Source organism: Spinacia oleracea, chromosome 4 (genome assembly GCF_020520425.1).
Source record: "Spinacia oleracea cultivar Varoflay chromosome 4, BTI_SOV_V1, whole genome shotgun sequence".
Lineage (NCBI taxonomy): Eukaryota > Viridiplantae > Streptophyta > Magnoliopsida > Caryophyllales > Amaranthaceae > Spinacia > Spinacia oleracea.
In genome coordinates, this window is record NC_079490.1 from 160,105,331 (window position 1) to 160,177,419 (window position 72,089).

General features: G+C 34.5%; 1 long non-coding RNA gene and 1 pseudogene across 1 annotated transcript in view; one reads left to right on the top strand and one right to left on the bottom strand.

Moving 5' to 3' along the window:
- Window positions 1-42,872: 42,872 nt before the first annotated feature.
- LOC110789279 (uncharacterized) lies at window positions 42,873-44,056 on the bottom strand (annotated as a pseudogene).
- A 27,026-nt stretch (window positions 44,057-71,082) lies between these two features.
- Window positions 71,083-72,089, top strand: part of LOC130471268 (uncharacterized) — a 5,103-nt gene continuing 4,096 nt past the window's right edge. The window contains exon 1 of the long non-coding RNA XR_008931943.1: window positions 71,083-72,089. This exon is cut by the window's right edge and continues 2,270 nt beyond it. This is a non-coding gene — a long non-coding RNA (uncharacterized lncRNA).

Below are 72,089 nucleotides of genomic sequence, written 5' to 3' on the forward strand. Positions count from 1 at the left end.
ATTGGGCTCCTTTAATCTCTTTTATCTAATTTTCCTGAATAATTACATAAAAATAAATTGTATATCACTTGATATATAAGTTTATAATTTAGCTAGTTTCTACTTTCTTAATGACTAAGTCATTAAAAAGCTACCACGTACTTTGGCAAAGATAAATTATATATGCTGATATGCAATGTTTACCTATTTTTAGATTATGCTATAAATTCACACTTATAATTTGACACAGCCTTTTACATTTGAAGGTGAGATGGATGAGAATGAGACATTATTTACTCGACATTTTACTTGGGCAAGTTTCATGCATATGTAAAAGGCTGATTTTACTTTCCATAAATTGATAAAACTTTTCAAGAGAAGCTTTCCCAAATGACAGGACAATCTCGGAAATGGTGATAGTTCTAAACAGGAGTATAATTGAATAGGTCGAGCCGGCCTACAAGCTAGCTAGGTTAAACTGCTAGCCAAATTGATTAATTACGTAGTACTAATTGGTGCTTTTCAGACTTCGACGACTATAATCTTGTGCTCCTTTAATCTATCGGGTGATGATAAAGGTCACAAGTTGCGACAACTTTTAGTTGTCGCAATATTATGTGTCGCAGTTTAATTGGCACATTTAGGCGCCACGTAGGCTATACGTAATCAGAATATTTTTACTACCAATTCAATATTTTTACTATGAAAATATGTAAATGAGATTATCGATATAAAGAAGGAAACAAATCAGAATATTAAGATTTTTCTACCTTTTTTGTAACATGTATAATAGATTATATAAGTTAAATATTTTAGTTTCCAATTTAAATCATGACACATAAGCATGTCATGTCATCATTGTGACACGCCTTAAAGGTCGCATGTTGCGACCTTTATCATTTTCGTAATCTCTTTTATCTAAATTTCCTGAATAATTACATAAAATTAAATTGTATATCTTTTGATAAATTTATAATTTAGCTAGTTTCTAAGTACTTTCTTAACGACTAAGAAATTAAAAAGCTACCACTTTGGCAAAGATAGATCGATTATGCTTATATGTTTACCTATTTTTGATTATGCTATAAATTCACACGTACTTTTATTTATAACTAGTGTTCTTTTGAAGTAATTGTTTTGCTGAAATGTATAAATCACTATTATAGTGCAATAATTAATTTAATGATCGGAAAATTCATCATATTATTAGATTCAATAATAGGTTTAACACAATTAATTAAGTGTACAAAAGTAGGATTACTCTTTACAAGTTAATTTATTCCTAAGATTATCCTCAATCCAGTGTATATCATCATACAAATCAGCCCGTTATAATAATACGATGAATTTCAACATAACACCACTGATTAGTAAATTTACACTAACCATTTAATTAGTCTAGAAAAATCTTGTCATCTAATTGAGTTTGTATACCAAAGAAATTCTCACTTGTAATAACACCAACAACAATTGAGTTTGTAATTGAGTTGGCCACATTATAGTTTCAGCGTCCATATACTATGAAAACAATTTCTTCAAAGCTAATTAAGTTAACTGACATAGTAATGTTGCTACCTTGCTAGTTATGTAACTCGATCCACTATCTGCACTTCTTAAGGGGTAATCAGATAATACAACAACCGGAAGTGTACTACAACCATATTCTACCATATTCTACCACCGGAAGTGTACTACAACCGACGTCTAGGTATCCCGGTACCAACCTAGAGAATTAATCTTGGTTAAGTGAGTTGCATTTGAGAATTAAAAGCATTGCCCGTCAAATGTTTGTTGAAATCACACTATATTTCATAGTGTAAATCCTACGACATTTTTTGAGGAATAGCATTGTTTTAATAAAGGAGTCAGTCCGTCAAAAGAAAATAAAAATAAAAATAAAGGAGTCAGTAACAACGAAGGTGGGTAGATTGCAATTCCACTTGTATGGACCCGGTCCACCATAAGATTACCATGGACCAGGGTAATTAGGTAATTTTAATAGTGTGTAAATTATAGAAACTGTAGGTTTTGTAAAGTAACTATATCTCTAAAATAATAACTATGAACATAATAATGATAAGAATAACTATTATATCCAAAGAGTAACTATATCATATAGAAAAGTAATTTTAACTGCAAAACAATTACTACTATATATTCATTCTTGCAGACAAAAAGAGTAAATTATAGAAACTATAGGTTCTGTAAAGTAACTATATTTTCAGAATAGTAACTATGAAATAAATAATAATAATAATATAGTAATTTCGATGAGAACAATTATTCTATCCAAAGATTGACTATATTATATAGAAAAATAACTTTAGCTGTAAAACAATTACTATATTATAAAAATAAACAATATGATATAGATGGTTTAGAGGTCATATAGTAATTTTTTCTATTATATATCACATAATCTATTACTATATACTAAAAGAGACACCAGGAATGACACGTGTCACTTCCTGGTGAAAAATTTTCCCGCCAAAAACTCTTTCCTAAAAAGACATGTCTACTTTATTCTTTTTTTTTTATTTTCTCTCCTTTTGTGTAAATGTTTATATATGGAAAAAAAAATATAGGATTATGCAATATGCCATTATTAGAAAATTTTGGTAATATTTTAGTCAAGTTGTCATATCAATAATAGAAAATATTCTTACTCAGTATTTTGATCAAATTACCATATTAAATATTTTAGTCAGATCATCATTTTAAACATATAAAATATATAATACATAGTAGGTTAAAGTTGTATATTATATGATAAAATGAGTAATTCAAGATTATTAGTTATGCAATAGATTTAAGGGATAACTAATTCAATTAAATTTTTTATAAAAAAGATGGTTAAATAATAATTTTCAAATATCCGTGAGGGCACGGGACCTAATCTAGTTACTGAAATATAAAAGAGTAACTATATCAAAAGTAACAGTAATTATAACTCTTGAACAATAATAAAGAAAACATTAACTACTTGGTTAGTTGTTTTAGCTACGACATTCTAATTCTTTGCATCTATTAAATAAACCATGTTAAACTCAAATGTTTTTTGAACTAAAAAATACTAATCGACACGTCCACGTGAACCACGTCTCTTTTTTCCACCAACACACCATGTCCTTCCTCTACCACGTTATTGGTTTCCGTTGTTGTCAGGATTTTCTTCTTCTCCTCCTGCTTTTGTTTTCCTTGCAGAATTTATTCTTTGCACGATTTCAATTCTGGGTGCATCTTCTTTATATTTCTGAATCAATAATATTTAAACTAAGTTAATAATTTAACATTTAAGTATGAAAAAATAACATAGTAACTATGTAAAACGTGTAGTTTCTATTATGCATCATATAGTAACTCTTACAATTAACGATGGTAAAATACTTGCAGAATTGCATATATAGTTATTGTTATTGTTATAGTCATATAGTTACTGTCAAAATAATATAGTCACTTTGATTAGTAATAACATGGAGTACAAAGAAAGATCATAAAAAGAACATAATGATAAGATAATAACTATTAAAAATATATAGTTACTATTATACATGATATAGTAACTCTTAATATTAATGATAGTCATATACGAGCAAGGTTGTAGATATAGTTATTGTTATGATCATATAGTTGCTGTGATCATAACATAGAAACTCTTATTACTAATAACATAGAAGACAACAAAGAACATGAAAAGAACATTATAATATACATAAAAAACTATACCAAACATATAGTTACAATAATACAAGATATAATACCTATAAATATTATTGATGGTCATTTAGTCACAGAGTTGCAGACATAGTTGATGTGATAATAATATAGTAACTCTATCCATAATACAGTAACTATATCAATAAAAATATAGAATAACATAAAAACATGCACATAACATAATAAACTAACACAATACCTTTCAAAAATATAGTAACTATATAAAACGTACAATAACTATTAAAGAAAATAAACATATGGCAACAAGTCATGATAAAATAAACATAATATCTATTTCAAACATATAGTAACTATATAAATAATATAGTAACTATATAAATAATATAGTAACTATTGAAGAAAATAAACATATGGTAACACATCATGATAAAATAAACATAGTACCTATTTCAAACATATAGTAACTAATATAATAATATAGTAACTATTATACACATATAGTAACCATTATAATCACACAACAACTAGCTTAACATATAGTGACTATTGTTATAATATAGTAACTATTGTACAAATATAGTAACCATTATAATCATATAGTCACTATCTAAGAAGCAGACAAAAATATACTCGACATAACATATTACATAATGTAATCGTACAGTAACTATTATTTATCAAAAAGTCACTATAAACTGTTCTTAACATAGTAACTATCTTAAACACATAGTTATTGTTTTAAATTTATAATAACTTTCTAAAAAACATAGTAACTATTTTAAACACATAGTTACTGTTTTAAAGTTATAGTAACTTTTTAAAAAATATAGTTACTCTAAAAACTACTACTAACATAAACACAATGAATATTCCAATGATTATTAAAAACATTATTTCGCAACATAAATTAAAGGTAACTATATCATTTATATACTAATTAACTATATGAAACTCTAACCCTAATTTCACCTAAACAACAAACACTATTTCTACCTCTTGTGCTTTGCTGCATCAATTCTTAAAGTTCACAGCCTTTGTCTCTTTTTTCTAAATTTAAGGCATTATTTCTTCTTATATAAATGATATTGTAAAGTATTTTTGAAGATTCGTCACTAGATAGTGCAACTTATGGACCTGGAATAACATGTGATTGATACTTCGTATTATTTTCTTATACAAATATCAAATATATAGTAACTATATAAACCATATAGTAACTATATAAAACATATAGTGACTATTATTAAAATATAGTAACTATTGAACACATATAGTAACCATTATAATCATATAGTCACTATCTAAGAAGCGGACAAATACATACTCTAAATAACATAGTACATAATGTAATCGTATAGTAACTATTATTTATCAAAAAGTCACTATAAATTGTTCATAACATAATAACTATCTTAACCACATAGTTACTGTTTTGAACTTATAATAACTTTCTAAAAAATATAGTGACTATTTTAAACACATAGTTACTATTTTAAAGTTATAGTAATTTCTAAAAAAAGTATAGTTACTCTAAAAACTACTACTAACATAAACACAACGAACATTCCAGTGACTATTAAAAACACTAATTCGCAACATAAATTAAAGGTGACTATATCATTTCTATACTAACTATGTGAAACACTAACCCTAATTTCAACAAAACAACAAACATTTCGAATCACTCAACAAAATAATAACTATTGTACACATATAGTAACTGTTGTACACATATAGTAACCATTAAAATAATATAGTAACTATTGTACACATATAGTAACCATTAAAATTACATAGTACCTCTTTAAACCATATAGTTACTGTATTACTCATATAGTTACTATTTAAAATCGTGAAGTCACTGATCGAATTCGCGAAGTGAAAACGATACTTCGGTAAAACACAAACATTAATTTCTTCAAAACAACAAATATTTTCAATTTTAAATAAAAATAGACTTAAAATTCTTTAGAAAACAACAAACCGAGATGTGATCTCTAAAAATTCTTGCGAAGATTTGTAGGCGAGCGCAAATTCTTCGATTCGATTTCGGCAACGACAAACCTCCTTCTTGATCTACTACTTCCTCCAATTTTTCCTCATCAAATAGATCCAATCATAAGAATTATAAGATAATTACGAAAAAAATCGAACAAAACCTAGAAATTTGGGCTAAATTTTGAAAAGCATAGAGAGAAAATGAAGAGAGAGAAAATGAAAGAGAATGAACAGAATGTAGATCTGAAATTTTGAAAAATAAAAAAGTTTAAAACGTATATAAAGTGGGATAGACACAAATCGCATTAAAACTCCTCAAAACACATAGTAACTCTTTAAAACACATAGTTACTGTAATACGCATATAGTTACTATTTAAAATTACAAAATAACTGTCACGTGACAGTTACATATGTTACCCATAAAAATTACTCTGTTGCCCTGGTCCACGCTAAGTTAGCATGGACCAGGTTTATATTAGTGTAAATAGGGTAGATTGGGGTAACAACAAAATTCAGGTCTTTCAACTATACATAAGTCAAATGAGCATGTAATCCCATTAACTGGGGCAAGGTTTTCGACAGCTTATCTGGTGCCGGATAGTTATACGGCGGTCTAGTTACGGATCCTCTTCCGGTGGTTCAATTAAGGTGTCGTACTCCCTTACCGGCGGTCTAGTTTGGGTGCCGCATGTAACTGTCGGTGGTGCAATTAGATTCCTAGAAAGTTGATACGACGGTCTAGTTTGGGTTCATTTTACCTTTATTCATCCTACGATACAATTTGAGCAAAATTAAATCCAATTACGTACGGTAAAATAGTCGTCGTTGTGAAATTCACCATTGTTTTCCATCCATTGTCAAAAGTTTAAGAGTTATTATTTACATAGAAAAAATATAAATAAGAATAAGGGTAATATAGGAATAATAATAGTGAAGTAATATTAAGTTATTCTACATTTAGGTAAAATATATAGTACCTGCATCCAAAGTAATATTTATTCAAATAAAGTTAAGCTACATTATGAAGTTATCTTATTTAAAGAATCAAATACATAGTGTTGTACAATTAATCCCTAAAAATGAACATGTCAGTCTGCTAGGGAACTCAAAATAGCATCTGCAAACTACAATACAATGGAAGGCTAATAAGCAGCCAACCTATGAGATTTCAACATTACCAATTGCTCCATATATACTCCGTATATATATATATATATATATATATTTTGTTAGATCAATATTATCGCACTGCTATGTCGTATTTGTTAGATATTTTGAAACTCCGTAAATTGGAGTGTATTCACTAGTGAAAAAAACCCCTGTTGTAGCCCCCTTGTTGAGGGGGGCATACATAACCGCGCCTCAATAACTACTTAGTCAACGCGGGTCAAACATTATAAAGGGTTGTTATAGCGAACATTTTTATTGTTCGCTTCGATAACTATTGTTGAAGGGGGCATTTAAGTGTTTGCATCAACAAAGTATCATCTGTCGACGCGTACACTCCAATGTTCGCTTCGACAAAGTTAGATAGGCATATACTCCAAATTTTAATTCTATCTCCTCCTCATTTCTTCTGTTAGCCTGGAGGATTCCTTTCTCTCTCCTCTCTCCCCTCTCATGGTTTAAAACTTCTCAAACCCTCCGCCTCTTTCGTCAACAACTCGGACTCCCTCTTACTCTCCTCAAAGTCGTTGGCTTACGTGGAAGCTTTGCCTCCGCCTTCCATGGGAGAGTTGCAAAGCTAGGGTCTCGCCGCCGACTTCTCTCCTCAAACTCGTCGATCTATCTCCCTCCTCAAGCTCAACACAATTTCCTCAATCGTATCTCAATTCAACCGCTATCTACTTCGTATTCTCGAGCAAGGCGGCGGTGTTGTCTCAAAATGATGTAACTCTTTCATCTCTCTCCTTCATCTTTCCTCCATTCTTCAATTCTTTTAGGTTTTTGATTTTTCATATTATTTTTTATTAATTTTTTTGATTTATAATTTAGGTTTTTGATTATTTTGTTGATTTTAACGATTTTTAATTTTCTAACTGGAGGTGGCGGTGGTGGAGGTGCGGCTTGGGTTTCGGTAGGTCGTGGGTGGTCAGATTATGAGGCACAAGCAGGTGATGGCTGTGGTAAATAGATCTTCTTCTTCTTCTTGGAACTACTCTCATCATCACCAATTAACGCTTTACAATTGTGGTGAATTCGGGTTTTTGATTTTAGTTTTTTTTGTCTCTGATTAGTTGCGGTTGTGCTGGTGGTTTTAATCTGAATTCATTGATTAGTTTGGATGCATGATTAATTTTTTGTTTTTGGCAAGTTTTGGTTGTATTCTCTGATTAGTTTTCTCTGATTAGTTGTCTCTACTTAATTGTGTTGGAGTTTGGACTTTGGAGCATGATTATAGTGGTGGTTATATTTTGTATTAATTTTTGGCAGGTGTTGATGCTCCAGTCACACTTTCATTCTTCACTTATTTTGGTTTGACTTCAGTTTACGGGAGTATCATGCTCTTTAGGCATAAGAAATTGGTGGTATGTTTAGTCTTATTTTGGTTTGCCTTGTGTCTGCAGTTATGCAGAAGTTTGAGAAAATACTCATTACATAGGAATCTGAGCATGTCTTTCCCTTCCCTGTCAGGAGGACAATAACAATAGTAAAGGATGGGTTTCCTATGCCTTATGCCCTTAGTAGAAGAATTTCTTTTTAAGATTAGCATCATTCAAATTGGAAATTATACAAGCTCATTCTTATTCGAGTGAGGTTAGTGTATCTAATACAATCAAACTGTGAGCATAATAGGATTCATGTTTCAAGTAGATTTGTTTGTCAGAAGTTCCTAGTTATAAGATAGACCTTGAGCCAAGCTTAAGCAGTTCTTATGATGTTAGATGTTTGGCCTAGTGAGTAGTAACAGATGATACTTTGTTGACGCGAACACTTAAAAATCGGAAGCTTTATTTTTAAGGTATTGAAATAGGTTGACAAAGTGTCAACGAATTGTTTGGCGCATTCCTCTTTTTTTATCTTTCGTAGTTAAAGTATCAAGTGACACCGCACTATTTCCTGGATGGTTAGATTAAGGGAGTGATTTTTCTCCACTTTGTACTTTTGTAAGTAGTACATTTCCTTCCCCTCAAAAAGAAAAAGTAATGCCTTACGTTCCCATCAAAGAGAAATTTCCTTAAAATTATCTGGCATGTCATATCTTCTTCATTCCTTGATTGGAATAGTTTGTCTACTACAATAATGGAGTAGTTCTGACATGGTTAATTGGTTATGTTAGCAATGTGCTGTGTGAGGCCTGGTTAAATTAGTGCCGTGAAACAAACTGAACATAATAAAAAGAGATTGATAGCTAGGTATCTAAGAAGTATAGTGTATGTTGCCATTTGTATGTCAATTGGAGGTGTTAACGTTTCTAACTGATTCCATATAGAGAGAGTGTCATTACATTTAGTCGTGGTAGCTAAATGATACTGGTGTTAGTTTTGCCTGAAATAGCCGTAGGCATTCTCTGTATTCAAAAAATTAAAGGTGTTTTTAGCATATCATGTACTGTATGTCATTGTATCAAGAGAGTACGTACACTTTACCTTTGATGACATGTTCACCCCGTAAAATTATTTATTAATGTATTTTCAGCATTTGTAGCCGCATTAATGTGCATACCATTACCCAACTTGCACTAGTGGAAAAAACCCTTGTTGAAGCCCCCTGTTAAGGCGGGCAAATGAAACTGCGCTTCAACAGCTACTTAGTTAACGCGGGTCAAGCAATTTACTTACAGGTTGGGGCGTACTTTTTAGGTGTTCGCTTCAACAGACCCTGATGGGGCGGGCTTTTAAATGTTCGCCCCAACAGCGCGATCTTTTGAGCTACCTGAAGAGGCGTGCTTTTATTGTTCGCCCCAACAGGTCAAAAAAAAAAAAAAAAGTAAAAAGTGTAGCTAGATGATTCATATTCAATTCCCGCCCACTGCACGCACATTCAATTCTAACCTAGAGAGCAGCCTCATTCAATTCCATTAATTCTTGCTTCAACTATAGCGCGCAGCTGCTCGAACACCACCACCGTACGCCACCACCGACGCCATCACTACCACCACCACCTTCTTCACGTCTTCCGACTGCCCCTCCTTACTCGCTCACCACTGTTGGAGCCCATAGAAGAACCAAGGAAGAAACCGAGTGCAGTAGTACACCGCTCATAATCTACTGTCTAATCTCTCCTTCATTTCCGCCGTTCCTCTGTTTTCTCAAGGTATTTTCATCTCCTCATTTCGTTTTTAACATTTCGCCGCTCAAAAATCGCATGTTTTTACCTTGATTTTTGTTTGTTTTGTTGGGTCGTCAATTAGATCCAACGTGCAAAACCAGGTTCCTTTTGTTTAATTTTGTGGTTGATTCTTTAAATTTCTGAATGGTCCGATGATTGGATGTAGCTGCAATCGGAGGCAGGGAACCAATTTGATGTTCATCAACCACAATAACGGAATCAGAGTACTTTATTGTACATACCCAGATTTTTTTTTTGTGTGTGTGGGTGTTAGTTTTATTTATTGATGCTTGACTAGTAGCTAATTATTTAGGTGGAATTTGTGATTAGTTGGTGGTATACTGATATTGCAGTTTGTTGAGGCGAACAAAGCCCCCCACAACAGATGACCTGTTGAGGCGAACAAAGCCCGCCTCAACAGCTAAGTGATCTGTTGAAGCCACGTCTGTCGAAGCGGGCCATGTTCGCCTCAATAAGCCCAAAATTCCCCCCTCAACAGGTATTTTTTCCACTAGCTAGTGATTCCATGATCATATATATAGGGATTACAATATGAGTCATAATAGGATTAGGTACCTAATTATGACTAGAAGTCTAGTTACATCAAATATCCTTAGAGATTATATCCTAATAGATTTCTATCTCTATCACACCCCCGCAGTCATAGCGGGAGGAGATCGTACGCTACGACTGCCCCTAAAATCAAAAAATAATTATCGTGGAAGACCTTTAGTGAAGATGTCGGCAAATTGGTATTGGGAAGGAACATGAAGCACTCGTACGTGACCCAACGCCACCTTTTCCCGAACAAAATGGATGTCCATCTCGACGTGCTTGGTCCGTTGGTGTTGTACTGGGTTGCGAGTAAGATAGATTGCACTGACATTATCACAATAAACAATAGTGGCCTTTCGAAGAGGACAATGTAGCTCAAGTAAGAGATTAGGTAACCAACATGCCTCAGCAACAACATTTGCGACACCTCGATATTCTTCTTCTGCACTAGAGCGGGACATTGTTTTCTGACGCTAGAAGACCAAGAGATTAAACTATCACCTAGAAAGAAACAATATCCCGAAGTCGAACGGCGAGTGTCTGGGCACCCGCCCCAATCAGCATCAGTATAAGTAATCAATTGCAAAGAAACAGTAGGATATAAATGTAATCCATGATCAATGGTGCTCTGAATATATCGCAATATGCGCTTTAATGCATCAAAATGAGGCTCCCGGGGATCATGCATAAAAGACACATTTGTTGTACCGCATAAGCTATATCAGGGAGAGTGAAAGTGAGGTACTAAAGAGCACCTGCCAAGCTACAGTATTTTGTAGGGTCCTGAACTTTGGCACCCGAATCTGCACTTAGTTTTGATTGAGTGTCTACATGAGTGGATGCAGGCTTACAAGTCCCCATGCCTGCACGTTCCAAAACTTCTTGTGTATACTTTTGTTGAGACAAAAGCATAAAAGAAGGAGTACGAGTGACAACAATTCCCAAAAAAAATTAAGTGGTCCTAAATCAGACATAGGGAACTCGGTCTGCAAATGAGAAATCATGCGATCTCGCAAATTATCTGAACAAGTGACCAAAATAATATCATCAACATATAGCAGAAGATAGGTGTAACACCCCGACCTCTAAATCACTTATTAAAGCATAATTAGCAGCGGAATTAACCTAATTTGGTCGGGACATTACCTGCCGTAATTCCCTTTTGGAAATTACAAGGCAACATTATACATAAGCCATAAAAACCTCCAATTTAATATAATAATCCTTTATATTCCCAAAATACAAGTACATAAATTACTAAAAGTCTTTAATTAAACTATTAAAACATTAAACATGAACTAGGTGAATATTAATAAAGTGAAGTTCCTCGCCACTACTCGTGTCCATTGTTCCCCGCAGTACCTAAAACGGAAAACAAAACGGTGAGCCGAAGACTCAGTAACGAACTATTCTAGCAGCGTAAATTCATTTCAATTCATTTTATTTAATAACACAGGGAGAATAGAATAAGTAAAACATTTAATAAAACATCATATTCAATTCATTCATAAACTTTGCAATTTAACATGCTAGTTGTCGGCAAGTACGAACCGTGAAGAAATTCTCCACTGGGCCTGGGCCCATAAGAGCCTGGGCTCATCGTAACATGGGGCCTGGGCCCTGAGCCTGGGCTCATAAACCATGGGAGCCTGGGCTCGTAATCCATGGGTGGACAGGTGTCCGTGGTGCATGCATGACCGGTAGATAGGAAGATGGTAGTTTATATACTGCCAGACAAACCAGTTCTTTCACTTTCATTTATCATGTTGTATGTAATTTTACCAAGCCTTGGCTTGTATTTCAATTCGAAATAACATAACTCATTTTATATCATAAAACATCATTTAGATCCTGGGATCCATAAAACATCATTTCATTCAACGCATCATATAAACATTATTTTATGAGAAAACTCAATCAAATCATATTATAAAGAATAATTCAAACAAATCATAATTCATTCCCACAATCCATAAAACATGTCAAAACATTTAATTCATAAATCCAATCATAACGTCATAATTTCGTAATACATTTATAAAGGGATTGCAGGTACTAGCAATAGCCGTACCTCAACCGTAGTTTTATATTTCCCGTCTGATGGATCGTTCTTCCTGAGCTCCGAGTTCGATTTCTTTCAAAGTATTAAATTTATTGAATTAGTATTAAACGATAAATAATTTAACTTAATAATTTTCGAAACTTTATAATTAACCAATTTAATAATAATAATGTTATAAAAGTATATAATTTCATAGTTTTAATGAAAATATAATTAAACGCAAATTTTAGTGAAGAATATATAATTATTTGAAATTTCAATCGAAATATATATATATATTTTCATTAAAACTATGAAATTATATGCGTTTAATTAAATAAATAATTATATTCTTCACTAAAATTTGCGTTTAATTATATTTTCATTAAAACTATGAAATTATATAATTTTCTAACATTATTATTATTAAATTGGTTAATTATAAAGTTTTGAAAATTATTAAGTTAAATTATTTATCGTTTAATACTAATTCAATAAATTTAATACTTTGAAAGAAATCGAACTCGGAGCTCAGGAAGAACGATCCATCAGACGGGAAATATAAAACTACGGTTGAGGTAACGGCTATTGCTAGTACCTGCAATCCCTTTATAAATGTATTACGAAATTATGACGTTATGATTGGATTTATGAATTAAATGTTTTGACATGTTTTATGGATTGTGGGAATGAATTATGATTTGTTTGAATTATTCTTTATAATATGATTTGATTGAGTTTTCTCATAAAATAATGTTTATATGATGCGTTGAATGAAATGATGTTTTATGGATCCCAGGATCTAAATGATGTTTTATGATATAAAATGAGTTATGTTATTTCGAATTGAAATACAAGCCAAGGCTTGGTAAAATTACATACAACATGATAAATGAAAGTGAAAGAACTGGTTTGTCTGGCGGTATATAAACTACCATCTTCCTATCTACCGGTCATGCATGCACCACGGACACCTGTCCACCCATGGATTACGAGCCCAGGCTCCCATGGTTTATGAGCCCAGGCTCAGGGCCCAGGCCCCATGTTACGATGAGCCCAGGCTCTTATGGGCCCAGGCCCAGTGGAGAATTTCTTCACGGTTCGTACTTGCCGACAACTAGCATGTTAAATTGCAAAGTTTATGAATGAATTGAATATGATGTTTTATTAAATGTTTTACTTATTCTATTCTCCCTGTGTTATTAAATAAAATGAATTGAAATGAATTTACGCTGCTAGAATAGTTCGTTACCGAGTCTTCGGCTCACCGTTTTGTTTTCCGTTTTAGGTACTGCGGGGAACAATGGACACGAGTAGTGGCGAGGAACTTCACTTTATTAATATTCACCTAGTTCATGTTTAATGTTTTAATAGTTTAATTAAAGACTTTTAGTAATTTATGTACTTGTATTTTGGGAATATAAAGGATTATTATATTAAATTGGAGGTTTTTATGGCTTATGTATAATGTTGCCTTGTAATTTCCAAAAGGGAATTACGGCAGGTAATGTCCCGACCAAATTAGGTTAATTCCGCTGCTAATTATGCTTTAATAAGTGATTTAGAGGTCGGGGTGTTACAGTTTGGTATTCAGAGCAAAGGTTCTGGACCATAAGTGCTAAACCTTACGGGTTTCGCACGAAATAGAATTCATTAGGCTTTAAGCATAGAGTTTAAAGGAACGAGTTAAAAAGAATATGTTAAAATCAAGTCAAGTTAAAATGAAATGAGTGAGAGCGTAGGAACGCACGGGATAAAAGGGATTCATTTCTCCTGTTATGTATCTTTTCTTGATTGAATATGTTATGCGAAATATCGATTATCAAGGTACTAATGATGCCACGAACGAAGCTCACATCAAGCGCAACATTTACGATGACGTCGCCCACAATGATGTTTCCCATGACGATTTCTATGACGACCAATCTATAAGAGACCACAAGGAGATGATGGAACGATTAGGAACGGAAAGTACGATGTCAACTGAATTAGTCAAAGATTCTCGAAAAACGAAAGTCACTAATGCGAACGAAAATGCGTCACTATTTAAGAAGTTTTCACCTTCGAATCCACCAATCTATGATCGCAAGCCGATTCGATGGAATTTGAAGACTAGATCAATCATATGGATCAACTACTCGAGACTTTCGACATGCTCTAACGAATGGAAGCGAATATCGTGCGAAAAACGAATACTTGTTAAAGATTGTCCTAAACCACCTCCAACGAATACCGGAACATCAACCTCGACCAATCATGAACGAAACAACAACAATGCTAAATCAATCACGCCCGTCAACATATGTAAAAGCTTACATGATGAAAGACGAAGATGACGCCAACGTTGATATTATTTTAATTCAGTTTTCTCTCGCTTTGAAGCTGATTTCACTTTTATTGTTATATGTCATATTATGAGTTTCCTACCCTAGACAGTCTAGGAAAAGTTTAAGCATTACTATTTTCTTCAAAGGAGTTAAGTTAAGCATGGTTCGAACTCAAAGATTTTGTGGATATGAATGGTTTTGAGGAATTTTGATCTTTAAGGATGGTATAAACGTTAGGAGTACCAAGCGAGCATAAGGTTGTGGTTGATCACTAATTAAGTTAAGATTATTCGAATTTCAAAGTATTAAAGTTATGAACAAAAGTAATTCTTGGGTTACCTTTCCGATGAATATTTTGATGTTTATAAGTACTAAAGTCTAATATCTAGAATGATTGAGTAAGGAAGCTAAGAAGTTATACAGAAAATTTATGAACCCAACATGAGTTATAATAAACGACCCATTTGAGTTGACCCATGAATAAGTTCTTGAGGATTTTACCAAAATAAGCTATCAAGAATTAGTCTGTCAATAAGGTTAAAGGATAGAGTACCGAAATAGCATGAGTTTGTATTTTTATAAGTGGAGAATCACCAATTAAATTAAGGTTATTCAGGGTTTAGAGAATTCAAGTTGAAATTGATTTATGAGTTAATTTCCCGCACCCTTCATAATGATTGTTTTGTGGTTGTAGGTACCTAAGTGTGTATTCATATATGTTAAGGAAGCTAAGCTAGAACTTTTAAAAGTTATGAAAGAATATGATTTATGGTGAAAAGGTGAAATTGAATGTACACATGAAGTTCTGAGAATTATACCAAAACAAGTAATCAGGAATTAGTATGTCAGTGAGGTTGATGGTATTCTTGGTTTACCTTTCCGCGTCTTTAATAGGGATTATTTTTGTGTGTTTATCTAAAAGGATGCTTGATAATCTCCATAAAGGAAGTTGAACTAGAGAATGTAAGGTTTTGCAAAAATGTTCTGAGGAAAAGTACGATTTATGGCGAGAACATGGAATTGAGGTTGCATATAAAGTATTGAAATAGGTTATCGAGAATTCTGTCCATCAGGTTGATGATATCAATGAATGTTATGAAATTCGAAAAGAATTATGAATGATTGAGGAATGCAATTAGGAATGGAAAATCGACAAAATGACATGTGTGTAAAACCAGGTAGTCTGAACTAAGTTTTCTAGAAGCTAGATTGTTTATGATAAAGTCATGCTTGATGGCTCAGCATTATCCGCAAAATACGAGATTTTTCGACCCAAGGATAAGTAACGAAGTCGTATGTCTAACGATACATTTCTAGTCACGTGATTGGATTCGAACCCCTGCAACGAACGCAGTTAACGAAGTCACTCAACATAGAAGAAAGATCGGAGATCAAATCAAAATGAATCGAATAATGAAAGTCAACGGCAAAGATTTCTGCAGCAAAGGAGCCAATAGAAAATGAAAGTGAAATGTCTCTAATTATTCGCCCATGAACGATATGATGTATGAATGACTCTGTTTTCTATGAATGATTATGTTATGGTCAACCATGCTCGTGTGTTAGATCAAATGATTATGAATGTTATGCTTATGTGGAATTTGAAATTTTCAATTTATGAATTATGTCTCTATGATATGGATTATGTTTATGCTGACATGATTGTACTGGAAATCTAATGGTTATTCGCGGATGCCGTCTTCGATGGAAGTTCTCCTGAGCTCAGAGTACGAAAATGTGTTAATAAATAACTCTTACAACTATTTGAGTATTGCAATTGATAGATAAATATTTATTTTCATTATATATATATATATATATATATATATATATATATATATATATACATATATTTTCAGAATTATAATTTTGTATTAAAAACTACTACTTTTGGTGGAAAATATTTTCAAACAGGATCTCGCAAAGTAAAACAGGAGCCTAGGCTATGCTAACAAGTTTGCCCCTTTTTATGTTCTTTTCTCCTCGATCCTATTATATGAAATCAAGTGGAGATACGAAAGACGATGGCGAGATGTAATTGACCTTAATGACAATTAAGGATCAATATATAATTTTGCCCCTTTTGCATTCTTTACTCTTCGATTCTAGGTCTCGAGTTGAAGCGGAGTCCTAAAAGATGATGGCGGAATGAAAGCTAGACATTTTCGAGATTGAAATAAGATTTTGAGATCTTGGTTTTAAAATAAAACATCATACTTTTATTCGAGCGTTTTCACTTTTCAACAAACATTTTATAAATCTAATTATCAAGTTTCGAGGACGAAACTTTTTCTAAGGGGGTAAGAATGTAATACCCCGAGTTTTTAAAACTCGATTAATTATGCTTAATTATTTTTATTTAGCATAAATCGTTTTAAACCCTAATTTCGAACTTTATTTTAGTTAACGAAGTTTTATTGAAATTTTAAGATTTGTTACACGTTTTACTTTTCGGATTTTATAATTTAATTTTTATATTTACGAGCTTAAACGATCTTTTTAAATCTTAATTATTTTCGGATTTTTCATAATTTAATAACGTTCTTATTTTATTCGAAAACGAAATTTATTTTTTTTGTTAACGACACTTTTATAAAAGATTATTTTGAGACTTAGTTTTAATTAAACATTTCCATTCTAATTAATTTTCTAAAAACAGAAATTGATTTTCTGAATTTTGCCTAACTTTGGGAAATGACTAAAATGCCCTTAGAAGAGCCAAAATCTCATTTCACCTCTTCTCCTTGCTCTCCACGTACAAATGGAGTGAAGGATTTTCTTCCATCCCTCCTTCCCTCAATTCTGTCCAAATTCACTCCTTGGACCCCAAGCAAATTCCCTTCTTCTTCACTCTTCTTCACCCTATAATCAGACATAATTGCATCAATTTCCCCAAAACCAAAATCAATTACCAAAACTGAAAATCTCATTCTCTTTGTTTTCTGTGATTCAAACCACCACCATAGCCACCACCGATTACCACCTCGACCACCACTGCTCGACCACCGCCCCAGCCACCTTCAACCACCACTCGCACCACGCCCCACCGTCTCCCCTGCTCTCTCCTCCCTCGCATACCCCTGCCTCCCCTGTTTCTTTTGTCTTGTCCTGCTCGCAACACCACCCTCGCCACCACCAACCTCCGCCGTCCCAAAGTTCTCGGCGAGCCACCGCTGCCTCCTCCCAGAACCACCCCAAGCACCCCACAAACTCCCCCTTGTTATTTCCCCTGTTTTGTTCTCCCCTCCCTCTCCCCCGCCGTTCTTCCGCCGCAAAACAACCACCATCAGCGTCGCAGCTCCGGCGCTGCACCTCCCAGCCATCGACCTCCCTCCCTCCTCTCCTCTCCTCCTCCCCTTCCGCCCTTCGTGATCCCCTGCTTTGCATCCCCCCCATGTTTCGTGCCCCTGCTTTCAGAGACCAAAAACCAATTTCTGGTTTTTGGTTTTAACCTCCTTAAAACCCATAATAAGTTGGGCCAATATTTCTTTTGGGCTTTTTGGTCTAATTATCGATTTTTCTGAAATAAAATTACTAGCTTGAATTTATATATAAAAAAAAAATGGAACTTAAGAATATTTTCATTAAAATCGGTTTATGAATATAAAATATTTTTTGATTGAAATTTCGATTAATAATATTTTCGTTAAATTTCGAAAATATACTTTTTATTAAAATTCGTTAATTATAAATTCATTACTTATAAAATTCGTTATTTATATTAAAACTCGTTATTTATAAAATTCATTACTTATAAAATTTATGATTTTATAAAAATATTGATTTTAAATTATATTATCGATTTAACTAAAATAAGTTACTAAATGGATTTATCAAGGACAAAAATTTAAATAAGATTTTCGTGTAAGTTAATTAATGAAAATATATATATATATTTCGATTGAAATTTCAAATAATTATATATTCTTCACTAAAATTTGCGTTTAATTATATTTTCATTAAAACTATGAAATTATATACTTTTCTAACATTATTATTATTAAATTGGTTAATTATAAAGTTTCGAAAATTATTAAGTTAAATTATTTATCGTTTAATACTAATTCAATAAATTTAATACTTTGAAAGAAATCGAACTCGGAGTTTAGGAAGAACGATCCATCAGACGGGAAATATAAAACTACGGTTGAGGTAACGGCTATTGCTAGTACCTGCAATCCCTTTATAAATGTATTACGAAATTATGACGTTATGATTGGATTTATGAATTAAATGTTTTGACATGTTTTATGGATTGTGGGAATGAATTATGATTTGTTTGAATTATTCTTTATAATATGATTTGATTGAGTTTTCTCATAAAATAATGTTTATATGATGCGTTGAATGAAATGATGTTTTATGGATCCCAGGATCTAAATGATGTTTTATGATATAAAATGAGTTATGTTATTTCGAATTGAAATACAAGCCAAGGCTTGGTAAAATTACATACAACATGATAAATGAAAGTGAAAGAACTGGTTTGTCTGGCGGTATATAAACTACCATCTTCCTATCTACCGGTCATGCATGCACCACGGACACCTGTCCACCCATGGATTACGAGCCCAGGCTCCCATGGTTTATGAGCCCAGGCTCAGGGCCCAGGCCCCATGTTACGATGAGCCCAGGCTCTTATGGGCCCAGGCCCAATGGAGAATTTCTTCACGGTTCGTACTTGCCGACAACTAGCATGTTAAATTGCAAAGTTTATGAATGAATTGAATATGATGTTTTATTAAATGTTTTACTTATTCTATTCTCCCTGTGTTATTAAATAAAATGAATTGAAATGAATTTACGCTGCTAGAATAGTTCGTTACTGAGTCTTCGGCTCACCGTTTTGTTTTCCGTTTTAGGTACTGCGGGGAACAATGGACACGAGTAGTGGCGAGGAACTTCACTTTATTAATATTCACCTAGTTCATGTTTAATGTTTTAATAGTTTAATTAAAGACTTTTAGTAATTTATGTACTTGTATTTTGGGAATATAAAGGATTATTATATTAAATTGGAGGTTTTTATGGCTTATGTATAATGCTGCCTTGTAATTTCCAAAAGGGAATTACGACAGGTAATGTCCCGACCAAATTAGGTTAATTCCGCTGCTAATTATGCTTTAATAAGTGATTTAGAGGTCGGGGTGTTACAATAGGCAATATCGTTACCATCCTTAAATGTGAACAACGGAGTATCACTCATGGAAATAATAAATCCCATCTGCAATAAAAAAAAATTAGCAAATATTTGGTACCAAGCACGAGGTGCTTGTTTGAGACGATATAAAGCCTTACGGAGTAGGCAAACATGATTAGGAGCCCTACGATCAACAAAACCTGGAGGTTGATGCATATAAACTGTCTCTTTTAAATCACCATGAAGAAAAGCATTTTTAACATCAAGTTGATGAATAGACCACTTTCGAGCCATAGCAAGGCCCAACACTGTTCGAATAGTAGGCGGTTTTACAACCGGACTAAATGTCTCATCACAATCAACACCAACCTCCTGCGACCTGCCATCACAAACAAGACGACCTTTGTGCCCTATAAGGCCACCTTTGTCATTTTCCTTATGTTTAAAAATCCACATGCAATTAAGAATATTCACCCCCGTAGGCCTAGGCACTAAATCCCATGTCCCTGTATTAATTAAAGCACCATATTCATCTTGCATTGCCGCATTCCAATTAGGGTCGGCCAAGGCTTGTTTATGGTTTTTAGGTAATGGGGAACGGTGAGGAGTTGGGCCAGCGGGTTGGACGATTAGGCCATACTTGAGGTTTGGCTTAAAAATACCATAGCGAGATCGGGTTTGCATTTGTGGGGAAATAGGCTGTGGACGAGTAGGGGTGATAGGTTGCTGGCCACGCATTGGCAGAGGGGTATACCGACCCAATGGCCAACTCAACTCTGGGAATTGGAGCTGACGTTGGACACTGGGCTGGTGTAATACCTCGTATTTTTCCATAATTATAAATATATTTTATTATATTTATAAAGTATTTCGTTGTATTTTTATAAATTTATTTCATTTAATGAAATTAAATGCGCTTTTATTTTTAATTAATTTAAATATTGATTATTTCGAAAAGTGTATTTTTATTAAATAGATTCAATGAATTTATTTAATCGGGATTTGTTGGGTCGTATTTCAAAAACGAATTTAATAAACTTAAAGCCCGGTTGTTTTGTTTTAATCAAACCCAACAAAGCTTGCAAGGAGTAAACTTAAACGAGCCCGGTAATAAGCCCAACTCAAAACTACCCTAACCTAGCCCACAAGGGAGAGAAAACCTATAAATAGACCCTCTCATTAAACCCTCACAAGAAAATTCAGCACTCCCTCTCTCTCATCTCTTTCTCTCTCCTTGCGGCGCCCCACACTCTCCTTCGCCCGTCTTTGCTTGCAGCCCAAGGCACGCTGCCGTGCGTGTGTTGCTCGCCCAGCCTCGCGCCAACCCCCGTGCGCGCCCAGCATTGCAGCCGCAGCGTAGCACACAAGTGCCTGTGTGCCTGCGCCCCTTGCTGCCCCCTCTCCTTGCCTCGTCCCGCATCACAGCGCATCCCACGCTGTGTGCTGCGTGCGCGTCTCGCCCTGTGCCAACGCTATCCTTGTCGCCCCTCTAGTCCCTTTGCGCGCGCGCCCACTGCTGCTTGCGGTGCGTTGCGTGCGTTGTTGTTGTTGCTTGTGTGTTGCGTTGATCGGCGCACACACACACAAACGATTAATCGTTGTGTGTGTGTTTGTTGTTCAATTGTTTCAATCAAATTAATCATGTTTTCAAAAATATTAATTTTCAGTTTTTAATTGATTTAATTATTGTGATTAGTTTAAATATTTAGGTTGTTTAGATTAATTAAAACGGTTATGAACACCGTATTGGGTTAGTATTGTGTTTTAATTAAAGAGATTGGTTTTGATGATTGAATTTATAATTTTCAGATTTAATAAGTTTATAAAGTGTTGATTTTTGAAGTCAAAACATGTTTTCGGATTAAACTATTGTTAGGGTTTTGGTTTCAAATTGATTGAGCGATTGATTCACATAATTTAATGACAATTTAAATTATGGGAATCAACTTAAATTTTCAGAATGTTTATAAGCTTTAAAAAGTTTGTTTTTAAGGGTTTTAAAGCTAAAAAGTCAATGTTTTTATGTTAGGACTTGAGTTGACTATTTGAGACTATTAAATTACCAATTAATGAATGATTTCTAATTAAACTAAGAGTTTTAGAATCCTAAATAGTTGCTGGAAATTTAGTAAACATGGATAATAATTTAGTTCTCTTGTTTTGTTTATAGGAGTTGATTTCTAGTGAGTCGTGATTCGCACAGTGGCCCCCGTACTTAGGTATTCCAGGTACGTACAAGACTAGGGTGACCACCCATCCCTTGAGGACTTTATGAAGTGTATTGAATGCGAATCATGTGAACTTATATGTTGGAAATTCATGTTTGATGATGGGGAATGAATATGCTATTATGGATTCATGTTTAATGTTGAGAACAAGCATGTTGTTATTATTGTTGAATCTATGTGAACGGGCATGTTATGAATTGAATTATGCTTTATAGATTCTATTGAACTATCATGTTATGGAGTTTTATAATCGTTGAATTATGTCAAGCATGTTGTTCAAGTTGGTTTGCATGTATGAGTAGTGCGCATGCAAGTTGTTATTATTATTATGCTATAGTACAGGATGTCTAGCAAAAATATTGAGCCTGTCGAATATTTCCAGTGAGCAATATATATTTTACCAAGGGGTAGAATATGTTGGAGAGTCTATGTGAATTGAATTAAGGACAATTCGTGCTAAGGGTACACCCCGCTTGTTAATAGGCAATGTCGGGTTATCTCAAACAGTGTTTTTGAGAAGGAACAATGGGAGTAATTTCACTTGAGTCTATGTTTATCACAAGTCCTAAAGAAGTAAAATAATGAAGTGTCATTGTTATCGAATTGTGTAATTGTTCAATCGTTTGTATGTTGTGTCTTGAGTATAGTCTTGAGTCTCCTTGAACATAATATATTAATTAACGTAAAGCGTAACCCAAAAGAGCTTCAAAACTCTTGGAACGTATATACCTGGAGTATGAACAATAGGGGGAGTCTTGCCGGAAAACTTGTACTCCTTGAATGATACAAGACGTTGTTTCATTCTTTCTTTTTAGGCCGTTGGAATTCCGCCGGTATGGCCCGACTGTCGGTAGGAGTCTGACTTATTATTATTTGGTGTATGGTGGGCTCCCAATACCCTTTTCTTTCCTTTTGAGGATACTTTTCTTTACCCGTTTGAAGCTGCTTTTCATTAATCTGTGAGTCAAGAGTCGTGTCATGTGTCGAGTCTTGTCTCCATGATTATCTGTTTATTACATGGATTTTGCATGTTGATTATTTAATTTGTCGAGTGAAGCATGTTAGGATAGAATGTTATTCTAGCTTGTTCGTACTCATCTTTTGCTGATTTCGTGCTTCATGTCTTTTGGTCATGGCCTTCGCCTTAATGACCCTATGATGATCCATCAATTGCATTTGCGTTGTTGGGGAGTAGATTCTTAATAAAGCGGGTTTGTAGAGATAACTTGCGGGATAAGTTATCATGGGGTTCGAGTTGAGAGTTTATTCTTCCGTATTTTTACAAACTCTATTTTTTATTTAAAGTCATGAATACTATTTTCAGTTAATGGATTTCAAATGGTTTATTACTTTGGATTTGGGCCTCAACGGTTCCAACTTGTTTAATGACCATTAACTATTTATTTATTATGTTTTGAAAGTTAGGTAATTCCACTGCGTAATTCTGGTAAATAGCCTTAGTCGTTATCACGGTGGCGGTAATATCTTGGTAATTCCTGTGTTTTAAGTCGGAAAATGTTTTATAAAAAGCAAGGAATTATTAGGGTGTTACAGCTGGGCCAGGGGAGTGCTCGGGTTGTGCTGAGGTTGGGAAGCTGGACAGACTTGCTGTTGGGTACCCCCTTGTTGTGCTGCAGCGGACCCAGCCAAACCACAACCCAACATGGGAGTATTCTGCCCAACAACATGTGATGTTGGTTGTGTTTTCTGGACTGGGCTTTGGTCCTGCAAAGGAGAATGAGGCTGGACAAGTGGGGAGTGGCGTGGGTTTGTTGGATGGATAGGGGGGCTGCTATGTTGGTGGACTGGGCCAGTAGCTTTATGGGTTGGGCGCATCAATATGTGAGTCAATGGAGGGGATTGCTCATCATTTCCTAAAAAATTATAATCTTTTAATGTGTATTTTTCGATTTCTTTGTACGGGAATGTAGTTTCATCAAAAACCATGTGCCGTGAAAGGATGATTTTATTTGTCGAAAGATCAAGACACCTATAGCCATGATGGTGTGGGGGATAACCCAAAAATACAAAAGGGGTGGATCTTGGTGCTAATTTATGAGGAGCGGTAGCTGAAAGATTGGGATAACAAAGACAACCGAAAACCCGAATATGGTCATAAGATGGGGTGATGCGAAATAATGCCTGGACATGGAGTCATATTTTTGAGCGTTTTTGTGGGTAAGATATTGATGAGGTAAGTTGCGGTCTCAAGGGCATGATTCCAATATGATGGAGGAAGGGAGGCATGAAATAGTAGGGTGAGTTTGACATTATTAATGGTTCCGATCATCCGTTCGGCTTTTCCATTTTGAGAGGATGTGTGGGGACACGAAAACCGAAATACCATCCCATGTTGGACACACGAAAATTTAAATTGGTCATTATCAAATTCCCGACCATGGTCACTTTGAAAAGTTTTAATGGGTCTTTCAAATTGCGTGTGCACATAAGCTCTAAAATTAAGGAATTTTTGGAAAGCTCGAGATTTATATTTGAGGGGTATGGTCCACACATAATGAGTAAAATCATCAATTAGTACCATATAATATTTATGACCATTAGTACTAATAATAGGAGAAGTCCATAAATCAACATGAACAATATCAAAAGCACAATGTGTCCTACTACTTGAATCATAAAACGGAAGTCTAACATGTTTCCCAATTTGACAAGACTTGCAAACTATGGAGTCATGCTCCTTATTATAATTAATACATTTATTACTCCTAAGAAAGCTTAAAGAAGTTGCTCTAGGGTGGCCAAGACGGTCATGCCAGGTAGAAAAGGAGATGGCTGTGAGAGTTGTGGCCAAGCAAGTTGTGGGTGATGGAGTCCATATACCACCCATCATCTAGAGGAGCCATATACCACCCATCTTCTGGAAGAGCCAAATTCATGGAGGAGTAAGCATGAGCCAATTCAGTTGGGGTCATGGGCGGCCTATACTGGGGTGGACTGGAGAAATAGGCTTGCTGCAATGGTATTGGGCCGCGTGTTGTTGGGCCCAAATTGGTGGGAGGAGTGGATCGCCATTGTTGCTGATTTGGAGTTGTAGGATATGGGCTAGGTGGTTGAGCCCAATAGTGCTGCTGTTGTAATTGATGTGGTTGAATGTGGGCAGGCTGAACTGCTGGACCGGCCCAATGTTGGGCATTAGGAGCTACTGCTGGTTGGGGCTGATTATAGTTATTATGGCCACGACCCCTGCCCCGTCCACCGCGCCCACGACCACGGCCCCTGCCACCCCCTCCACCTCTGCCGTGTGGTGCCGCCGACTGCTGCTGTGGTGGGGCCGCGGCAGGGGGAAGTTGTGTTAGGTTATGATACATATGAGAATTCATAAATCATGCGGAAAAAACCATTAAGCCAGGAATACATATTATTTACACATAATCATATAGCATAATTTAGATGCATACTCTTTGTTGCGTGCCTTCCCTAGCTGCGCCCGAACCGAACAAGAACAAGTCTTTAGGACTCCAAGTGTCGTCCCTCCGTAGATAGTCCACAGCACGTCCGGATCCGCCTTAAGATTGACCAACTAGAATCGCCCTTAAGGTACTATTATTTTCGGCTAAAATGGGCAAGAGTTATGGCTGATTTTTCTGCTTAAAAATCCTAGTTTTGAATACTTGAAAACTTATGTATAAATAATGACCCCTAGGCCCTTATTTATAGAGGTATGGAAAAGGAATTGTAATCCTACTAGGATGTGGATTTGTTAATTAGAACTTTATTAGGACTCTAAATAACAAAGCAATTCTAATAAGATTAGGATTTTAATCTTCGCACGAATCCCAATAGAATTAGGATTTCCGGCATACGCATCGCACAAGCCGTGCACCCGCGCAGGCCTTGCGGCCCACGACAAGCGCACAGCCCATGTGCGGTGCTGCGTGCGCGCGCGCGCCCTTGGCTGGGCCTGGCCTTGCGCTGGGCCTGGTCGAGGCGTGCGTTGCGTGCGGCTCGCTGGGCGATGGCCTGGCTTCGTGCTGGGCCTTCGTCTAGCGGGCCTCGTCCGATGCTAATTCGTACGATACGCTTCCGATTAAATTCCCGATTCCGGAATTCATTTCCGATACGAACAACATTTAATATTTCCGATTCCGGAATTAATTTCCGTTTCGAACAAATATTTAATATTTCCGTTTCCGGAATTATTTTCCGATTCCGATAATATTTCCGTTTCTGACAATATTTCCGTTTCCGGCAATATTTCCGATTCCGGCAATATTTCCATTTCCGATAATATTTTCCGATACGTACCATCCGGCAACATCTACGACTTGGATAATATTTATATTTCCGATACGATCCATATTTCCGTTTCCGGCAATATCATCGTTTCCGGAGTATTCATTTCTTGCCTGTGACGATCTCAGCTCCCACTGAAACCAAGATCCGTCGATTCCGAATATCCATAGATGGAGTATTTAATGCCATTAAATACTTGATCCGTTTACGTACTATTTGTGTGACCCTACGGGTTCAGTCAAGAGTAAGTTGTGGATTAATATCATTAATTCCACTTGAACTGAAGCGGCCTCTAGCTAGGCATTCAGCTCACTTGATCTCACTGAATTATTAACTTGTTAATTAATACTGAACCGCATTTATTAGACTTAACATAGAATGCATACTTGGACCAAGGGCATTATTTCCTTCAGTCTCCCACTTGTCCTTAGGGACAAGTGTGCATTTCCTAATTCCTTTGTCGCTCGATGCTTGCTCTTGAACATAAGGTAAGAGTTGTCATCCTTATTATGTCCAGAGGTGTTTCTCGGTTTCAGAGTTCAACTGATCAAATAGACAGATAATCATAGCCTATGATTCATCCGAGCACGGCCATGCATTTCACAGTTTCTAGCTCTCCGAGTGGCCTTGTACAACTTTTAAGCATCTCATCCCGATTTATGGGAGGACAATCCCAATCTTGCGATCTTGAGATTAGACTTCGTTTGATAGGTGATTACCTGAGCGTTGCCTTTATAGCCTCCTTTTACGGTGCGACGGTTGGTCAACGTCAAAGCAACCAGTTCTCAAACAAGTAATCTCAAATCACTCAGGTATTGAGGATTTAGTGTCTAATAATTTTAATGAAATTTACTTATGACAGATTTTCATCTCTTATAGTAAAGTTTCATAGGTCTTGTCCGATACTAGTCTTCCCAAAGTAAGTATCTATGCAAATGATTATGACATTGCCATGTCCACATAGTTCAAGAAACAGAACTACTAGTCATCTTGCATTCTAATCGTCTAACGTTTTCTATGCGTCCAATTTTATAGAAAACTCCAACTAGGGACCATTTTCAACCTTTGACATTCAAGTTCACTTGATAGACATTTCTTAGTCACAGGACTGGTCCTGACAGTCTATCTTGAATATATCGTCAAATTGAAGGGACTCATCATTTAATAAACCACAAATTAAATGGAAAAATGAATTCTTTTCATTTATTGTGAATGATTAACCAATAATGTTTTACAAAGATTTAAACTCTAAAACTTTAAAACATTAAATAGAGACATCAAAGCCATTCTCCAATATGCTTGATTCCCATAGCTGCAGTGTGCGAGTTGTGCTTCGCCTGCGGCAGAGGTTTAGTTAATGGATCTGATATGTTGTCATCAGTACCAATTTTGCTTATCTCGACTTCTTTTCTTTCAACGAACTCTCGTAGAAGGTGAAATCTACGAAGTACATGCTTGACTCTCTGGTGGTGTCTAGGCTCCTTTGCCTGTGCAATAGCTCCGTTATTATCACAATACAGGGCAATTGGTCCTTTAATGGAGGGGACTACACCAAGTTCACCTATGAACTTCCTTAGCCATATAGCTTCCTTTGCTGCTTCATGTGCAGCAATGTACTCCGCTTCAGTTGTAGAATCCGCAATGGTGCTTTGCTTAGCACTTTTCCAGCTTACTGCTCCTCCGTTGAGGCAGAAGACAAACCCAGACTGTGATCTGAAATCATCTTTGTCGGTTTGGAAACTTGCGTCCGTATAGCCTTTAACAATTAATTCATCATCTCCACCATAGACCAGGAAGTCATCTTTGTGCCTTTTCAGGTACTTCAGAATGTTCTTGGCAGCAGTCCAATGCGCCTCTCCTGGGTCTGACTGGTATCTGCTCGTAGCACTGAGTGCATACGCAACATCCGGGCGTGTACATATCATAGCATACATTATTGAACCAATCAATGATGCATATGGAATCCCATTCATTCGTCTACGCTCATCAAGTGTTTTTGGGCACTGAGTCTTGCTTAGAGTCATTCCATGAGACATGGGTAGGTAGCCTCGCTTGGAGTCCGCCATCTTGAACCTATCAAGCACCTTATTGATATAAGTGCTTTGACTAAGTCCAATCATCCTTTTAGATCTATCTCTGTAAATCTTGATGCCCAATATGTACTGTGCTTCTCCTAGATCCTTCATCGAAAAACATTTCCCAAGCCAAATCTTGACAGAGTTCAACATAGGAATGTCATTTCCGATAAGTAATATGTCGTCGACATATAATACTAGGAAAGCAATTTTGCTCCCACTGACCTTCTTGTATACACAAGATTCGTCTGCGTTCTTGATGAAACCAAAGTCACTGACTGCTTCATCAAAACGTATATTCCAGCTCCTGGATGCCTGCTTCAATCCGTAGATTGACTTCTTTAGCTTGCATACCTTTTTAGCATTCTTTGGATCCTCAAAACCTTCAGGCTGTGTCATAAACACAGTTTCTGTTAAAACGCCGTTTAAGAAAGCAGTTTTGACATCCATCTGCCATATTTCGTAATCGTAATATGCAGCGATTGCTAACATTATCCGAATAGACTTTAGCATTGCAACTGGTGAAAAGGTTTCATCATAATCCACACCGTGGACTTGCCTGTAACCTTTTGCAACCAATCTAGCTTTGAAAACTTCAAGTTTCCCATCCTTGTCCTTTTTCAGTTTGAAAACCCATTTGCTTCCAATGGCTTGGTAGCCATCTGGCAAATCGACCAAATCCCATACTTGGTTTTCAGACATGGAGTCTAATTCAGATTGCATGGCTTCTTGCCACTGCTTGGAGCTAGGGCTCGTCATAGCTTGTTTGTAAGTCGCAGGTTCATCACTTTCAAGTAATAGAACGTCATAGCTCTCGTTCGTCAAAATACCTAAGTACCTTTCCGGTTGAGATCTATATCTTTGCGATCTACGCGGGGTAACATTTCTAGATTGAGCATGATTCTCACCAGATTCTTCTAAAGATCTCTGAGTTTCATCCTGAATGTCTTCTTGAGCATTCTCTAGAGTTTGTTGTTCGACTCGAATTTCTTCGAGGTCTACTTTTCTCCCACTTGTCATTTTGGAAATGTGATCTTTCTCCAAAAAGACACCATCTCGAGCAACAAATACCTTGTTCTCAGATGTATTGTAGAAGTAATACCCCTTTGTTTCCTTTGGATAGCCCACAAGGATACATTTGTCAGATTTTGGATGAAGTTTGTCTGAAATTAATCGTTTGACGTATACTTCACATCCCCAAATCTTAAGAAAAGACACATTTGGAGGCTTTCCAAACCATAACTCGTATGGAGTCTTTTCGACAGCTTTAGACGGAGCTCTATTTATAGTGAGTGCAGCTGTATTTAGTGCATGTCCCCAAAATTCTAATGGAAGTTCGGCCTGACCCATCATTGACCTGACCATGTCTAGCAAGGTTCTGTTCCTCCGTTCCGACACACCGTTCCATTGTGGTGTTCCAGGAGGAGTCAATTCTGATAGAATTCCACATTCTTTCAGATGGTCATCAAATTCATAGCTCAGATATTCACCGCCTCTATCAGACCGCAGTGCCTTTATCTTCTTGCCTAATTGATTCTCTACTTCACTCTGAAATTCCTTGAATTTGTCAAAGGATTCAGACTTATGCTTCATTAGGTAGACATAACCATACCTACTGAAGTCATCAGTGTAAGTGATAAAGTAGCTGAAACCACCTGTAGCATTTGTACTCATTGGTCCACATACATCTGTATGGATTAAACCCAATAGTTCATTTGCTCTTTCTCCAACTTTAGAGAAAGGTTGCTTTGTCATTTTGCCAAGTAAACATGATTCGCATTTACCATAATCCTCTAAGTCAAATGGTTCTAGAATTCCTTCATTTTGAAGTCTTTCTAAGCGTTTCAAGTTTATATGGCCTAATCGATAATGCCACAGATAGGTGAGATCTGAATCATTCTTTTTGGCCTTTTTGGTATTTATGTTATATACTTGTTTGTCGTGATCTAATAAATAAAGTCCATTGACTAATCTAGCAGATCCATAAAACATCTCTTTAAAATAAAACGAACAACTATTGTCTTTTATTAAAAAAGGAAAATCCCTTAGCATCTAAGCAAGAAACTGAAATGATGTTTTTAGTAAGACTTGGAACATGGAAACATTCTTCCAGTTCCAAAACTAGCCCGGAGGGCAACGACAAAAAGTAAGTTCCTACAGCTAATGCAGCAATCCGTGCTCCATTTCCCACTCGTAGGTCGACTTCACCCTTGCTTAACTTTCTACTTCTTCTTAATCCCTGTGGATTGGAACATAAGTGTGAGCCACAACCTGTATCTAATACCCAAGAAGTTGAATTAGCAAGTATATAGTCTATAACGAAAATACCTGAAGATGGAACGACTGTTCCGTTCTTCTGATCTTCCTTTAGCTTTGGACATTCTCTTTTGTAATGGCCTATTCCATCACAATAAAGACAGCTTGATGTGGACTTGTCCTGCTTTGATTTAGCACTGCCCTTGGACTTTCCACCTTTCTTGAACGGTCTCCTTCTAGCCTTGAGTAAATCTTTGGCTTCACAGTCCAGTATTATTTCAGCCTTTCTGACAAGGTGAACAAATTCTGCAATTGTTTCTTCTCTTGGTTCACTTAGGTATAGTTGCTTGAAGCGACCAAACCCACTGTGTAGTGAATTGAGCAAGATAGAGACTGCCATCCTTTCGCTTATTGGTGTTCCTAGTAGACTTAGGCGATCAAAGTATGAACGCATAAGATCCACATGGAACCTCAGTGGGACGCCTACCCTCTGTTTAGTGCGAAGGAGCTGAACATGTGTTTCTTGGACCTCCATCCTATAACACCTGTTGGGAGAACTAACCTTTAGACTAGACATTGATTCAATCAACTCATGGACGTTCAGGTCCCTGTCCTCCGTGCTTCCACGACAGATATCCCTCAGATTCTTGATGAGCGTAAAAGGTTCATAGGCTACAAACCTTTTAGCCCAATCATCAGGGATATTGTTCAGCATGAGACTCATAACCTTTTTGAGATCCGCATCCCAGGCGTAAAATCTCTCAGGGGTCATGTCTCTGGCATAGTAGCTTGGCATGGGATGTGACAGTACATACTCAAGTCCATTGAGTTTGACTATTTCAACTAGCTTAGCTTCCCATTCAAGAAAATTTGCCAGGTTCAGCTTGACCATAAGCTCAGAACCCATGATGATGTTTTGATTGTTGTTTGCCATATTAAAAACTACAATTGAAAAGAATAAACAAATAAATAACCATTCACAGTTTCTCTTAATAAACTTAAATTCTAGCATACATGCATAATTCAATGTTTATTAAGCATTTTATTCAAGTTATGTGTTCCGGCAGGTGTGAATAAAATGATTCCAAGATCCTAAAATCATTGAAGAACTAAGCACAGTTTGTCGACTTAATCCTAGAACATCTTAGGTAAGCAAAAGCCTTTTGCTAATAGTCTAGAAACTATTCTTCGTTGATAGGTACGTCTAAGAACTTATTAGGTAAACCTATCGATTTTGCCACGACATAAAAGGACTCCTTACTTATATCGTTGAGTTTCACCAAAACTAACATGTACTCACAATTATTTGTGTACCTTGCCCCTTTAGGACCAATAAGTAACACCTCGCTGAGCGAAAACTATTACTAGATTGATGTAAAGGATATCCAAGCAATTGTATATTTTGGCATGGCACCTTTTAACTCAATTTTTAAGTTTTGGAACTTAAGGCTCTTACTATGTTGGTTAGATTTTAAGTGAACTAAAATCCTTAATCATGCAACATAATCAAGCCACAATCTTATGCATAATTAAGACATATTTAAAGCAATAAATAACTTAAAGCATGCATAAGATAAATGTGATCTAGTATGGCCCGACTTCATCTTGAAGCTTTGACTTCAAAGTCCGTCTTGAAAATCTCCGTGGGAGGCACCATTTTCTTCAAATAGGATAAGCTATAATTAAAACTAATTACAACTATTTGATGGTACGCAGACCATATTTGAATTTGAAAAACAACTTTGGTACTTTAGACCAATTACATTCAAATTAATGGTACGCAGACCATATTTTCTATCCTATTTGGGCCATACTAGTCACTTCATAACCTGCAAAACAGTACATATACAATATATACCATTCACCCATTCATTATCATGAATGACCCACATAGCTGGTTAGTTAAAACACATTATGCATCACGTAAACATTTGCAGCAATTAATCAAGGGCACCAATAATCTACCAATTATTCAGTCCTTATTAATTCTAATCAAGTTGTTTTAACCTTAAGGATTTGTAGACCTAATCAAGAGTTTATGACTAAAAGGGCTCCCACTTAAACTAATAAATTCATATGCTTTACTAATTTTAAACATAAAAATGTATTTCTAGTCTAACCGGAAACATACAAATTTAATTAAAATTTAAAGCTCATATAAATTCATAATTGAATCCAAAAAGTTTAATTTAATTTCAGTCGTATTTAAATTAATTCATGATTTTAATTTTAGTAAAATAATTAGAATAAATAAAATTTATTATAATTACAATATTCAAAATTAAAATCCAAGAAAATAATTTAAATTATTAATTTTAAAATTAATTAAAATTACGTAAACTGAAAATTTCAAATTAAACATTCAAAACGATCTAATCGCAACGCAAACACCCTACGCATCGCACGCCCATGGGCCACATGCACACAGCCATCGCTGGCCATGTGCGCGCAGCCCATGCGCTCGTCGCATAGCTGCTGCATTTTCCCATCGCAAGCCATCGCACAAGTGGTGCTCGCTGCGCGCGCCAGCGCTCGACGCACGCGAGCCATCGCTCGCTGTGCGCTCGCCAGCGCTTGCTGCGCGCGCTCCAGCGCTTGATGCACGCGAGCCATCGCTCGCCGTGCGCGAGCAATTGCGCGCTGCGCGCGATCAGCGCTGGGCGCAGCGCTCGTGGCACGCGAGCTTGCGCTCGCTGCGCGCGAGGCAGTGCGCGTTGTGGCGCAGCTCGCTTGCTGCCCACACGCGACTGCCATGCCTTGCCTTCGCACATGCCCATTCATCCATAGCTCGTGGCCCACGACACAAGGCAGGGCTGCTGCCTTGTGCTCGTGCACCATGCCCCTGCTCATTGCATTCGTGCCGCACGGGCGACGAGCTCCCTTGCTCGTCGTCGCATGCCCGCACTATACAACACCCCTTAAGGGTAACACGAAGCGTCCATTGCTTTGTGCGTGCAAGTTATATGAACGAATCGCATAAAAATTTAAAATTTATATTTAAAATTAATGACAAATTAATAAATTAATATTAATTTCACAATTTTAGGGCGAAAAATCGAAAATTTATTATTCAATTGATTTCCGATTATCATGGATTCAAGCCTAGGTCATAAAAATTTAAAATTTATCATAAATTTACAATTTTTATGGTGGTTTTTAATCATAGGTTTCTACTTAAATTATAATTAATTATGAAAATCAAATTAATTCTAAATTATTCTAATTTTCAACAAATTAATCATAGTTACAAATTAGATTGCATAATTAACAAGGCTAGGCATTCAAACTTGTTAAACATATACAGTAGGTCAATCAAAAATTCAAGATTTATCAACAAGAATCGCAAATATTTAATTTAACATCTTAAATTTACGAAATTTTGCATTCGAAAAACTAAAACCTTCGAAAAGTCATAGTTAGGCTTCGAATTTGAGAATTCTGGGTTCGGCAGAAAAATACTTTTTTTGTCAAAATTTTAGAACTCCTTTTACATGCGGAATTGACACAAAAATCACTCGATTTGGATGAGTAACGAAGAAACTGCCGAAAAACTGCCTACGTATAATTAAATAAACGCAATTTGCAATTAATTAACAATTACGAAAATTAATCACCCCTTTTAATTCTTGCAAATTTGTAATATTTAACCATGTTCATGCAATTTAGATTATGAAAATAATAAGAGGCTCGTGATACCACTGTTAGGTTATGATACATATGAGAATTCATAAATCATGCGGAAAAAACCATTAAGCCAGGAATACATATTATTTACACATAATCATATAGCATAATTTAGATGCATACTCTTTGTTGCGTGCCTTCCCTAGCTGCGCCCGAACCGAACAAGAACAAGTCTTTAGGACTCCAAGTGTCGTCCCTTCGTAGATAGTCCACAGCACGTCCGGACCCGCCTTAAGATTGACCAACTAGAATCGCCCTTAAGGTACTATTATTTTCGGCTAAAATGGGCAAGAGTTATGGCTGATTTTTCTGCTTAAAAATCCTAGTTTTGAATACTTGAAAACTTATGTATAAATAATGACCCCTAGGCCCTTATTTATAGAGGTATGGAAAAGGAATTGTAATCCTACTAGGATGTGGATTTGTTAATGAGAACTTTATTAGGACTCTAAATAACAAAGCAATTCTAATAAGATTAGGATTTTAATCTTCGCACGAATCCCAATAGAATTAGGATTTCCGGCATACGCATCGCACAAGCCGTGCACCCGCGCAGGCCTTGCGGCCCACGACAAGCGCACAACCCATGTGCGGTGCTGCGTGCGCGCGCGCGCCCTTGGCTGGGCCTAGCCTTGCGCTGGGCCTGGTCGAGGCGTGCGTTGCGTGCGGCTCGCTGGGCGATGGCCTGGCTTCGTGCTGGGCCTTCGTCTAGCGGGCCTCGTCCGATGCTAATTCGTACGATACGCTTCCGATTAAATTCCCGATTCCGGAATTCATTTCCGATACGAACAACATTTAATATTTCTGATTCCGGAATTAATTTCCGTTTCGAACAAATATTTAATATTTCCGTTTCCGGAATTATTTTCCGATTCCGATAATATTTCCGTTTCTGACAATATTTCCGTTTCCGGCAATATTTCCGATTCCGGCAATATTTCCATTTCCGATAATATTTTCCGATACGTACCATGTTTCCGTTTCCGGCAACATCTACGACTTGGATAATATTTATATTTCCGATACGATCCATATTTCCGTTTCCGGCAATATCATCGTTTCCGGAGTATTCATTTCTTGCCTGTGACGATCTCAGCTCCCACTGAAACCAAGATCCGTCGATTCCGAATATCCATAGATGGAGTATTTAATGCCATTAAATACTTGATCCATTTACGTACTATTTGTGTGACCCTACGGGTTCAGTCAAGAGTAAGCTGTGGATTAATATCATTAATTCCACTTGAACTGAAGCGGCCTCTAGCTAGGCATTCAGCTCACTTGATCTCACTGAATTATTAACTTGTTAATTAATACTGAACCGCATTTATTAGACTTAACATAGAATGCATACTTGGACCAAGGACATTATTTCCTTCAAGTTGTTGGTGTTGTACAGCAAAGGCATGGGCTTGGCCTCCGGGTTCTGCAGCCCGTCGATCGTGCTCAAGTAAGAGATGAGAACGGGCGTTCTAAAAAATAGGAAGAGGGTCTGATTGTTGAATCATAGTAGCCACAATATCATAGTCCGTACCAACCAAACCTGCAACAAGGCGTAAGACCAATTTCTGTTCTGACACAGGCTGATCAACATTATCTAACTAATCACTAATAGTTTTTAGTTGCAAACAATCAAAATTAATGTCAGAGAAATTATTTAAATGAAGACAATTAAATTGTTTTTCAAGATATAAGGCCCTGGTATGTTTGTTATCTTGAAAGATCCCTTGAGTTTATTCCAGATCTGTTGAGCCGAGTCTCCCCTGCAAAGAATTGTCTGGAAAAGGTCGGTGGATATCGTCCCATAGATCCACTGCTTCACAATCGAATCGAGCCGCTTCCACATAGGCTCAGAGATATCAGTAGGACGAGGAGTTGCAGGATCTATGTGATCAAGGACATTGGAAGCATGAGCGTGACATTCGAATAATTCTACCTAATTCGAATATTGGACCACCACCACCACCACGATACTACTACTTAATTACGAATTTCTAACAATTGTGAAAACTCATTAGTGACTTAATTATACAAATGGCATATTTGTAGATTAATTTAAGGCACATTTGCCAAAAAAAGACATTTTATAATCTAAATTTTGCGAGAAAGGATCTTATATAATTTTTTTTGTGAAAACACACCTTAATGTAATTTTTTTTGTGAAGTACTCCGTATTGATTAAATTTTAGAAATGAATAGTGGGATTTAAACATAATGGCCAGAGGCCCAATCAATCTAAACTCATATTTCACACACATATTTTGGACTTATGGTATAAATAAACACACACTTAATTTTTGCATTGCAATTTGATGGAATAGTTTTATCTTCACATCGAGGATTATCAACACGAAGTCCTCTAATGCTAGCTCGGAATTAAGACACTGCCAAACATTTGCATCTCCTAAAGCTATGTCTATGGATCCAAAGGGAACAGACATGCCATAGAATCAGTGCTACAAAAGTACAAAATTTATGATAAGTTTAGACAAATGAACAAAAAAAACCTAAACAAATAAATTTATTATTTCAACTTAATATAAATTTTAAAAGAAAAAGAAATATAGGAAAAATTACCTCAATATACAAGACCAATACTCCAAACTTGGTCGCGACTTCATTAATAACCCCTAAATTTTGTAATTCAAAATCTAAAGGATATTCTCCTGCGAAACTGATGATCAGTGGATTTTCAAATTTTGTGTCGACGCAATTAGTACGATCTGAAAAATATCGTTGGAGGAACATGATTTTACTCATGTTACCAATACCGAAATGATCAAGGGGTTGGGAGAAGAAAAAATCTTGGGGAGGATTAGGTTGTGGGCCGGATAACAACTCATCAAAAGAAAGAAAACCAACAAATAATGTGGCCCAGAATAGGAAAAATTACATTTTTGAGCGAGGGAGGACCATAATTAAGTTCTTAATTCTATCCTAAATTTTGAAATTTGGTTGACAAACTTTTTTTGGAAAGAGAAAACAAAGAAGTTTGATTTCCTACCTCAAAAACCAAATTTAATTAGTGCATGTAATGTATGAAGATGGAGAGCAGGGTGATTTTGGATCGATGTTGTTGTTGCGTATGATGATATGTTAATTGAGTTCCTTATATAAACAATTTTACTACTATAAACATCCTATAGTTACATAGTTAAGTAATGTAATAATACTAGACAATTTAGTCTATATCCAATATATATGTATAATTGGTTATTGCTTCATTGGGGAGAAATTAAAGCATATTACAAAGATATAGTAGTAGGAGTGAGTGAATGAATCTAGTTAATTCCAAAATAATATTAGAAGAAACTGATTCAACAACATTAGTAATGTAACAATACCATTCTAATGTCGCATGCATTTTAATTAGAGTTGATCATAGAGTTGCAAGACCGGGTCAAGTCGTGTTTTGTAGCACATTAGTTGGGCTTCGGGTGAAAAAAAGAAAGAAAATGCTCGAAAATAGGCTGTGTTGTTGAGGCCAAAATTGGAACAAGCCTTCGAGGATTCGGTTTTATTTTACACGCACTAAATAGGGGTAGGTATCGAATACTGTAATTGAAAAATTATCAATTAGGAACTCACTTAGTAGTCGTTAGTCGTTACTCCGAACAGTAATATATAGAGTTTTCTAAACTTGGGTAGTGTCACACTTAAGCAGGGATGGATGCATAGTGTAATTTTGGTAGATAAATGTCTAGCCAAAATTTTTGCTAAAACATTAATGGACTAGGTTGAGTAAATAAAAAAAAACTCCAAATGTTTGTTGGAGGTTGCAGCAGCTGCACGTGATATTGGTGCAACGAAGGCAATAAATAATTCATTCTTTAATGGTGGGACCACAAGTCCCCAATGAAAGAAACAATAGAAAAAAGAAAAAGAAGAAATGTAAAAAAACAAGTTCATGTAACTTTTGCAGAGATTTCAAACACTATTAACTGTAAGTATGTAACCTACATTCGCAAATGCGGATTATTTTTTTGATTTCTCTATAAGACACAAACACTTCTTGGAATATAGATTAGCCACAAATGCAACTTGCGTTTTTCGAAATTTCTATTAGCCACAAAGTTATTTTATACAGATTAATATCAAATGAGTTTGTCGGCCTGGTACAATTTTAAAATTTGTAAATTTTGTAATTTGCAATTATTTATAATATCCAATTGACTGTTATACGACGTATTACAAACTATTGATTTCTATTTGTATTAAATAGTTTAATATAAGGACTCAATGAGAGTGATTGTAATTTTGATTAGAATAACAATATTTTTGTGCAATTATTCTACTAGTTTATTTTATATATGTTGATCAATGAAATTGTCATTTTCATTGTATGTTTTTTAATAAATTTTGTAGTTTTTATTTCTCAAAGTGTCTACCTGTTTTAAAATCGTGGATATACCACTGCACTTAAGGATATCTTATGAGTGAAGAAAGAGCATTTTGAATATAGACAAGTTTCTATAAATATATAAAATCTTATAGGGAAAGATTTCCAAATCCCCAATGATAATTTGGGAAATGGAGACCAACACATACATCTGTTCGTACTCCTTTGGTTCTTTTTTTTTTTTGGTCATTCTTAACGACAATTAATGTACTCATATAATTACATTCACTCACATAAATACATAATTGCAATAGTTGTCAACAATATTGCCATAAGTAGATGCGTAATATTGTTTATTTAAGGGCATTTTGTATCAATTTTGCTTTTCCATAGACAAAAAGTTAGTAACCTGTGAATGTTACCAATAATAATCTGTATAAATCATAAAATTTGTAAAGCCGCATAATTTTATAGCAATTGAATAACTTTGATTTACTAGAAGTTCATGAATTTTCAAATACAGTACGAAGTATAGATTTATACTCAACCCCTACAATAATTTGCATGCATGATTACCAGAGTTTGAAACTTCAATTCAATGAACAAGAGCGTTCATTTACTTTACAAACTTTTGATCTTTTCTTGAAATTACCTTTACTTTTGCATTAAGTTTCTTGAAACTATTGGATGCAAATAACAATAAAATTGTTTATAAAAAGAACTCAATCATCATATCATCATATGCAACAACCACATCCAAAATCACCCTCCTCTCCATCTTCATACATTACATTGACTAATTAAATTAGGTTTTTGATGCCGGAAATCAAACTTCTTTGGTTTCTCTTTCCAAAAAAAAAAAATGTGTCAACCAAATTTCAAAATTCAGGATATGATTAAGAACGTAATTATGGTCCTCTCTCACTAAAAAATGTCGTTTATCCTGTTCTGGGCCACATTATTTGTTGGATTTCTTTCTTTTTATGGGTTGTTATCCGCCCCACAACCTAATCCTCCCAATAATTTTTTTGCTCCAAACCCCTTGATCATTTCGGTGTAGGTACATGAGTAAAATACATAACACAAAATAAAAAATCCACTGATTGTCAGTTTCGGAGGAGAATATCTTGTACATATATAGCGGTAAAGGAACAGAGTTATGTCTAAATAAAATGGGTCAATTCACTTCACTTAATCCTTTAAACATTTGTTTAAATGTGAATATGAATGTGCATGAATATATGATGATCTATCTACCAATTTTAGAGGTACGTTGTTACATATATATGTCCATCAATATTGTAACTACACAACATGCTATGTTTAATCTTTTGTAATATATTTATCCTATTTGTATAATACATGTGCAATATGTGTATAAAATATAATATATAATGTATGTGTAAATTATAATATATGTCAATTAATATAGCTATACAATATTATATAATTTATATATATATTTTTATCTACTACGCAATTTTTATGTGTAAAAGTTTTCTGAATGATTGGACGGGCCTTTGCCCACCCAGACCCGCCCCTGCCTATACATTTTGATTTACAAAATTTAGGGGTAATTAATGAAGTTGCGACCAATTTTGAAGCATTGGTCTTGTACATTGTGATAATTTTTCCTATATTTCTTTTTCATTTATTATTTACATTAAGTTGAAGTTATAAATTTATTTAACTTGGTAATATATGAGTTCATTATTGAAAATATATCTAGATTATGAAAGAACAACTAAGTACGAAGGATCTTTTAATGCAAATTAAATTGACATGAAAAAACAAAAGAAAGACAATGAGCCAGAGGGGAACTCCTAATTTTTTCCCTATTTGTCTAAATTTATGATAAGTTTTGCAGCATCGATTCTAGGGCATGTCTTGACCATTTTGGTCTGCAGACTTACTGACTTAGGATTAGGATATGCAAACATTTGGGGGTGTCTTACTTCCGAACAATCTTTGGAGGATTTCGCGCTGATTACCCTCGACGTGAGGAAAAGGCTATTCAATCAAAATGCAAAAATCATAGTTACGGGTTGCTTTCTATGCCGGAAGTAAGTAAAGGACCCTTGTTAATAAATTTAATTTTTTTTGCCATGATGATTTGTATTAGTTATGCTAGTACTAAAAATACGTTAATTCTATCATTCTTTTATTCTCTGTATAGTGTTAGTCTTGTGGTTCAGACTTAAGTACCCCAATATTGCGATTGGGAGCACTGGCCGCCTCGGCTCCTGTTTTCTATTTTGAGCCTAGTCTTCGATCTCTATGGGAAATTAAGTTTTGTTCAATCGTGAGCAATGATTTCAAGGTACAAATCATGCAATTATATTTCGATTATTCTGAAATGTGTTTGTATATAAGCATGTTAAATAATATAATCATACCATAAAAAATATAAAAAAAATCTTAGTTTTGTTTATTCTACGTCCCACCACACATGAAACATGACATTTAATATATGTGTTATCTACATAAAGCTATGTTTACTAAGTGTTCCAATTTATTAATCTATCACAGGTCGTTAATGAAAAATGTTACCAATGAATAAGAAAATCTTATGACATAATAGACAAACTAAGTTTACGGGGACTTGAAGGAAGTGTACATCTCGCTGACGTTTTTAAATCATGCAGGTAATTAATTAACTAATTAAATACATATGCAGAGCACATATTCTTTTGTTGTATAGATTTTATATTCGGTTTAATAACGAAATACATTATACATGACATGCCAATGTCTATTCTTTCTGATGTAATCCATTTATATCAGCCCCGGACCTGAAACACAGCTTGTTGAAAATATTATTCATATTCGGCCCAATGTAATGGACGGTATACTGGAGGCATCAGTAAAGTCTGTGACGAAATAATTCGTGCACCAGATGATGACGTGCTATGGGGGATCGCTCGTTCGATTCTCAACGGACGACCGTGCTATGATTTAGAGTATTATATGGATACTAATACAACTACAAGTTCAAGTGTCTTTGAGAATAATGCGACAAGGGCGAAGGATTCGCCATCGCGCTTGGGACTTTGAGCTTTCATTGTAGTTGGTTGACTTTTCACTTCTCCAATTTCATACTTTCATGTATGTAAAATTGTGAGTTAACCCAAAAAAAGAAAAAGTGTGTGAAATTGTGAACATTATTTGTTTTCAATAATCATAATTATTCTTGAGAATCTCGTTTTGAATACTGTTTATTTTATGTTGCTTATGTTTAGAAACTCGTTTGTAGTACTATCGATCTAATGTTTTCTCTTTAATCCGTACACTTGTAGTGAGTTTATTTTTCGCTAAGGTTGTGGAAATGAAACTATTCATAGGCTTGAAAATTTGTACCATATTAGTATCATTCCTTGATAAGTTCATCTTTGTGGGAAAAAAAGAATTAGCATTATTTAGAAAAAAAAGTTTCTGATTTCAATATGGCTTTGAGTACTCATACATCGCTCATCTCTTTCATTATAATTGTGTCAATCATTTTTATTTACTTTCTACACTCTCTTAGATAAAAAAAAAATAAAAAAAAAATCAATTCTAGCTTACACTTTTCATGTATTGCACATATATTGCACATATGTTGCACATGTATTAGACATATTCAAAAAATTGGTACGGAGATATTTAATAAAACGATAATATTCAACCTACTTATTCTCTATCTCTTTCAAGTGAAATAAGTACACTTATAAAAATTAAACATAATTTCTATTAGTATTTAATACAAATAGAAATTTACAAATTTTAAAATTGTACCAGATCGACAAACTCATTTGATATTCATTTTCTGGAGCGCGAATTATCTCGTCACAAACTCCATTGATCATCCCGTTATACCGCCCATCATATTGTGCGGCATACATATATTTTCCCGATAAGCTCAATTTGAGATCTCTAGCCGATGTTAATGGACTAAAACATATGTAAATTACAAGGAAAATCATGCATGTGTGAGAGTTTAAGGAAAAAATCGTTGACTAAATAGTAAGATAACACAATTTTCACTAATAGAGTGCGCATTTACCCTCAAATCTTGAAAACCTTGCTAAGTTCCTCTAGACCGTGAGGCTGCAAGACAATTCTATCAATTATGTCCCATGATTGTTTTATTCTGTCGTAGCATTTTCTGTTTACATCCTGTAAATACAAATGGAATACTTGTATAGTTGTATGATCATGTAAATAGAAATGGGATACTTGTATGATCAGGAATGTACATAACAAACATTTTCAATTTGTGTATTTTTTTTTTTTCTGATAATGGGTATAACCTTTACTTTATTCAATTTCCCCTTACCGAATACTTTTATCTAAAGTATAAACTAAACTTTTTTCTTTAATATTTTCCCCTAATTTCTCTTTAGTTTTTTTTTTTGACATAGAATTTCTTTTTAGTTACATACTAATCTCACTAATTATACTCTAGGATAGTAAGTATGATGTACCTTCAAATCACCGCTAACAACATCACAATACCGATTTTCCCATGGTTGACTGGCGTCAAAAAAATAAACCGGTGTTGAGGATGCGAGTGCCCCAATTACAATGTGGGAAAATTTCAGTCTAAACTAAGCAGCTAGCACTGAATGGGAAGGAAATATAACTTGTATTATAAACACATGACACTAATTTTCAATAATAAATTATAAAATTAATAATAAAAAAACTATTATTATTAATTAACTTACTTCCTGAATATGAACAACCAATGGCGACTATTGGTGCATTCCGACCCAAAATATATTTCTTGATGGTTAGGATTAACTCAGCAAAGTCTATCATCGCTTGTTCAGAAGTGAAACATCCTCTCACCTCGACATCTTTCATGGCTATATTTATATCCCCGAAAGGTATAGACAAGCCATAAAACCGATGCTACAAAATATTTAAAATATTCACATTAAGAAAAGCTTTATAAGATCGATAAATTTTTATTTTTGAAAAAAAAAAGAAAAAACAAAAAAATATAGTGATATATACGTAGTACATCGTAATTTGTAACAGGATAGTGAACTTGTGATTAATACCCCAATGTATATAACAAGAGCCTTAAACCTTGGGGCGGCTTCATTTACAACGGCCAATTGTTGTATGGCACTGCCTACTGTACTTTCACCCCCAAAATAAACAATAACCGGACTTTTTGTTTTTGGGCCGGCCCAATAAATTTTATCTATAAAATATCTTTGGTTAAACATGATTTTACTCATGTTTCCATAACCAAAATGGTCTAACGGTTGAGGATAATACAACTCATCAAGAAGGGTAGTTTTTGGGCTGGAGGATTGCAACCCAAATACTAAAAGAAATTGGAAAAGAAAAATAGGCCAAAAATATAATCTTAAAAATGTCATAATATCCCTTATGAAAACAAAAATGGCATTAATTGATTATCAGTGATGAGCATTGGTGATGATAAAATGTAGAAGATGAGTTGAGGGAGAAGAGAAATTAACTAGAGGAATCAGAAAAGCTAGGAAGAGAGGTGTTTGTTTTAATAAGGAGGGAGGTAAGAAGAAAGAGAAAGTGTAAATATTTGTAAAGACTCAAAGCTTGCTTAGATTACTAGTGTCATCCCATACTTATAACACAAAAGATGCTAACAAGATGCTAACGTAAAGCTAGTAACTTAGGAAATCAATTACTCTAGTAATTTAGGAAATCAATTTCTAGCCATAATACCACTAACGTAAAGCTAGTAACGTATGAAATGAATGCTACATACTAATGTAAGAAACAATGCCCAACCATAATACTACTAACGCATGAATGCCCAGCCAAATCAATTCCCAATAATATCTCAACTTAATACCTCAACAAAAAGAATGCGGCAGTGTAGTGATTCTGAGTTTTCTTTAAATAAGAAAAAATAAAGTGTCATGAAATGTAACTCGGAGTAATGTATGGGTGTTTGAGAATAACATATAGTTCATACAAATACCAACCATCAAGTTCCAAAACTAGTAATTAACCTTTAATAATGTTCCAAAACTAGTAATTAACTTTAATAATGTTTCAAAACCCATGAATGTCACCTTTAATAATGTGTTATATAATGAAATTTTTATAGCCGTATATTGTTATCAAAAGGTCTTGCACACACAAGGTTTGTATACCAAGAAAACTTTTACTCATTTTTTTATAAATTTTACCTAGTTTTTGTAACTTATAAAATGTTATAATTAACTTTTATATTTATAAAAAACAATTAAAAGATAAACATTTTAAAGGGTGAAAGGAATAGTTTCATACATTATTCGTGATTTTGAATAAATAATTTTATTAAAATAAAAAATTTATCACTAAATAAAATAACTTTTACTATATAAGGGTAACTTTTAATCATTTTAAGTAATTTTACTCCGGTGTATAATATTTATTATATACCACTTAATTTAGAATGTGTGTATTTTATTGTATTTTAATAAAATTAATTAAATTTTTTTTATAACAAGCTATTCGAAGCCCGCTTTTACACATGTCGCCCATTTTTTAAATGGTGAAAACCCGAAATTACCATTTTTAAAAGAAGTTCATAAATTTTCAAACATTCTCAACCCCTACAATATGTGCTTGTATAATTATAGAGACTTAAATAAAAAATAAATCAACCCAATGAAAAAGGGCTTTTTACTACCAAAAAGAAAAGGGCTTTTGATGTACTCCGTAAACTTTTTTTCTTTTCCATTCAGTTTATTTTAGTAGAAGTAATGGTGTATCATCTGCATGCACTTGTAGATGTGGAGTTATGGGGGCAAACAGAGAGATAAAGGATACCTTTCTATAAACAGTAAAAAAAATTAAGGAAACTTTCCCAAATTTTTGGACAATTTAGGAAAGTGGGACCGTGCATTATGAGTTTGGGTATCCTTACTCAAGTGAAATGACCATTTAGTTGGTGCCCACAACAGTATTTTCAATAATTGTGAGAGCATTTGTGCTGATTAGGATGTCAATAGATATTCACTAATCCGTTCCATTAAATATAAGTAAATGGATAAAAATCTGATTTAAATGGATAAAAAGCGGGTGACGTATCGGATAGGATTTAGGTAGAGTTATAAGTCACCCGAGCCACCATTCGCGCGCCTACCACCCGATTCATCACCCACCTGTTTAATTTATATATATGAAACAATTTTTTTTCTCATTTTCTCCCAAAAGTAAATACATAATAAAAGCTAACCCGGAACTTTGAGTTTAGACAAAATGAGGATTTGAAGAGGCTTTTGAGCAAGAAATACAATCAAATATTTTTGATGTATTTGTTGGAAATATTATTACTTTCATAAAAGTAGAAATTATAGTAATCACCCGTTAAACACGTACCCGATCCACCCGCGGATGACGGATGGATCAGGCGTGGGTAATGTGTTATGTCGGTGGATTGAATGGACCAATGCAACACTTGAGAAGAGACGTAATATTGTCTGTTTAGGGATATTTTCTCACAAATTTACTTTTTCATAGACCAAGCTTTAGTTACACATGAATATCGCCTTTAATAATGTGTATAAATCATGAAATTTGTACAGCCGCATATTTTAATTTATTTTGGTAACATTGATTTACTCTTTTCTTTTTATAAGAAAATTCATAAATATAAATCATAAAATTTGTACAACCACATAGTTTTATTGTATAGAAACATTGTTTTTTTTTTTTACCAAGTACATAAATTTTTAAATACAAATATCTAATTTGTATAGATTATACTAAAGTACAGTTGTTTTTTCCTTACAATGTGTGTCGTGTACAATTACCGAATCTTCCTTTTTCTTTTCTTTTTTGCAGGGGCTGAGTTTGAAACCTCAACTCAATGAAAAAGGGGTTTTGATGTACTCCGTACCATATAGACTTTTGTTCTTTTCTTGAAATGACCTTCACATTCCATCAAATTTCTTTTAGCAGAAGTGATGGTGCATGAATGCATGATCTATATGCACTTGTGGGGCAAATAGAGTTAAAAGATACCTTTCTATAAATAGTCAAAGAAATTTAGGAAACTTTCCAAAAAATCTTAGACAATTTAGGAAAGTGGGATCCTAATTCAGTTGGGGCGCACAACAATATTTTCAATAATTATGAGAGCATTTTGATTCGTTCGTTACATTACATTGGGTATAAATTATCCATCACGACCCTGAGTTCGCTCATATCATGTATACAGTATCGCAAAATAGTAAATAGGGTGTCTGAAATTATCTATGTTTTACAACACTCAATGTCTTAATTCTCTTACGTCCATGTTTTTTACCATTATTATTAATTATTCAGTAACTCCTAATTAATAACCGGGAATTCTCAAAATATTTGGTAACTCCTAAACCTAATCAAGAGTCCCAACATAAGTATAAATTTACTAACAATTATATTGTCACCCTAGATAATGAAATGCATGTACTAAATAAGCAAGGACGTACTTAAGAACGTCGAATGTGTAAGCTTCGTTCGTCTCTTTACAACGAGTGAAATTGAAAGGTTGTGGTTGAAACATTGACTCATTTCCACAACCTGGGCGGAAAATAAACTCACCACAAGTCTACGGTTTAAAGAGAAAGCAGTATATAATACTACAAACGAGTTTCTAAACTTAAGAAATAGAAAATAAATAGTATTCAAAACGAGTTTCTCAAGGATTATGATTAGTGGCAACAAACTATGTTCACAATTTTACACACTTTTTTTTTTTTTTTGGGGTTAACTCACAATTTTACACATGAAAGTATGAAATTGTAGAAATGAAGAGTGGGTCAACTACGATGAATGCTAACACGATTGGTCGAGTTGAATAACGATTTCGGTCAGTTTTTGACCCATTGTTGTTCAAGTTAAGATAAAATCGGATTTTGGTTCACAAAATTGTGTAACCCCAGTATTTTCAGGTCTGTTTAGTAAAGGTTTTGAATCAAGTAGATTTTTGACAGGCCTAGTCATCTTTCTGACAATTGTCTTGATGTTCTTATTTGCTGCCTCCACCGCCCAACATGTTCCTCTGATCTCGTAAATTAACCACAAAAAAATTATATTCGATTTCCTTCCATAAGCTCAAAGAGCTTAAGCAACGAATGCACTTAGTTATCCAACCCAATACTGTTTTACGCAAAATTATTATTTCTTATCCATTATTTCTTACTCCGTACATTTTTTTTAATAAAATATGAAGTAGAAATTTTACTATTTACAACAACATGTGTGATAGTCCCTACAGTAGGCAAGAGCGCTGCCGGAACAAAGGTTTTTACACATTTGCGCTTGACACCTTCCCCCTGGAAATGTGGTACATGGATTATCTGTTAGGTTATGATACATATGACAATTCATAAATCATGCGGAAACAACCATTAAGCCAGGAATACATATTATTTACACATAATCATTTAGCATAGTTTAGATGCATACTCTTTAATGCGTGCCTTCCCTAGCTGCGCCCGAACCGAACAAGAACAAGTCTTTAGGACTCCAAGTGTCGTCCCTCCGTAGATAGTCCACAGCACGTCCGGATCCGCCTTAAGATTGACCAACTAGAATCGCCCCTAAGGTACTATAAATTTTCGGCACTTTTGAGCAAGATGTGTAACTGAATTTTTCTCTCAAAAACTCACTTTTGAATACTTGAATAACTCATTATAAATTGTGAACCCAGGCCACATATTTATAGGGGTATGGAAAGAGAATTGGAATTCTATTAGGATACGAATTAATTAAATTAGAATTATAATAAAACTCTTATTTAATTAATTTATCAAATAGAATTAGGAATTTAATCATTAAACGAATTCTGCACGTTTTAGGTTTCGTATGCGAACACAAACACTTACACGAGCATGACCCGCAAGCGTGCAGGCCATGCCCGCGCACAGCCCACACGGCCGCACGGCCCACGCGAGCTACAAGCCCACGCGAGCTGCAGCAATGCTCGCAGCCCACTGCTCGCAGCTGCGCGCGTTGCGCGCGCTGTGCGCGCTGCCACGGCCTGCTGGGCCTGGCCTTGCGCTGGGCCTGGCGTGGCCTTGGCTGTTCGTGTGGCGCGCTTGGCTTGCTGGGCGATGGCCTGGCTTCGTGCTGGGCCCTCGTCCGGCAGGCCTCGTCCGATGCTTATTCGTACGATACGCTTCCGATTAAATTCCCGATTCCGGAATATATTTCCGATACGAACAATATTTAATATTTTCGATTCCGGAATTAATTTCCGTTTCGAACAAATATTTAATATTTCCGTTTCCGGAATTATTTTCCGATTCCGATAATATTTCCGATTCTGACAATATTTCCGTTTCCGGCAATATTTCCGATTCCGGCAATATTTCCATTTCCGATAATATTTCCCGATACGTACCATGTTTCCGTTTCCGGCAACATCTACGACTTGGATAATATTTATATTTCCGATACGATCCATATTTCTGTTTCCGGCAATATCATCGTTTCCAGAGTATTCATTTCTTGCCTGTGACGATCTCAGCTCCCACTGAAACCAATATCCGTCGATTCCGAATATCCATAGTTGGAGTATTTAATGCCATTAAATACTTGATCCGTTTACGTACTATTTGTGTGACCCTACGGGTTCAGTCAAGAGTAAGCTGTGGATTAATATCATTAATTCCACTTGAACTGAAGCGGCCTCTAGCTAGGCATTCAGCTCACTTGATCTCACTGAATTATTAACTTGTTAATTAATACTGAACCGCATTTATTAGACTTAACATAGAATGCATACTTGGACCAAGGGCATTATTTCCTTCAGTCTCCCACTTGTCCTTAGGGACAAGTGTGCATTTCCTAATTCCTTTGTCGCTCGATGCTTGCTCTTGAACATAAGGTAAGAGTTGTCATCCTTATTATGTCCAGAGGTGTTCCTCGGTTTCAGAGTTCAACTGATCAAATAAACAGATAATCATAGCCTATGATTCATCCGAGCACGACCATGCATTTCACAGTTTCTAGCTCTCCGAGTGGCCTTGTACAACTTTTAAGCATCTCATCCCGATTTATGGGAGGACAATCCCAATCTTGTGATCTTGAGATTAGACTTCGTTTGATAGGTGATTACCTGAGCGTTGCCTTTATAGCCTCCTTTTACGGTGCGACGGTTGGTCAACGTCAAAGCAACCAGTTCTCAAACAAGTAATCTCAAATCACTCAGGTATTGAGGATTTAGTGTCTAATAATTTTAATGAAATTTACTTATGACAGATTTTCATCTCTTACAGTAAAGTTTCATAGGTCTTGTCCGATACTAGTCTTCCCAAAGTAAGTATCTATGCAAATGATTATGACATTGCCATGTCCACATAGTTCAAGAAACAGAACTACTAGTCATCTTGCATTCTAGTCGTCTAACGTTTTCTATGCGTCCAATTTTATAGAAAACTCCGACTAGGGACCATTTTCAACCTTTGACATTCAAGTTCACTTGATAGACATTTCTTAGTCACAGGACTGGTCCTGACAGTCTATCTTGAATATATCGTCAAATTGAAGGGACTCATCATTTAATACTAAACCAAGATTAAATGGAATATGAAAATATATTTCATATATGATAAATGTTCAACCCCATTGTTTTACAACCATGGGCCTCAAACCCATCTTTAAAACAGTTCATGGAATTCAAAGCTATGCTTGATTTCCAGTGCTACAACGTGAGTGTTGCTTCTCACTTGTTGCATAGGTTTAGTTATCACGCTTTGCCAATCTTAACATCCTTTTCATCGAATGTTCTTCGAGATATGATGATAAGAACTTTTGAGTATGTTTATTTTGTGATCTAGTCTTTCTTGCTACATTAGTGGTTCTACGCATTTTGCAATGAAGAACCATTAAGTCAACAGACATGTGATCTTCCCAAGTTCAATGAAGAACTCATATAAACAACTCTATTTTATTGCTTCTTAGGCAATAATTACTTTTACTTCAACTGTATAGGTTGCTAGTGATTCTTTGTTTGGATCTACTTATCCAAGCAGTTCACAGATATGTGGAAGACTCTCCAACTATATCTTAGAACATAGAAATTATTATTTTAATTTCCCACGCAACAACTCATGGTCTCCAATCCATGTTGCCATTTCAAAACACGATGCTCTATAGCTCGTCCTTATCAATGGTTAACTCCAAAGGGTCTTGCTTGATCCTTTGCCAGTGTTTATGCGTGTAGCATCAATATTTAGCATATCTTTATTTCCTTGAATCAAGAACTATTCCTATGTACCTTTTCAAGTACCATAAGTATTCTTGATCTCAATCTAGTTGATATTCACTTAGATCAATAGAGATTGGTATATGTTCGTCATGCCTAAAGTCATACGATACGTTTTTGGCGATCCTCATATTATATCATACATGATAAATTCTTTTGCAGAATAATTCCCAATTGAATTCTATTCATGTAACTTTAGCTCATCTAGTTTCAGTAGATACTAAATCCAGCTAAATTCTTTGACATATAATATAGGTTAAGAATCTTACTTAGATCCTTGGATGTTTAACTTAGTAAATGCTTATACATAGTTCAAACATTCTTTACTTAGATTTATTCACATGGGTCGAATATCTCCAATAGAGTCATTCGTGTTTGATTTAGTAAATGCCATTACTTAATCTAAAACATTAATATAAGATCTTTGTAAATAGATCTTAATACCCAGTATGCACTAAATTTCGCCTTGGTCCAACATTGATGAATAATTTCAAACCTAAGTTATTAGCATTTGAATGTTATTTCACAATAGAGAGATATGTGTGTGATACACATAGGACCAATTAAGTTTTATGTACTCCCACTAAACTTCTTATATATCTATAAGAATCATGTACATTTTATGAAACTAAAATACTTATTAGCTTCACTAAAATACATTTCTAATTCCCAATTGCTTGCTTAAATCTGTACTTAGATTTCATAAGCTAGATTTCTTTTTCAAGCATTTATTTGGATCCACAAATCCTATGACATACCATGTACATAGTTTATTCCAACATTTTATTGAGGAATTGTTTTGTCATCCAATTGCTATATGTACCGATATGCAATCATTGCTTGAATTATAGACTTGAGCATTACGATTATGCATGAGGTTTCAACACAATCCATGCCATGAATTTTCTTGTAACCTTTTAGCAACTAATCTAGCTTTGTGCGTGAACACAATTCCATGTTTGATGGTTTTTATCCTTAAAACAAACTTGCAACCAATAGGTGTGAAACTATTCTTGCAAATCAACAAAATTTCAATTTTGTCATCAAAACATTGAGTATGTTTTATGGCCTCTAACCATTTAAACATATAGTCTATATATGGCCTCTAACCATTTTAGGGAATCTATATTTCGTCATAGCTTTCTTACAAGTCACAAACTCATTAATCTATATGATAATAGTTTGACTGCAAGTTGTAGGTTTCTTCACTATTTAATAGAAGAATCTCATAGTTTCATTGACCTGATCTCTATGTTTCTTCACTATCTAATAGAAGAATCTCATAGTTTCAGTGACTTGAATTCTATGCCTACTTGGGTATAGAACATCAAACGATAGAATATCAATAGCCACTTGAAAGTCCTTTGAATATTCTGTTCTCCTTGAAGCACTTGTAAAGTCTTCTAAGAGATGTCTATTCTTTAAAGCCACTTGTAAAGTCCTTACAGAATAAGTTCGGATTTTCTGAAGCACTTCGAAAAGCCTCCGGAATGTCCGTTTATGTTTGTTGTTCGCCTCGAAGACTTTCGAGGTCTATTTTCTCCCTCTTGTCATTTTGGAAACGAATCTCCAAAAGGACATTATTTCGAGCAAACAAACATTATGTTCTCAAAAATTCGTGGTAGAAACAATACCCTTGTGTCTCATTTGAATAAATCACAATGAAACATATATCTATACTTGGGCCTTAGTTTGTCGAATGACAAACACTAAGCTCCCACTGAGTTTTGCAACTCTCTAGATATATTTTATGAAAAGTTATCCTGAAATTACTTTTCAATAGCTTTGACGAATTTGGTTTAGTTTGGTGGTAGTTGAGCATTTTGTTTTAGAAATTATAGGAAAAGTCTTTATGATTCATCGTTAATCGAATCAAGTACTAATTGACTTCGATTATTCCAACTAAGATATGCCATATCTTATGGACCTAGATTGTGAAATTACAACACACAATCATTGATGATCATATTTAGTCTCAAGTAATCATGATCTAACCTAGATCTTTATGATTTCTTGCCAAGTGGATTTTATACTTCTGAATCTTTGAACTAGCCAAACAGATTCAACTTATATCACATTTGAGTAAATAAACCTATATTCACTCAAATCCATGTGAAATAATAAAGTCATAAAATCTTTCTTTATCTTTGAACTCTATTGTCTAGGCGTCCTAACAATAGTTCATATCTTTTGTTACTTTCAACAAGTAAGACTAGTCGTCTTAAATTGATCTAAAAATCAATGAACTTTCAAAAGTCCATCAAAATAGAGCTTTTGAATGTTAACTTGTTGATATGGTCTAAGCAACAATGCCAAAGATTAGTGGAACTCAAATCAAGGGGTTGATTTGAACCTAGTAAAGTTTTTATTGTTAAAGAGTTGTTTGTTTTAATCAAGCATATTGACTCAACCCGTAATTGACCATTTCACTCAAATAAACAAACAAACATTGTTTTTGTTTTTCTTGAATGTGAGTCTTTTGTGTTTGAAGCAGAAATTTAGGTATGCTGATTATGGAACAAAATAGCCATTAAGTTCCAGCCTTTGAAAGGACTTAAAACAAACTAGATGACCCTACAACTAATGTAGCATTGCCATGCTTCATTTCCCACTTGTAGGTCATTAGTGTATCCTAGCTTCCATTGTTTGAGTTATTACCGAAGTAAGAACCTCAAGCGGTATATGATACCAAGGACGTTTGATTGCTAGGTCACTTCTCTTTAAACATAAACTTACAGGTAGAAACGGAATTGTAAATTCCTTTCATATGTTCCTTTGTTTTCTTATTTCTTGTACCCTTTCTTATAGCCTTAAGAATTGAATTCTTTAGTGTTGACTTTTATACTTTGTTAGACATGTCCAATGTCACCCCAACAAGGTTCTTTACCATTTTAATTTATGTTGAATATTTTGTTTCAACTAGATGATCTTACTAGAAGCTTCTAAAGTTCTCTAAGCATCGATCTACTCGAATGTCTAGGGACTAGACTCATTCGAGAATTAAATGGAAAAAATATTTTAGGTTGTTAACCATTGGTAAAGCTGAGCGTTTAAACTCAATGCTTTATGATCTCAAAACTACATTGTATTTTGAATTCACAAGCACCAATTGGTTTGCCATTCGATTTTGATATTCGAAAACAACCAAAAAAGTCGCTAAAAGAAACGTACATTTTAAATTGCTCATTTTCTCTCATTTCCGTGAATCGTTCTTGGATTCACTACCAATCGAGGAAATTTACTGTTACCTTTCTAAAAGGATTTATTGCAGTGCAAGATATTTAATTATAATCAATAATTAAAACATACATTGAAGCATGCAAACTCTAAACATTTATCATGAATAATAACTTGAAAATCAAAGCAATCATGCAATTTCAACAAGTTATTAGCATTTTATTCGAATTTATTGTTCCGGCAGGTGTGAATAAAATGATTTCAAGATCCTAAAATCATTGAAGAACTAAGCACAGTTTGTCGACTTAATCCTAAAACATCTTAGGTAAGCAAAAGCCTTTTGCTAATAGTCTAGAAACTATTCTTGGTTGATAGGTACGTCTAAGAACTTATTAGGTAAACCTATCGATTTTGCCACGACATAAAAGGACTCCTTACTTATATCGTTGAGTTTCACCAAAACTAACATGTACTCACAATTATTTGTGTACCTTGCCCCTTTAGGACCAATAAGTAACACCTCGCTAAGCGAAAACTATTACTAGATTGATGTAAAGGATATCCAAGCAAGTGTATATTTTGGCATGGCACCTTTTAACTCAATTTTTTTAAGTTTGGAACTTAAGGCTCTTACTATGTTGGTTAGATTTTAAGTGAACTAAAATCCTTAATCATGCAACATAATCAAGCCATAATCTCATGCATTTTAAGACATATTTAAAAACAATAAATAACTTAAAACATGCATAAGATAAATGTGATCTAGTATGGCCCGACTTCATCTTGAAGCTTTAACTTCAAAGTCCGTCTTGAAAATCTCCGTGGGAGGCACCATTTTCTTCAAATAGGATAAGCTATAATTAAAACTAATTACAACTATTTGATGGTACGCAGACCATATTTGAATTGAAAAACAACTTTGGTACTTTAGACCAATTACATTCAAATTAATGGTACGCATACCATATTTTCTATCCTATTTGGGCCATACTAGTCACTTCATAACCTGCAAAACAGTACATATACAATATATACCATTCACCCATTCATTATCATGAATGGCCCACATAGCTGGTTAGTAAAACACATTATGCATCACGTAAACATTTGCAGCAATTAATCAAGGGCACCAATAATCTACCAATTATTCAGTCCTTATTAATTCTAATCAAGTTGTTTTAACCTTAAGGATTTGTAGACCTAATCAAGATTTTATGACTAAAAAAGGGCTCCCACTCAAACCAATAAATTCATATGCTTTACTAATTTTAAACATAAAAATGTATTTCTAGTCTAACCGGAAACATACAAATTTAATTAAAATTTAAAGCCCATATAAATTTATAATTGAATCCAAAAATTTTAATTTGATTTCAGTCGTATTTAAATTAATTCATGATTTTAATTTTAGTAAAATAATTAGAATAAATAAAATTTATTATAATTACAATATTCAAAATTAAAATCCAAGAAAATAATTTAAATTATTAATTTTAAAATTAATTAAAATTACGTAAACTGAAAATTTCAAATTAAACATTCAAAACGATCTAATCGTAATGCAAACACCCTACGCATCGCACGCCCATGGGCCACACGCACACAGCCATCGCTGGCCATGTGCGCGCAGCCCATGCGCTCGTCGCATAGCTGCTGCATCTACCCATCGCAAGCCATCGCACAAGTTGGTGCTCGCTGCGCGCGCGCCAGCGCTCGATGCACGCGAGCCATCGCTCGCTGTGCGCGAGCAATTGCTCGCTGCGCGCGATCGACGCTGGGCGCAGCGCTCGTGGCACGCGAGCTTGCGCTCGCTGCGTGCGAGGCTGCGCGCGCTTGCGCGAGGCAGTGTGCGTTGTGGCGCAGCTCGCTTGCTGCCCACACGCGACTGCCGTGCCTTGCCTTCGCCCATGCCCATTCGTCCATAGCTCGTGGCCCACGACACAAGGCAGGGCTGCTGCCTTGTGCTCGTGCACCAAGCCCTTGCTCATTGCATTCGTGCCGCACGGGCGACGAGCTCCCTTGCTCGTCGTCGCATGCCCGCACTATACAACACCCCTTAAGGGTAACACGAAGCGTCCATTGCTTTGTGCGTGCAAGTTATATGAACGAATCGCATAAAAATTTAAAATTTATATTTAAAATTAATGACAAATTAATAAATTAATATTAATTTCATAATTTTAGGGCGAAAATTCGAAAATTTATTATTCAATTGATTTCCGATTAACATGGATTCAAGCCTAGGTCATAAAAATTTAAAATTTATCATAAATTTACAATTTTTATGGTGGTTTTTAATCATAGGTTTCTTATTAAATTATAATTAATTATGAAAATCAAATTAATTCTAAATTATTCTAATTTTCAACTAATTAATCATAATTACAAATTAGATTGCATAATTAACAAGGCTAGGCATTCAAACTTGTTAAACATATACAGTAGGTCAATCAAAAATTCAAGATTTATCAACAAGAATCGCAAATATTTAATTTAACATCTTAAATTTACGAAATTTTGCATTCGAAAAACTAAAACCTTTGAAAAGTCATAGTTAGGCTTCGAATTTGAGAATTCTGGGTTCGGCAGAAAAATATTTTTTTGTCAAAATTTTAGAATGCCTTTTACATGCTGAATTGACACAAAAATCACTCGATTTGGATGAGCAACGAAGAAACTGCCGAAAAACTGCGTACGTATTATTAAATAAACGCAATTTGCAATTAATTAACAATTACGAAAATTAATCACCCCTTTTAATTCTTGCAAATTTGTAATATTTAACCATGTTCATGCAATTTAGATTATGAAAATAATAAGAGGCTCGTGATACCACTGTTAGGTTATCATACATATGACAATTCATAAATCATGCGGAAACAACCATTAAGCCAGGAATACATATTATTTACACATAATCATTTAGCATAGTTTAGATGCATACTCTTTAATGCGTGCCTTCCCTAGCTGCGCCCGAACCGAACAAGAACAAGTCTTTAGGACTCCAAGTGTCGTCCCTCCGTAGATAGTCCACAGCACGTCCGGATCCGCCTTAAGATTGACCAACTAGAATCGCCCCTAAGGTACTATAAATTTTCGGCACTTTTGAGCAAGATGTGTAACTGAATTTTTCTCTCAAAAACTCACTTTTGAATACTTGAATAACTCATTATAAATTGTGAACCCAGGCCACATATTTATAGGGGTATGGAAAGAGAATTGGAATTCTATTAGGATACGAATTAATTAAATTAGAATTATAATAAAACTCTTATTTAATTAATTTATCAAATAGAATTAGGAATTTAATCATTAAACGAATTCTGCACGTTTTAGGTTTCGTATGCGAACACAAACACTTACACGAGCATGACCCGCAAGCGTGCAGGCCATGCCCGCGCACAGCCCACACGGCCGCACGGCCCACGCGAGCTACAAGCCCACGCGAGCTGCAGCAATGCTCGCAGCCCACTGCTCGCAGCTGCGCGCGTTGCGCGCGCTGTGCGCGCTGCCACGGCCTGCTGGGCCTGGCCTTGCGCTGGGCCTGGCGTGGCCTTGGCTGTTCGTGTGGCGCGCTTGGCTTGCTGGGCGATGGCCTGGCTTCTTGCTGGGCCCTCGTCCGGCAGGCCTCGTCCGATGCTTATTCGTACGATACGCTTCCGATTAAATTCCGGATTCCGGAATATATTTCCGATACGAACAATATTTAATATTTTCGATTCCCGAATTAATTTCCGTTTCGAACAAATATTTAATATTTCCGTTTCCGGAATTATTTTCCGATTCCGATAATATTTCCGATTCTGACAATATTTCCGTTTCCGGCAATATTTCCGATTCCGGCAATATTTCCATTTCCGATAATATTTCCCGATACGTACCATGTTTCCGTTTCCGGCAACATCTACGACTTTGATAATATTTATATTTCCGATACGATCCATATTTCCGTTTCCGGCAATATCATCGTTTCCAGAGTATTCATTTCTTGCTGGTGACGATCTCAGCTCCCACTGAAACCAAGATCCGTCGATTCCGAATATCCATAGTTGGAGTATTTAATGCCATTAAATACTTGATCCGTTTACGTACTATTTGTGTGACCCTACGGGTTCAGTCAAGAGTAAGCTGTGGATTAATATCATTAATTCCACTTGAACTGAAGCGGCCTCTAGCTAGGCATTCAGCTCACTTGATCTCACTGAATTATTAACTTGTTATTTAATACTGAACCGCATTTATTAGACTTAACATAGAATGCATACTTGGACCAAGGGCATTATTTCCTTCATTATCTCCTTCTACTCCAACATCGAAAGAATATCTATCTCCAAGCTTATAACTCATAGCACCCATTCCTGTCACAATACAAAAAAGGTATAAGGTAACACATATTGTGAATTTTTCATTTTCTCTTACTAGAAAGAAAAACCTTATTATTTGTGCATTAATTAAATATAATTAAAATATAAAAACATTACAAAAAATTGTATTACCTCAATATATTACGCATTTATATTTACAAAGCTTTTGAGAATATAAACTTTAGAATACGATACAATACATTTAGAAATTTTAATATATTTTGATAATAATAATAATGATAATAATAATAATTATAATATAATATTATAATAATAATAATAATAATAATAATAATAATAATAATAATACTAACTTACCGAAGGAAAAAATGATTGACATAATGATAATGAAAGAGATGAATGATGCCTTGGTATTCAAAGACATATTGAAATTTGAAACTTTTTCTAAACAATCGCTGATCTTTTTTTCTCACGAAGATGAACTTATCAAACAGTGATAATATGGTACATAATTATTTCTTTTATACTAGTCAAGGATCACAATTGATCCCCTTCAAAAGAAAAAAAAGATCACAATTGTTGGAATTTTTTTTTTGTTTTTTTTATCAAGTAGTATTAATTTTGATATCTAAATGATTTATTTCTTATTTTGTTACGGAGTACTTTTTTAGGGAATATTTTATTACTTCAATTCACACTGATAGAGTAGTAATATCTTTTTATGTCTAATCGATTTCAATATTTCCCCTAAAGATTTCTTTTTACGTAGCATTAAATATTAATTTTGATATCTAGACGATTTATTTCTTATTTTATTACTTTAGTTCACACTAATTATAGAATAGTAAATTAGTACTATGTAATATCTTTTGATATATAAGAGATTCCTTTATTTCTCACTACAAAAGATTTCTTTAATATTATATTATTTCTAATTTTATAAATTCTTTTAGTAATATTTAATTAATTTAGTTCTCACTAATTAAAGAGTACGAGTAGTACTATATATATATAAATATATATATAAAGGGGAGTTTTTTGGAGAACATTCGGAGCACCACGTAAGATTTACATGTCATCAAGTATAATTAACTATTGTTTCAGATTATCAAATAAATTAACTACTATTTCAGATTTATTAAAATCTAGATAAAATTTCAGATTTTATAAATAAAACAATATATATTAATGTCCAACATGCACATTTTAAATTGCACTCAAATTCTAATTCATTCGTTTATATGCGCGCTATCTAATCATCTTCAAAGAAATAATATAATAGAGTCCCACCACCATTAAACCCAAGATTATCCTATATTCATAATATAATACTAATTTGATAAGATATATTCATATTGAGCTATAAGATAAATATCAAAAATATGTAAAAGAAAGGATAAATAAAAATATTATAAGCTAACTAAATTTATCTTTGAAATAATTAGAGTTCCTGGGATAATAAGTTCCTAGATCACGTAGTATATAAACACACGGGGTGTATTGTGAATTTCACCCACCAGCAAAACGTTTAAGTTTTTTTCTTCAAAAATTAAGAAATTATCCCAATTTCAAATAGGTCGGTGCTACAAATATGAACCAAATAACAAAGTTCAACAACAAAAATAAAAAGTTCCTCCTTTTTTTCTCTAACGGAGACGGATGGAGTTTATGATGATAATGATATTGTACTAATGAGGGAGACTTTGTTGCGAGGGAAGTTGCTAAATGATAGAGTATAAAACTAATCTTGGGGCTTCAACCAAAAGCTTAAGCTGATGGTTGAAGCCCCGAGATTAGTTTTATACTCTATCATGTCAGAGCACCAACTCAACCAAAAGCTTAAACTGATGGTTAAAGCCCCAAGATTAGTTTTATACTCTATCACGCCCCCTCACATGAAAGCCCATTGGGCTTGAAGTGTGGATGCAGCATAGGCCTCCTCATACCTAGCGCGAATAATTCCACTTTAAAAGGAGGGGTGGATGAGATTCGAACCCGTGACCTTTGCGTCACGTTGGCTCTGATACCATGTCAGAGGACCAACTCAACCAAAAGCTTAAGCTAATGGTTGAAGCCCCAAGATTAGTTTTATACTCTATCACTAAAGGCGAAGGCGGCGACAAAGAACAAGACCGTCAACACGATTGGATCGAAGGAAGAGAAAGTTAGCAAGAATTGCACCAAATACGCAATTTGCTTAGACAAATTCGAGAATTACGAAGACGAAGGTGAAGACGAACGTAGTACGAGTGCTATGAATCAATGTGGTCACAAATTTCATCGTGGTTTTTATGTAATATGTAAACAAAAACATCAAGATACATTGTTCTTATATCGAATTCGGAGTTACTCATGTACACAGGTTAATATTTTTTTTTAATGAGATAAAGAAAAACATATATTTAGTCCTTGCACTTGCATATTTCTAAATGAAAATTTACGAACAACTACCTTACTTTATTCAACTTTGCGAACAACTACCTTATAATTTACTTTTTGTTGAGATCGCATGAATAACTCACTCAAGTTTTCCAATTATAGAATTAACCATTGTGCAAGTTCCGTTTTTCTACTAAGTGTCTTATGCATAAAATTTTAAATGTTCAAAAAAATATTTATATTCCAGTTTGAATAAGTTGTTTTAACTTTTCCTTACAGGCATAACCTATTTAAAAAAAACAATATATATAGTAAAACACCTCATTTATAGATGGTGATATAATAAGATAAAGATGTACGAAAATTGACAAATTCGTGCATCGCACGGGCTTCAAAACTAGTATCTTTTTATGTCTAAGCGATTCAATATTTCCCCCAATGATTTCTTTTTACGTAGTATTAAATATTAATTTTTATATCTAGACGATCTATTTCTTATTTTATTACTTTCTTTTGAGGTATTCTTATTTTATTACTAGCTTTAGTTCACACTAATTATAGAGTAGTAATTAGTACTCCGTAATATCTTTTGATATCTAAACGATTACTATATTTCCTCTACAAAAGATTTCTTTATTATTTTATTATTAATTTTTATAGGAATATTTATTAATTCAATTCTCACTAATTATAGAGTAGTAATATATTTTTACGTCTAAGCGATTTCAATATTTCCTAAAAATTTCTTTCAAGTAGTATTAAATATTAATTTTGATATCTAGACGATTTTTTTTATTTAATTTCTTCAGTTCACACTAATTATAAAATACGGAGTAGTAAATTAATACTCCGTAATATCTTTTAATATCTAAGAGATTACTATATTTCCCCTACAAAAGATTTATTTATTATATTATATCTTATTTTATTTCTTTTTTAGGAATATTTTATTATTCAATTATCTTTAATTATAGAGTAGTAATATCTTATTATGTCTAAGCGATTTCAATATTCCTTAAATATTTCTTTTTACGTAGTATTAAATATTAAATTGATATCTATATAATTTATTTCTTAATTTATTACTTCATTCTACACTGATCATAGAGTAGTAAATTAGTACTCCATAATATCTTTTGATATCTAAGCGATTTCTATATTTCTTCTACAAAATATTTATTATTATTATACTATTTCTTATTTGATTATTTTATTTCACCCCAATAATAGGGTAGTAATATACTACGTGTGTGTGTATATATATATATATATATATATATATATATATATATATATATATATATATATATATATATATATATATATATAAGTTATTTATATATTTCCCCTTACGGTTTAATTCTTTTTACATAGTATTAAATATTAATTTTGATATCTAGACAATTTATTTTCTTATTTTATTAATTTTGTTCACACTAATTATAGAGTAACTAGTCTTATATTTCACGCAGTCGTGCGGGGTTATATAAAAACGTAAAATTGAGTGATTGCAACTAATCGCTAAAATTAAATAGGCAAAATTTTTACCTTCTAAACGTCAATAAAGCATCCAAAACATGCTTTTTTCTATACTTTCTTAACCATAAATAAAAACTAAAAATACCAAACAACAAAATTTCAAAACTAAAAAACTAAAAAGGCGCAAGCACATATATACATATAAAGTATATAATTAGAATTCAGAACACATTTGAGAGAGTCAAAAATCAAAATACATATTCTCAATTTCTGTAATAGGTCATACTAACAGAAATCAATTCAACTCGAAGATATCATTGATGGTTTTAATTATCAGCATTGTCCTTTGAGTTCAGAGTGGAGCGGAGCTTGAGTTCTCACGACATTTACAAAGCATATCCATGTAGAACTAGCACTTGCTGATATCATTTACATTGCTATTTAAGCACTGCAAATTAGAAAAATTAGATGCAACCAGAGAAACAAAGATTTGTTGATGGAAACATAACATAGATTTAACACTAGCCCTGGACGCGTTGAGTGTTAACTTTCTAAAGCACACAACGCAGAAGTGTGTTAACTTCTATGACAGTAGAAGGTGTCACTCAAAGAATCAATGTATTTTGTTAGCATAAAAATCAACACAAAATTTTCTGTATTTTAAACAAAAATATGGCATAAATAAATTCGCACATGCAAAATACTATAGATTTTAGATAGAAATGGGAGATGCAAAAAAGAGAGGCATCTTAGAAACAAAGAGAAGCCTTGAATTCAGTAAAGGATCCAGCAGAACATAAGCTTGTGGCCAAGATGCCTGCTGCTCGGGCCAAGGTTCCTTTTGAGAAGGGCTATAGCCCAATGGATTGGCTCAAGCTTACTCGTACGCATCCTGACCTTGCAGGTTTGTTGATATTCTTATTCCTAAGGTTTATGATTTTTACAATTCTTCAGTAAAGAATGTAATATTGTGTTGCCTTTATATCTGGGATTAGATACAATTGGTTATTTTGTTCTCTTTAATTTTGGTGTGTCTGGATGAATGTGCTTTTGGGAGGCTGGCAACAGACAAGAGACAGCCCTCCTTCGCACCCTGTTTATTGATCAAATACGCTAACTTTCTATGGAAGCCTAGGATAAGATGGGTGAATCTGAACAATGTCACATCACTGGCCTATGAAAATCTAAGATAAAGTTAAATGATAAAGATTCTATTTACCAACCACTTCTCTTCAACTTAAGCTGAACAGTTGATGCCTGATAAAAATAAAGAACATTAGCGGATAAACATATAACATCTGAGAAAATCATCACAACAGAGTAAAAGTCTCCAGCTTTCTCTTTAAAACTACCCCCTCAACAGGAAAAAATTGCTCAATAAAACTTTATTTGACCTTCCGCACGCTTACCCTAGTATATCCTACAAAGAATATCCCATAACACAATTCCTCTCATTCTCATCCAAAATTGCAGACAAATCCACAATTTCTCGCATCCAAAACACCAACTGATATCTAATATTAACTTCCAAACACTGAAATTGAACCTGATCAAACTGACGAAGCAAAGCAATCTCCTGCTCAGTTTCGGACTTCATCTTACCCCTATACCGACAAAAACCCTGAAACTGATACACAAAATCATCAACCATAACCCACAACCACTGATCCGACAGCGGCATATTGACAACACCATGAAAAATCAAATAAAGTCAACTCGGGATTCTTTCCAAATTAATTCACCAAAAAAATTGAAATAAATAATAAAATCATTTCGAAAACTTCCAGAATGTTAATCAATATCTAAGTAATACTTCACTACATAATATGAGAAATTGATCAAGGAAAATATTAAAACAAAAACCCCATAAAAAACAATCAAAACCCACAACAATTTATGTCAAATTGAAGTAAAAAACAGAAAAGGGCATACTTTTTGCCGGCTTTCAAAATTTTAAGAAGCAATAGAAAACCAGCACTAAAAAAACATACCCATATTGTTTTGCAAGATCTTAAATAAAAACAACAACAAATCAGAATATAATGTATTTCGGGTATTGTGAAACCAAATTTGTTCGGGATTATATAAAAACTTAAAATTGTATTAAAACCACTAAATATAAATATTAGATAAGAACAAATTGAAAAATAAATATTACAACAAATATTATAATTACATGAAAATCATAAAGGAAATGAGGGAAGATTTTACCTTCAGAAACAGGATTTCAAGGATCAGATCTTCCGACAACCCCATTAACGGACCCTCTTCATGTTTGGGTACTTTCATAGTGGATTAGGGTTTTCAACTTTTCACTTCTGTCAAAAATTACAAAATTCTACAGTTAAGATTAACACTTTCACACAAATTTCCCCAAATTCTCAACAATTTCAAAAAAGGAAGAAAAAACTACAAAATTGTGTAACTAAAACAGAATCAAATTAATAAATTCTACTGCAACAGTGAAGAATGAATTACGCCTAATCATGGTGGAAGTTCACATAAAAAAAATTGAAGAATACATATTACAACAAATACTATAATTACATGAAAATAATAAAGGAAATGAGGGAAGATTTTACCTTCAGATCTGAACTTCTGGTGGAAATAGAAAAGCGAATACGGCGGCTGCGCTAAGGAAGTGGCGGAGATCGAATACGGTGGCTGGCGACTTCGTTTTCATCCTCGTCGCTCTCCTCTGCGCATTAATCTACATTCTCGGCCTCGCCTCCGTCGCAAGATGCACCTGGCTCCACTGCTTTGCTAGTGGCGGTGCTTCAGCTCCAGCGAAGAAATGTTTTAAAAAGATGGTTCGTAAGGCGCTCCCTAAGATGCCTTACTCCGCCGATCAACACGCCGGTAAACTCTCCGATGATTGTGTTATCTGCTTGTCGGACTTCACCGCTAGGTTAATGGGAGAGATCTGAGGAGAAGAAATTTCAAAAAATTAAAATGTGAGAGGAGAGAGAAAGGGAGAGATGAAGAAAGGGCGATGGAGTCAAAGAGGGAGAGAGAGTGCGTTGAATGGGGGTTGGGGTTTAATTTAGAGGTGGGGGTACTTTTGCCTTTTACGTGGAGGACACGAAAAGCGTGATTACCAAATTAATCTCAGTTGTTCCTTTATATAATAGAGATAATATCTTTTGATTTCTATACTGCCCCTACAAAAATATTACTCCCTCCGTCCCTTAATACTTAAGACATTTGAATTGATTTATTAATTTAATGGGTGTTAGTTGATAGTGGGGTTTTTTTTTGATATAGTTAGTGGAAAATGTGTAAGGGGTGGGGAGTGGTGAGTGAGGGGTGTGAATTTTTAAATGATATTTTATAGGGAGTAGGGGTGTAGGTGGGTTAGTAGATAAGTGTGAGAAATAATATAATATTAGTAAAATTATCCATGCATTTATAGAAGCGGTGCAAGTATTAAGGGACGACCCAAAAAGGAAAGCGGTGCGAGTATTAAGGGACGGAGGGAGTATTATTATTATTATTATTATTATTATTATTATTATTATTATTATTATTATTATACTTCTGCACACGCTATTTCTACTTTGTACATGTGCTAATGCAAGGAATATTAATTATTGTTCAAATAGTTAATCATAATCTTATATTTTTCAAGTTTCCTTTTTGGAAGATAAGATAGTTGATTTTTGTTTTTCTTTTGATAACTTTTTGAGATTTCTTTGTTTGAGATTTTTGTGTGTGTGTTTGTGAGATTTGAGAGAGCCACAAAGGGCAATATGATAAATGACGTAGACGGGGTTCGATCCTAGGTCTTGGCCCTTGAGTACCACCCCTTTAAAACTTTAATAATTAAGCTGGTTGACATCCACTATTTTTTTTGGAGAATCGGTAGGGTTGAGGGTGGGTTGAGTATGGGTTAAGGATTGAGGTTTGGAACCCTCACATTCAACGTGGCGTAAGTTTAATAATATTGGTTTTTCTAACTTATGCACCTAGCGCATATGTTAAGTAATCAATGTATGAGTATATTGAGCAAATTAAAATATATTTTCCATAGCTAAAAAGGGTTAGATTCTCAGCCTTGTAATTTTTATTAATTTGTTCTCTAATACACCTTCATTATAAGTACGTGCATAGAAAAATTGTTACACACTTGACACTATATCAAGTTTCGTGTGTGCCCCCAACATACGTACAAACATCTAATTGAATAGTAAACGTATACTTTTGATGTCACTAATTCACTATGTCAGGGTAGTGTAAGTGTGCAATGATGTTCAACTCTTCTATAGATTTATACTCTATAGAACCATAACTCCATAAGATTGATTTATACTCTATAGATCCATAACTCCATAAGTGGCTTTTTATTTTTCACAACTTTTTTTTTTGTATTTCGAACATAAGCACCATTTTTTTTTGTTAATGAAGTAATTTTAAAATCATGATAGAACGGTTATGAATTATTAAAATTATTATTTTATGTTCTAAGCATGATAATTTGGTTTTGGAAAAGCTTTAAACGATTTCATATTGCTGAAAATTTAAAGTACGATGTTTGCAAAAGCTTTCAACGAATTTCAATCACTAGTTCAATAATTATGATGCTAGGAAAACAAATGTTCAAGTTTTGATATTGGGCAAAGTTCTAAATATGTTTAGGATGCATTTAGAATGCCTTATTATGGTTGTCAATTATTAGAAATTGATTGAGATTACTTGTTGGTTGTTTAGGCAGAGAATTCTCTTTAGACGACTTTTGAAAGTGTTAAAGTGGCCTATCAGTTTGTTTACACAAGGTACGTACATACCTGTGTGCTTGGAATGTGTGCTAATTGTTGAAACCATGTTGAATTGTTGATGAACTTGGTTATGTTGATATCGTTGATGAATTTAGTCAGGTTGAATATTGCATGTTTAATACTGTTGGTTAGACATATTGAACCTATATTGCATTTTGAGGATTATAGCATGTTAGTATGGATGATTGATACAAACATGTTTGATTGGGAACACTAGATTACTTTGTATATTATTCAGATCAGTGGATTGTTCTTCCCTTTTAGCTTTTCACTACTTTATGAGGGCCGAGGACCTCGTTTAGTAAGTTGAAACCTTATACCCATATACAGGGTAGATCAGTATTAAAGGAAAGATTGGAGTTAATTGGAATGAGTCTTGTTTGATGCCTTTGTGATCACTTACTTAATTCCAAGATAAAAACAGTTGTAAATAAATGTGGATTGTATGCCTTATGTAATTGTTGAGTCATAACAGGGTGTCAATTTGTAAATCATGTAAAGTGAAATTGAGTAGCAATAGCTTTAGACTGTGCACGTCTAAAGTGACGGACAAACATGAGTTCGGGTTCATGGTGGTAGCCCATGGCCTTTAATTCGGACCGGATTGATCACCGTGTCCTATTTTTATTCAAACGTTCCTCGATATCGCAGGTCACTGAGGTTACGGAGTCGCGCCCGTACCTCGTCTTCCTTAGTGAAGCCTCTAGCTAGAAAACTCGGTCCATTGTCTATTTCAACTAAAATAATATTATTGTTATAAGTCTAGCCTAGTCTAGTCAAGTATGGTCGTCAAATTATCATGTTTGTCTGCCCTTATTTATGTTCATTAGTATCATGTTAGGATGGTTCGTTTAATATTATCATGTTAGGATTATTATTGCTTTTAGTATGTAGTACTCAGCTTTGTTGATTACGTGATTTGTTTGTATGTGTTGATCATGGCTATGCCTTATTGATCCTGTGATGACCCATCTTTGGTGAGCAGTCTCTAAGGATCAATAAGCGTTGCCCATCTACAGGTTTGAAGATGATGCATCATTGGGATCGGGATTAGAGAGCTTGTATTTAGATTTGTTTGGTTAAGAGATTTGGTTTGTTAATTTGGATTTGAAATTTGTCGTACTATTCGTATTTCCTTATTTCCGTTAATTGGTTTTTAGACTTAATATGTAATCGATTATTTATGAACCTAAAAGTTAGTTTTACGATTTCCGCTGCAAAATTCTGAATAAGTCGTTACGTTTTCACACGGGCGATAATACTTTGATAATTCTCTATAGTTATATTTATAAAAGGGTTATTTTAGAAAACGAGAATTGTCGGGGTGTTACAAAGTGGTATCTAGAAGCTTATGGTTTTACTTCAATGATTTTAGGCGCCTAAACTAGCTATTTTTCTAAAACGAATTTCCTAGAATTGAACTTCTACTTATTATATCATTCAAAAATGCGTACTTTTTTTTGGGGGACCAAATTCATTTTATTTTGTTTGAAAGTATATTAATATTTCTTATTTAAGTTCGGAATTAACTTATTTATTCGAAACTTTTCGTTTATGTGAATTAAGTACGTTTTTCTTTATTTTCGAAATTAAATTAAATATATTCGAAAAAAAAAAATCTTATTCCCTAAGTATATTTATTCGTTTATTAATTATTCGTTTAATAAATATTTATTCGTTAATAAAAAAATTCTTATTAATTATTTGTTTAAAAAAAATAATAATAATAATAAAAAAATTTCTTTATTTTATTTATTCGTTTATTATTAATTCGTTTAGTAAACTTTTTTCTTACTAATCGTTCTTGTTTTATTCTTTAAATTTTTCAATGTTTGACCTATTATGATTTATTATGAGAGATGGGTAATATAGGAAAGGGCATATAGGATAGAATTATATGTGCATTAGTAGTTAATTGCTAGCATAAGAAGTTAATTGCTATGTGCATGTGTTAAATGTTTAAGTGTTGCATGTAAATGTGCATAGAAATTGTTTGATTCCACCAAACTTATTGTGTTATCGAATTTTGATTATGATTTGGTTGGGAAGTCATTAGTGAGACCTGAAATTGTTTATTTCAGAAATAAAATATTTCTTTCTAAGTATACCAACATAGGATCTCTCGAGAAGGATCGATATAGAGATCACTGATATTTTTGTGAAGAAAGTGGTGTTTAGATGTGAATATATTGCTAGGATTCAATAGCAACTCAATTGTACTAAGTGATCATGAGAATGAAATGGATTATGAGTCTGACATTAATAGTTACACCAGCTTTGAACGCACCATGCGTCATATATTAAGAACAGGAGACCCTGATAGGGATGAGGAAGCCATTCGTGAGTTTGACTGTGTTAGAGGGCATACTAGAGTTGATATTTATAATGTAGTGATACTGAGGCAGAAGAGGATGACTTCAGTCTCAAATGCTACGAAGATCCTCAAGGCCAAGAAAGGAAACTTATTATTTTGATATGGATGATGATGATGAACTTAAATATGAGTTATTCACCCTACAAGGTTATAGCGAATCAAAGGACAATTCTGATGATGTTTCCCTTTAGCTTTGCTTACATATTTAGTTGTGTGTGAGAATAATGTGGGACAATTCGCCCAGCGGTAGTTTAAATTTATTGCATAGCGCTTTTATTTTATTTTGGGACAAGTAAGTTATTATGGTTTAGAAATTGTTATTAATATTGTTTTGAGAAATAAAAGTTTCTTTTAGGAAATACAAGTTTCTTTTGAGGAATTAAAGTTAAATATTTAATTATCCAAGTGGTCAATGATTTAGTTTGGGCACGCGAAGAGTAATAATTTCTTTTATTATTATCATTATTATTTGTGATGATTGAATTTGATTTGTTTCCCTCGATCGGATGTCCTCTATGTGAATGTCGTTCGCGAATGATCGAGAAGAATTATTTTGCAATGATCGTTGCACTTTCGTAAATGATTTTATGTGAATATTGTTTATTGAGGCGATCTCTATGGTCAAATCAAACATTGCTTGATATAGGATGACATGTAAGTGATGTTTAGAACCTAGGATAGAGTATATGGATTTCAGGTCGTGTTATACAATGACCAACAATAATGACTCAGTTGTTGCTATTCGCCTCTTGGCGGAAAACTTGATCCAATGGAGAACTGAGCGTCCCGATTCTACTGGGGACATGTTTGAGAGACTAGCCAAAGTTAAGTCACCATACTTCAAGGGGGAAACTGATCTTACTTTTTAGAGAACTAGGTTAGAGAGTTTGAGAAATTGTTTGAGGCGGTGAACTGTCCTTAGAATATGAGAGTGTGTCAAGTTGTCATGTATTTGAAAGATGAAGCTGATTTATGATGGAGAGAGAATAGAGTTAGGCTTAGCACTGCTGAGAGATTCAATTAGGATTCAATTGTTACTGCCTTAAGGGAAAGTTTTACCCTACCTTTTATGAGAAAGCAAAAAGTTTAGGAATTCATAAACCTTAGTATGGGCAGCATGACCATCGATGAATACTATAGCAGAATTATAGCATGACCACCTTAGGATTAGGTGGGAAAACCTTTACGTCTTTAGATATTGTGTATGGGAGAGCTGCTCACATTTATGACCTGTAGCCCAGAAGGGACAAGAAATATGTTATTGGGGAGAAAAGAAAAGACTTCAATAATGGGTAAAACCAAGAGAATTTCAAAAGGAATAGGAATGAGAATATGAAGATGGGAATGGGAATGGATATGGAAACTTTCAAGGAAGGAACAAACAGGGGCACAACAATAGGAACCAATCTGAGAGAGTGTATCACTGTAAGATGTGCAATAACAACCATCCTGGTAGGAATTGTAAGGGAGAATTAATGAACTGTAACCATTGTCAGAAAAAGGGGCATAGGAAGTATGAGTGTTTTACTAAGCAGAAAAAGGAACAAAATGGTAATGAGAGTGGTAACCAGGTGAAGTCGTGATTTAACCAGTCAAGAAATTAGAGTTCGAAGCCTATAGGGTCGCAAAACAGCCAAGGAAACCTCCATAAGTCTGCTAACTAGAATAACAACCATAACAAGGCCCCGGGTAAACTGTCTGTGATAAGTCGAAATGAAGCTGAACGACATGTTGACTTAGTTTCTGTTACTTTTCTATTAACTCCGTGCTAGTTAGAAAGTTATTTGATTCAGGGAAAGCTTATTCTTTTGTTTCGTCATCTCTTATTAAGAGTCCGAAGTTAGTAGATTTTGAGGTGATTGATTTACCCGTTAGCATTCCTACTGTTGTAACCATAAGGTGTACCAAATTATTTAAGAACTTGCCTTGTGAACTATTTTTCGGTTGTGTGAGCTAGATGTGAGTTAAGAAGTCGGAATGAAGATCGAGGATGTTCCAATGGTGAATGAATTCATGGATGTGTTTCCTAGTGAGATTGCAGGTATGCCACTTGCTAAGAGCCGTTGAGTCCTCTATAGACTTAGTGCCTAGAATGACGCATATATCTAGAGCACCATATAGAATGACACCTCCTGAAATGAGCTAATTAAGACAAAGTTGCAAGACTTGTTTGGTCAAGGAATATATTAGGCCTAGTGCATCACCGTGGGGAGCTCCTGTGTTGTTTGTTAAGGAGAAAGATAAGAGTATGGAATTATGCATCGATTTTAGGGAGCTAAACACCATCAAGAACAAGTATCCCTTGCCTAGGATAGATGACATATTAGACCAATTGAATTGGGTGAGTGTGTTCTCGAAGACTGATTTGGGTTTAAAGTACCACCGATTGAGAGTAGCTGATAAGAATATACTTAAGAACTCATTAGGATTCGTTATTGTCATTAGGGTTTAGAGTAACGTCTTTTGGGTTAACCAATGCACCTGCCATAATTATGGATTTGATGAATAAGATTTTCCATGAATTCCGAA